Below are 72,089 nucleotides of genomic sequence, written 5' to 3' on the forward strand. Positions count from 1 at the left end.
AAAAACAAGGCAAGAACAAATTGTGAAATGCAATTGTGAACATATAAAAACAGACCAAAATTAAGGGTAAGAAAATCACAACGTAACATACAACCATTTCACAATTCTCACCCCCTAACTTGAATGAGTGCAGAAGGAGCGAAAATTGTGAAATGGATTGTGAGCATACAAGACACACTCAAAAATTGAAATCAAATCAAAACTAATCACAACCATACTATGGTACAAGGGTGGAATCTCTCACAAACTAGGTGGGGGTGAGATCCTTTAGATCCTGGGGAACAACCAAAGCATCAAAGTTCTCCATGAATGGTATCAAGCATTGGTCATTCACCTTAAACACTTTCCCTCCACTAGTGTCCTCAAAATTAATATTTCCATGTTGAGGAACATGGCGAACATCTAAAGGTCCATTCTCCTTGGTCCGCAAATCTTCGGGAAAAAATTGTACCCGAGATTTGGGCCGCCACACTTTCCTAACTTTTCCAATAAGTTTTTGCACAAAGTGACGTTTAGAAGACTTTGTCACTCCACCTACTAAAGGTTTTCCTTTCTGTCTTGGTGGATGCAATTTGGATGATTCAACTCTAAGTGTAGAAGGCTCTAATTCCTCAATGTCATATTTCTCACACAAAAGTTGACTAACTTTCGCACCCAATGCTAGCACACCTTCAAATGGATCCTTTGTAAGGATTAACTCCAAACTATTCTCAACATGGGCATGGATAAAATCTACATCCCTTATATTCTCACACCCACCCATAAGCTTAGACAAACTAAAGATATTCATCTCCATGGTCATATTCCCAAAAGAAAATTGTAGCACACCACTCCTACAATTGATTAAGGCATTGGAAGTTGCTAGGAATGGGCGATCTAAAATGACCAGAATAGAAGTGTTAAAGCTAGTGGGGGATTGAGTATCTAATACAATAAAATGCACGGGATAGTAAAAATTGTCCACTTGTATTAACAAATCTTCAACAATACCCCTAGGAACCCGCACGAACTTATCGGCTAATTGCAAAGTGATCCTAGTAGGTTTCAATTCACCTAACCCCAATTTTTAATAGATTGTGCACGGAAGGAGATTCACACTTGCTCACAAGTCTAACAATGCTTGCTCTACCCTATGGTTCCCTATGACACAAGAGATAGTAAGGCAACCGGGGTCTTTATACTTAGAAAGGGTGTTGGTTTGAATAGTGGAGTTTGCTTGCTCCGCTAGGAAAGCTTTCTCTTTAACATTTAATTTCCTCGTCACTATACACAAATCCTTTAGAAACTTGGCATAAGAGGGTATTTGCTTAATGGCATCTAGGAGAGGTATATTGATCTTAACTTGTCTAAATAGCTCAAACATCTCCTTATGTAATGCCTCATTGGTGCTCTTTCTTAGCCTTTGGGGAAGGGTAGCTTGGGGATGCACTCGCTCTCCTTGCTAAGATTTACCTTATCCTCGCTTGGTTGTCTCTCACTTTATTTTACTTGGTCTCTTTGCTTATTAAATCTCTTTTCACCAAGCAAAATTTTCTCATTTTCACTCTTCTCTTCCTCTCTCTCTTTCACACCATCACCAAAGTCTTGCACCACATCATTTTCATCACTATTCTCAAAGGGTATAGGTCTATCCACAACTCTTCCATTCTTTAACTTAAGGATGGATTGCACTTGCTCATGTCTACTAACCTCCCCACTCCTGCTAGATGAATTTATCAAATTGGTTTGTTTTGAAGGATTGGGGTAAGGTTGAGCCGGAAATTTCCCCTTTGCATTGGTGGTGAGAGCTTGTGTGACCTTGGTCATTTGACTCCTTAAATCCTCATGGCCCTATTGGTTTGTTCCTGAAATTTGGTGGCCTTTTGATTCTCCTCTATTTGGGCTTCCATGAAAATGTTAAGAGTGTCCTCAAGGGACCTCTTAAGGGGTGGAATATATGGTTGTTGGGGTGGTTGTGCAACACTTGGAGGAGGCAATTGTTGTTAGGGTGGATTGGGGAGTGGTTGAGATTGAACATTCCCATCATTCCTCCACCCAAAGTTTGTTGCATTGATTATTGGTAGGGTAAGGCTTTCTAAAGTTTTGGGAACTGTTCTCACTATAACCTTACCCAAATAAGACTTCTTTGCAAGCCAGGAGGACATTACACTCATCCGTCCTATGATCCCTGCTTTCACACTAAGTGCAAGCAACATTTTCCTCAACACCAACTACATTTATAGGGGCCTTTTATGACTCTAGGGACTCCAATTTCTTGGACAACAAAGCAAGTTTTGCATGCACATCATCATTCTCATTCAAAATAAAATTTCCACTAGAGTTTGACACAACATCATGTCGGGTTAGTAGGGGAGCTTCCACTAGAGTAAATGCCTCATTGGCATCCCTATTTAGAAAGTCACTTTGGGTCATAGTTGAAACCAATTTCTTCAAAGATGGAGTCAAAGATTTATGAAAAAAATTCACAATTTAGAATTTTTAAAATCCATGGTGAGGGCACATAAACAACAGATCTTTAAACCTCTCCCAAGCTTGGAAGAAGGTTTTATGTTCTTTGCAATGAAAATTCATGAGTTGTGTTTGGTAAGATATGGTACGGTGGGAAGGAAAATATTCTTGCAATGTCGCGCAAGTCGTAATGGATTGGGGGCGTAAGTTCTCAAACCATTGTTTGGCATGATCCTTCAAAGAGAATGGAAAAAGTTTGAGTCTCAAAATTTCTTATGTGCATGTGACATCACCGAAAGTAGTACACACCGATTCAAAATCACACACATGTGAGTAAGGTCATTTCGATTCCATTCCATGGAATTTGGGAATCATTTAGAACATGGAAGGTTTAAGGCTCACATTTTGTTGGTTAGGTGGCATGATGATGCAAGAAGGTTGAGTTTGCCTTGCGGGATGCGTGAGCTCCCACAAAGTGTGATGCTCTTGAGTTTGGGCATGAATGTACTCCATAGGAGGAGGTGCATGAATGTTTTGCCCAAAGTGAGCATATTGTGACACTTGTGGCATTTGAGGCATATTGTAATATATGGGATGCACATAATTGTGTAGGGGAGGCATATGGTATGTGGGAGGCACATGGGGAGGTTGGTAGACATTTTGTGGGGCATATTACGCTGCATTGTCTTGTTGAAGTGGTTGAGGCGTATTTTGCAAAGCATACTCAACTTGAACATTTGGCACATTTTGGGCATTTGGCGCATTTTGGGCATTGCCAACATGGGCATCTTGCCCTTGCACCAGATTCATTAATTCATAAATATTCACAAGTTGCAAAAGACAGCGCAAGGCATGAAGATTCATATCACCCCCATGTACACTCCTCGCATCACTCACATTTATATCACCACCTCTCTCTCTACTAGACCCACGTCCACTAACACTATCTCTAGGTTGAGACCTGATGGAAAGTACAAAAGATGACAATCAACCAAATCAAGTAACACAATATTTTCAATCAACTAACAATCAAGTCCAAGATCAAACAAGAAAGGAAGCAAAGGTATGAAGATCTAACAATAAGTCCTACCAAGTATGAAATCAAGTAGTGATATAATTGAAATGCGCACATCTCTCTCAAACAACGTATCACTACTGCACAACACACAAAGTGGCATCCATCGCCCACAGGACCTAAGTTAATCCCATCCGCCAAGTTGTCCTCACAAATTTTTTTGTATGTTTTTCTTTCTTTTTAGCAACTATACTAAATCAACTACACTAGAAAGCAAGTAAAAGGGAGGAACGAGGTTACCCTTGAAGTGTGACCGTGCTCATTCCTTATTTGATGGCGTTTAATAGCATAAAGCTAGCATCTACAAGCCACCCAGCTCGTCTTTGACACTCGCTTCCCTGACAAAACTTGACCAACATAAAAGTGTGTGTGTGTTCTTACCCCAAGTGTAGGGTATTGGTAAGTAAAAAAACCGATGAATCCGGTATCGTATCCAAAAGGAAGGAATGCAAATATGGTGGTGAATGGTATGCAAACAACTCGCTAACACTACTAAACACAACGAATATAAAAAATAAAGACAAGTAAGAAAGGTGGCCGAATGACTCGATAGTGTAAGCAATTTGTAACCAAAATTAAACAAGATTTGATTTGAATCAATTAATTAAAAATCTAGTCCCTATCCGTCCCGGTGGCTACTCAGTTCTCATACTCAAGGTATCATTACAAACACGCACAACCATACATAATGTATTGTGTGATACTATTAATTATACATATGCAAAGGAAATTGGGCATGAAGACTTCGATTCCTACATGGAGGCCATCGAGCCTCTTGGTCTACGATGAATGCAAAAGGGTAGACACCTATTCTTATGGATTAATGTTCCCCCTTGGGGCTTGCTTTGCTACACCCTAATTTCACACTCAAAGACCATTTAATCATAACTTTGCCATGCATATTCCATAAATTCCACAAAATCCCATCATCAATACACACAATTAATAGCTATGCAATAAAAACTCAATCAATTGGGGAAATCATGCATTGGGCATTAACATTCCTATTCAAGCATATTAAATTGAATCCCTAGACTATACAATCCAAAAACACAATAAACATGCGATTCTCATGCACCCAAATACACAACTATCACAAAATCGAAAGAGAGAGATCGAAGCTACGACTCTTTATACATACATTGACCAATCGAAACCTTGCACCCACTATTTGGGACTAGAAACTAGAAAACAGACTTAGCCACTCATCATAATGAAGATAAACATCAATTTTATAGAAGAAAACCCAATGTTTAGAATCAAAATCAAAGAACTAAGCAAAATCTAGAGAGAGAAAGAGAGAAACTACAATGGAGGCTAAAGGTTCAAGAGTGGAATGAATGAGGTAGAAACCTAAATCTTAGGGTTTTCCTCTCTTTTTATAATGAAAAATACCTAACTACCCTTACAAGATCAATTCCCATTGGTTACAATTAAGAAATACCCGAAAAACTCTTCAAAAATCTGTTTTGCAACTGCTGGTTTGCGAAGAGGTGTCCAGACACCTGGGCTTCATCAAATCTTTGTCATAGGCTCTATTTCATTTTTCAAAGGAGGTGTTCGGACACCTAAGTAGGGTGTCCCGATGCCTCACTACAAAAATCCCCAGAAAGGTCCTCCAAGTTGCCCGAATTAGGTTCGATTCCTACAAAACCAAAGGAAAACATTTGTAACTATAAAACTAAGCTAAAATGCAATAAAATACATTAGCTAAGTGCTAGAACATCCTAATTTAAAGACATTGGAACATCAAAATAGAGGTCCAATCAAGATTCGAGTCTTGTACAGTTCTTTGATTTAGAACAGGTGCACTAGAATTCTCTTGGCTTGACTCCTTTGGGATACAACAGCCCGACTTTATCATATAGCTAACTTGGACCTGCACTCAGTTGGTTAGCTTGAATTAATGGCAAGTTTAAGTATGCTAATAAATAAATAGATTTGTTATTAAATCATAAAAGATTTAATTTCTTTTAATTTAAAATAACGCCAACAATCCCCCAACTATTTTAAATAAAAGACAAAAAGGGAATATACCCGGGCAGAGAAGGCCATAATGAATCATGAAGGTGTGCTTTGTATTGAACCTCCACTTAGTGAATCAACAACCTTTGCTCCGAAGCCAATAGTAGTCTCGGACTTGAATTATGACTACTTTGAGGAAATAAAGTGTCATCGACTACACATGACAGTCCAGGTGGAAACATAGGCTTCCACAACCTGCACATTACGGCCATGTGTTAATCTCAGTATTCATAAGTGCTATTTGAGAATTCACCCAAATTCTCGTTAGTAGCTGCCCCACTCCAACACTTATAAAGGTGAATTTTGTCAAGGATGTTCTTGTACATCATACACCTCACTCATACGAGCTACATATATTCATTAAGAGTTTTAGAAAACTCAACCTCCAAACAGTACAGAATAATGCACACACACCATAGGGATGGAAACATAATAATGCATTGTCAACCACCATATGATTTGGTCTTCCCATTGAACCCAGTTATAGGATCTTTGGTCCCTGGGTTGGGCATCCTCATATGTGGCTCATGACTCAATGGGCTTTAAACCCATCCCCCTCGATGTACTCCAAACCCTATCTCTTGTCAAGGCCTTTGTTAGTAGATTTGCAAGGTTATCATAAGATTTCACATAGTCCACATTTATAACACCATCACACATATAAGATCTTATAGTACTGTGTTTTCTTTTAATAGGTCTAGACTTTCCATTGTAATAACGGTTATTTACTCTCCAATAGCAGCTATGCTATCACAATGTATAAGAACCGGTGAAACCGGTTTCTCCCACATAGGAATTTCTTATAAGAAATCCCTTAACCAACTAGCTTCCGCACTAACAGATCTTAAAGATATGAGCTCAACCTCCATAGTAAAGTTAGCTATAATGGTTTTTTTTTTAGATTTCCAACACATGGCACCAGCACCTAAAGTAAAAACATAACCAGTGGTAGAGAGAGAATCACCAAATAAAGTATTCCAATCAGCATCAGAAAAGCCTTTAAGCACAACAAGATACTTTTTATGTGGCAAACCATAATTTTTAGTGCTAGATAAATATTTCATAACATGCTCAATGGCAAACCAATGCTCTTTACTATGCTTGCTAGTAAACCTTTTGAATACTCCAACAGCATATACAATATCAGGTCTACTATAATCAATCACAAAACGTAAACTACAAATTATACTAGCATATCCCTTTTGATAAATTTTCTTATGATCATTCTCAACAGGAAATAAATGCACACTAGGATCAAAAGGAGTTGCAACATGCTTATAGTCATGAAAACCATATTTGTTCAAGACTTTCTCAATGTAATGTGATTGATCCAAAAATATTCCATCATGCGTCTTAGTTATTTTCATACCTAGTATGAAATTAGCCTCACCAAGATCTTTCATATCAAAATGGCTATTAAGCATATTTTTAGTCTCACAAATAACAAGCAAATTAGAGCCCAAGATCAACATATAGGCTAAGACATGCATATTATCATATGACTTCTAATAAACACACTTGTGACATTCATTTGTCTTAAATCCATTATCAATCATGCAAGAATCAAAATTCTCATGCCATTGTTTTGGTGCTTATTTTATGTCATAAAGGGATTTTGCAAGCTTACACACTATGCTTTCTTGTTCTGGAACTACAAAACCTTCGAGTTGATCCATATAAATCTCCTTAACTAGTTCTCCATTTAAAATAGCAGTTTTAACATCCATTTGATGAATCTCCAAGTTAAAAATTGATGCAATAGCAGTTAAAAATCTAATGGATAAAACTCTAGTAACCGGAGAAAAAGTATCGAAAAAGTCAAGATCAACTTTTTTGTTTAAAACCTTTTGCAACTAGCCTTGCTTTATATTTATCAATAGAACCATCCGGTTTAAGCTTTTTTCGGAGAACCCATTTACAATCAATAGTTTTGAAATCCGATGATAAATCAACTAATTTCCAAGTATTATTTGAAAATAGTGACTCCATCTCATCATTTACAGCTGCTCTCCAAAATATGGTGTCAGGTGATGCGAATGCTTCTTGTAAAGTGATGGGAGTATCCTCGGAATTAAAAACATAAAAATCATCATCAAAATCTTTTTCAACTCTAGCTCTTTTACTCCTTAGTTCAAAAACATCTTGATCTTCATTTTGTAAAACAGGAGTAGAAGTATCAGGTTCAAAGAAATCATTTTGTTTAAATTGACTACCCCCACCATTTATAGATTTAAAAGGAAATTTTTTTTTAATGAAAAATAGCATCACCAGATTCAAAAATAATTTTATTCTTAATATCAAAAAATTTGTAGGTTGTACTATGCAATGCATATCCCATGAAAGTAGAAGTGGTAGCTCTAACACCCAATTTGGGTCTCTTAGGGTCACTAAGCTAACATAGGCTAGGCAACCCCAAACATGTAAATATCCCAAGTTTGGCTTATAGCCTCTACACAATTCAAAAGGTGTAATTTTTATTTTCTTATGAGGCACTCTATTCAACACATAACAAGCAGTCAAAATAGCTTCACCCCAAAAACTAGAAGAAGCACTAGCATTAATCAACGTGGCATTAGTCAACTCAATCAAAGTTGTATTTTTTCTTTCAGCAACACCATTTGACTTGAGTATGAAGCAGTAGTTTCATGAATTATTTACAAAGATTGAACAAAAGAGTTAAATTCAAAAGATTCATATTCACGACCTCTATCACTTCTAACTCGTTTAATTTTTCTACTGAATTGATTTTGAACCTCTTGAAGAAAATCTTTAAATTTTTCAAAAGCATCACTTTTACTTTTCAACAAGTGAACATAAGTAAACTTTGAAAAATCATCAATAAAAGTGATAAAATATCTATTGCCTCCACGAGTTAAAATACATTCAAATTCACATAAATCAATGTGAATCAAATCAAATAATTCGGTAGCTTTTGTAACACTTTTACGAGGTTGTTTTGTAATCTTCGCTTGACTAAAAATTTCACATTTTTCAAAATCTTTTGTCGTCTTTGGCAATAATCCTAAACTACTCATGATTCTCACATATCGATTATTAATATGACACAAACGCGCATGCCACAAATTAATAGAAAATAACATATAAACAGAACCAGATGCTTTATTATCATCAACATTCAACTTAAACATTCCGTCACTAGCATGTCATTTTCTAACAAATAAACCTTTCATAGTGATTACAAATTAATCAGACTCAATTGTTTGTTTGAAGCCATCTTTGTTGAGCAGGAAGCATGACATCAAATTCTTCCTCATTAATGGCATGTAGAGCACATCTTTGAGAGTAAGCACAATGTGAACTTCAGCTCAACATCTCCACTTCCAAGTACTTTGGTCTTGCTAATCACCAAGCATTATAGATTTCTCCTCCTCAAAAGGAGTGTACTTCTTGAACCAATTCTTGTCATAGCAGACGCGCCTATTAGCACAAGAGTCTGCCCACTATCCTTCCACACTTTGGACCATGTTAATGTCTGTAATCATAGCCACTAAGGGCTCTTCGATAACGTTAGCTTGAGGAGCAGGCGTATGTTTCCAGAATCTGCAAAGCTAGCAATATGCCCTCCTATGCCATAGATAAAACATCCATCATTTTGATTTTGGGAAGAAGGTCTCGGGTTTTCCCTATTTATGGTTTGATTTGTTGCTTCATAGGCCTTCTATTAGGCTTCAAATTATTAATTTTGTAATCTCTAGAATATTTAGGATATGTGGGAACTAAATTTACCTTTGTAGTGACAGAATTGTTGTTGCTTTTCTTGTCTTCTTCAAGCATTTTTTGCATCTTGGCTCCTTTCCTCCTTTTCCACTCGGAGACGAGTTGTGAGCTCCTCCAGAGTCAAGTCTTTTTACTTTCTAAGTTCTTTTGGTTGTCCTTCCAGTTCGGAGGCACCTTGTCTAAAATCCCCTCCACGATGGGATTGTCGCACATCTTTGTGCCTTTGGATTGCACCTCGGCTACTAGCATTTGTAATTCTTGGGCTTGCTCCACCACGGACATGTTGTCCACCATTTGGTACCAAAAGAAGCGGTTAGCGGAAAAATTCTTTACTCTAGCTTCCTCAGTATCATACTTTAATTGCAAAGCCTTCCAAATTTTCTTAGCAGTTTTGTAAGTAGCATCATAATAATCATAAAACCAATCTGCAAGGCAATTGAGTAGATATTGGCCACATTTGTAAGCATCTTTATCATATTTATCACATTTCCCAAGATACTTATCCAGATCCTCATCATTCATCCCATCGATAGAATTCTCTTGGCTCGACTCTTGTGGGATACAATAGTCAGACTCGATCATATAGCTAACTCGGACTTGCACTCAACTGGTTAGCTCGAAGCCCCAACAAGAAGCACATTTTTTCTCTGCCTAGAGAGTATTAGACAGTGACTATTAAGAGAAAAAAGAGCTTGTGAGTTGTATGTAGAGAGTGTTGGGAGAGGGATTTATATAGGTGGGCTAGGAGTTAATATCTTCATTAATTACATATGTTACAATTAATGGCAATTTTAAGTATGCTAATAGATAAACTGATTTGTTACTAAATCATAAGAGATTTAATTTCTTTTAATTTAAAATAACGCCAACAATAGGCAATTGCCAAACCACATCAATATCTTTGTCTCCTTGTGTTTATATTTATTTTGGAGTTCCTGGGCACAACAATTGGTATCAGAGCTTTGGTATTATACACTGAGATTCAGAGTCATTTTTTCAAAGTCTCCAAAACTTGGCTTTGAAGACACCAAGTCGTAGTCCTCATCGAGACGAGTTCGACGGTGAAAAATTACCGGAATCAGAGGTCTCTAGCACCCTCATGCTCTCCCAGAAGTGTAGAAAGTGAGTTCACATGCTGCGACCTGCAAAATTCTTTGGATTATAGGCGTAATCCAAACCCCTATATCACTTGTGGTGGAACTTGTTAATTCCAAATGGCTGAACTTACTTCTCCATCTAAATATGTAAAGACGTCAGATACCTCCGACGAGAGTAAACCAACAGACAGTGGCGGAGTTGGGATGAATTGTCACCGGGGTCGCACTTTCTATAATGATAAACAATTACATGCCAAAATAACATACTAAGCGGACAAAATAATATTACAGTTTGACAAATAACAAAGAAATTACAGTTCTTCCCTACGAGTCTTCATATTCTGAAATTGCTTCATAATAATCTCATTATCAATACTAATAAAAATTTCTTTCTCAATATAGACAATCAAGCTATCATTCATCCATTTGTCTCCCATTCGGTTACGCAATCGGCTCTTCACAATATTCATAGCAGAAAACACCCTCTCCACAGTTGCAGTTGCAACCGGTAAGATCAATGCCAACGTGATAAGCGTAGATAATGTGAGCCCCACCGTGTATCACCATGTCGTCTTAGAGTAGTTTCTTGATTCAAACCCCTTCCACTTGAAATTTCTCCTCCCTCAAGTGCTTCAATGATCTTGGCCTCTTGTTTATCTCTAAGGATATCTCGCCTTTTACACGATCCTCCAACAACATTCAAGATACTAGTGACAAAGTTAAAAAGATCTCCAACATCATTGTGATTTTTTGTGACACCTATGAGAGCTAATTGGAGTTGATGTGCAAAACAATGGACAAAGTACGCAGTCGGATTATCTCTCAAAATAAGAGCTTTCAAGTCGTTGAACTCCCCTTGCATATTACTTGCTCCATCATAACCTTGACCACGTAATCTTGAAATAGTTAAACCATGAGTAGCAAATAAAGCTTCAATACTAGCCTTTAGTGAAATAGCTGTCGTTTCAGACACATGTTGAATGCCAAGGAAACGCTCCATTATATGCCCTTTTTTGTCGACGTACCTCAAAACAACAGCCATTTGCTCTTTGCATGATATGTCACGCGACTCATCAATCATAATGGAAAATAATGAATCACCAAGGTCTTTGATGATTGCACTGGTAGTCTCCTCTGCAGCAGCTTGAGTAATTTCCTTCTGAATATCGGGTGATGTCAATTTGTGACGGCCAGGAGCTTCATTAAGAACAACACTTTTTATCACCTCATTATTTCTTGCAAGAAAACCTTGAAGCTCTAAATAGTTTCCTTGATTGCTTGAGGCTTGAGATTCATCATGGCCACGGAACGGGAGCCCTTGGTGTAATAGAAATCGACTACACTCGATAGCAGAATTCAAGCGAATTCGATAATCACTTCGATTCTTCGATGACTGCTTAGAGAAGAAAGATGCAATACTTTTTTTTTGATTCATTAGATTCTCACACTTCATTCGAGCTTCATTATGAGAACTATTAGGCCTTCCCACGTGGACATCGAATCTGCCTTTCTTTTTCCAATTTGAAAATCCATCACCAACAAAGAATCACCACCTCCTTGATCTCCACTTTTTGACTTAAACAAGTAACAATATAAGCAATAAACAGAATCTTTCTCCACGCTATACTCCAACCAACTCGGATATTCATCAAACCAAGCTTCATTGAACCGTCGTAGCATACCACTAATCATTTTCTGTGGGAACATGTGTCCATGAGGTTGAGTAGGATCCTTTTGTAAATATGCTCTTCGAACTCTGTCTCTATCATTAACAAGGTACTCATTAATTGGTTTTCGAAGTCCAGGATCCGCAAGAATATCTTCCAAATCAATTTCTTTCTGTTTTTGATTCAAACTAGGTTGATCTACATCCACTGGGACCATTGGAGCTTTTCTTTTAAGGTATTTATCCATATTACAAAGCTGCAAAAAAGAATGTTTCACTGTAACAATTCACATTATTCTCTATTTCTATAACAATTCACATTATTTTATTCTCTAGGTTGATCTAAATCCCATTAACAATTCACATTATTCTATATTTCTAAATCAACAATTCAAGTATGACTCAAATAGGATACAAATCAAAAGCACTAAAGCAGTAAAGCAATAAAGCATGTTTCCCATTTCCTAGTAAAAAAGTCACACACTCCGACACTCACTCGCACAATATGTATGGCTCAATAGCCAATAGGACAAAAAATTGCATTCTATATTAACAACTGAACAATTAAATTATTCAAGTATAAAAGATTAAAAGTATTCAACAAAAGAGTGAAGGACAGACCTTTGATTCTTTGAAGATAATGACAGACTACTCACTATTGAGTAACAGAGTAACCGAGGTAGCAGAGCAGAAGCAGAGCGGGACCAGTACAGCAGTACTCAAGTCGTCGTGATGCGCAGTGGTAGTGCCAACAACTTTTCTTTGAGAGGCCGAGACAGCGAGATTCGAGAGGGAGATCAGAGTCCAGAGAAACTCGAATACTCGATGACGATGAGAATCATGAGATAGTGATAGAGAGAGTTTAGGTTACACTTCTCTTCTTCTATTCTTCAAAACGACATAGTATTACTATTACATATATTAAATTTTTTTAAAAAAACAATTGAGTGGGGTCAGTTGACCCCACTCTACCCATCCATCTCCGCCCCTGCCAACAGATGTCAGTACCTCTGGCATAGGATTTGAATGTTCCATGCCAAATTTGACGAGGAAAAATTTGATGGAACCAATAACTTCGGCTTATGAAAATGCGAGGTTATGAATATTCTATTTCTGTAGGATATGGACATCACGCTTGAAGACCAGTCTAACGACATTCCTAAAAATGAATGGATAAGAATGGACCGGCAGGCCTGTGATATGATTAGGATGTGTCTTGTCAAACATCCGAAGTATTGAGTCATGGACAAGACTATTGCAAAAAATCTTTGGAATAAACTTGAAGAGGAGTACATGCCCAAAAGTGTAGAAAATAGACTTCGCCTGAAGAAGAAGTTCTTCAAATACCAGTACAAGATGGGCTCAACTATGAACCCGTACATGGCATGATTTAAGGAAATTATTGCATATCTCAAGAATCTAGATGATGATGTTAGTTATGAGCATAAGGCAATTATATTGCTAGGAATCTAGGATCCTTACCAGATTCTTTTGATCACCTCGTTACCTCGTCATTGGTGGGAAAATCTACCATCAATTACAAGACTGTCACAAGCACACTGGTGAATCATGAAATTCGGAAGAAGGATCAGCAAGTGCATCGAGATTCCCAAGGGGAAGCATTGACAGTAAGAGGCCGAACAAAGATCAGAAAATCAGGGTAGATATCGATGTAAGTCTAGAGCAAAGTCCAACAATATGAGACATCTTTCAAAAGACGAATGTGCTTATTGTCACTTGAAAGGGCATTGGAAGAAGAACTGTTCAGAATTATCAAAAGTTGGTGACAAGAAAGGCCCAAATGCAAATGTAGCCCGAGAAGGAGATGGAGACGAGATAGCTCTAACTGTCTCAATATCAGCCAGTCATGTTGACGAGTGGAATCTAGATTCTGGTTGCTCCTACCATATGTGTCCTAACAAGGACTGGTTCTCACTTTTTGAGTAGCTTGATGGAGGATTGGTTTTGATGGGAAATGTTGTTGCCTGCAAAATCAAAAGGATTGGAACTATACGATTGCATGATGGTACTATCCGAGTTCTAACAGAAGTCCGCTATGTACTGGACGTGAAGAAAAAATCTCTTTTCTTTAGGAGCCTTGGATACAAAAGGTTATAGGATCATATTGGAGGGAGGAACCGTGAAGGTTGTTAAACGTGCATTGGTCACTTTGAGAGGTACTATATGGGGAAACTTATATATCCTGAATGGGAGTACTATCACCGAAAAGGCAGCAATCTCTGAAGTACCAGAAACTAGTGATACAGACATATCCAAATTACGGCACATGCGCTTAGGGCATGCTGGAGAAAAGGCTTTGCAAACCATGGTCAGGCAGGGTCTTTTAAAAGGAGCGAAGATTGGAAAGGTGGGTTTCTGTGAACACTGCGTTTTTGGCAAACAGACGAAAGTGAAGTTAGGCACTACAGTACATAACACTGAAGGAATCCTTGATTATGTCAGTGGCGTACCTGAGTTTACGGGGGCCCCGGACGAGCTCTAGAAAAGTGGCCTGTGTTTTGTTTTTTATTTATTTTAAAATCAAAAAATTTTCTTTTATTAGTTTTTTAGTTGAAATATGTGGAGAATTTTTAGTTCTTAATTGTTTTTTTGTGTTTAGATTAATATAAAATCAATTTTTTTTCAAAAATTTGGGGCCCTGGGGATTTGGGGGCCCGAGGTGACCGCCTGTGTCTCCCCACCCCAGGGCCGCCCCTGGATTATGTTCACACGGATGTTTAGGGTCCTACTATCGTTGCATCTTTGGGAGGTAAACGATATTTTGTTACCTTCATTGATGATTATTCTAGAAGGGTTTGGGTCTATCCTATGTGGCACAAAGGTGAAGTTCTTCAAGTCTTCCTTCATTGGAAGAAAATGATAGAGCTCAGACGGGAAGAAAAATCAAGATATTTTGTTCTGACAACGGTGGAAAGTACAAGTCCGATCCTTTTTTACAACTTTACAAAGAGAAAGGCATTATCATGCATTTCACTATTTTAGGCATGCTGCAACAAAATAGATTTGCTGAAAGAATGAACTGGACTTTGGTGGAGAAAGTTCGGTGTATGTTATCAAATGTTGGATTGAGTAAAGCTTTTTGGGCAGAGGCAGCCAATTATTGTTTGATAGTTGCAAAGTCATCAATACAAGCTAATCAAAGAATATCAACAATGAACCAAGAACCTTAAGACGGTGCATAACCAGAGAACATAGATATTAAGGGCAAAAGTCATACAGTCATTACAACACCGAAACCCTAACAAAGGGTCTTTTACTAGAGAAAGACTTGGACATAAAACGACAGTACACATAACGTTTTAATAAAGACAGGTTAAGACATAAATAAATAAGGAGAAATAATATCAGCTTTAACATTCCCCCTTGATGTTATTTCTCCTTCACTCCAAGCCTGGTTCTCATCTCAGCAAACTTCAGTTTATGCAATCCTTTAGTGAAACAGTCAGCTAATTGATCTTCACTGGCACAAAAATCCAGCTTAATAATCTTGTTGACAACAGCCTCTCTCAACACATGATACTTGATGAGAATATGCTTGCTACGGCTATGAAACACAGAATTTTTGGACATACAAATGGCAGACTTACTGTCACACAGAATGCTAGTAGGGCCCTGCTCAAGTTCTCCAAGATCAGTTAAGACATATCGCAACCAGGCTGTATGATTTGCTGCCAAAGCTGCCGAGATGTACTCAGCCTCAGCTGTAGACTGAGCTGTTATCTTTTGCTTCCTTGAGAGCCAAGTAAAAGCTCCAGATCCCACAGAAAAAACATAGCCAGAAGTGCCTCTCAGGTCTTCAGAAGAACCACCCCAATCACTGTCTGAGTATCCTTGTAATTTTCCTCCAGGTTTATGATGATAATGAATCCCATAACTCTGAGTTCCTTGAAGATATCTAAAAATCCTCTTGAGACCACTCAAGTGAACTTCACTTGGAGATTGCATGAACCGAGCAAATAAATTAGTGGCAAACTGAATTTCAGGCCTAGTAGATGAGAGGTACAACAAGCTCCCAATCATACTCCTGTAGATTCTTGGATCAATCTTTGGAGATTTATCTTCTTTATAAAACTTTTCATGAGCTATAAAAGGTGTACTGACAGCTTTGGAATCCTCCATGTTGAACTTTGTCAATAACTCCTTTACATACTTCCGTTGACAAATAAAAACATGACCTTCATCTTGTTGAACCTCAATTCCCAGAAAATAGTTCATCAACCCCAAATCATTCATTTCAAACTTCTCTTCCATACTTCTCTTGAAAGAAGATATTAGTTTCTCATCATTGCCAGTGACAATGATATCGTCAACATACAAAGATACAACGATCTTTTTCCCACTGTCTTCCTTTTTAACATAGAGCGTAGCCTCACTTGAACTCTTCAGGAAGCCTTCCTCTGCAAAGTAACTGTCAATTCTACTATACCATGCTCGAGGAGCTTGCTTAAGACCATAGAGTGCTTTGTTGAGCTTTAAAACCTTGGACTCTTCACCTATCTTTATAAACCCCGGAGGCTGCTGCACATATACCTCCTCCTCAAGATAGCCGTTTAAAAAAGCAGATTTCACATCCAGGTGATATAGTCTCCATTTATTCTGAGCTGCCAAGGCAAAAAGCAATCTCACAGTCTCCATGAGAGCTACAGGAGCAAACGTTTCTGTATAGTCCTTTCCATACTGCTGAGAATACCCTTTTGCTATAAGTCTTGCTTTGTACTTCAAAACTGTGTTGTCAGGTTTGAGCTTGGTTTTGTACACCCACTTGATCCCAATGGCCTCCTTATCTGTGGGTAAGTCTACCAGGTTCCATGTGTCATTCTTCTCAATCTGAGACAGTTCTTCTTGCATGGCTTTAACCTAAACCTGGGAGCTAAAAGCCTCTCTCACATTAGAGGGTTCCAATGAGGTAAATCTGCAAGACTCATAGATGTCAGAGAGATCTCTATACTTTCTAATAGGAGACTCAGAATCATAGATATCAGAAAGATCTCTATATTTGTTTACAGAAGAATCAGAGTCAGAACCATTGGAAGCATTCTGAAAATCATAAAAGTCACCACCAACACTTTCTTCATCACCATCATCTAACCTGTCTTCATCATCTGTATCAACTGTATTAGCATGGTCAGCTGTATTATTCATCTCTGCACTGGAGGAAATCAAACTAGAAGTGCTATCATCCACAGACTAATATTTAAGAATTTTTTTCTCCCAATCCCATCTAGCCTTTTCATCAACTTCCACATCCCTTGCAATTGTCAATCTTTTACTCTCCAAGTTGTAGACTCTGAAGCCTTTAGATTGATTGTTGTACCCTAGGAAAATTACAGTCTCACATTTTTTATCAAGCTTCCTTCTTTTGGCATCTGGAATATGAATATAACAGACACTTCCAAAAACTTTTAGGTGTTTTGCAGAGGTTTTATACCTGACCAAGCCTCCCAAGGAGTCTTGTCCTTCACGGCAGAGGTATAGCATCTGTTCAAAAGATAAACAGTTGTGTTAACAGCTTCAGCCCACAGCCATTTAGGCATTTGTTTGCCTGCTAAAAGGGTTCTTGCCATCTCCATTACTGATCGATTTTTCCTTTCAGAGACTCCATTTTGTTCTGGAGCATACCCCACAGTGAGTTGATGGTGGATCCCATAATCTGTACAAAATTTGTCAAACTCCCGAAAGGTAAATTCACCTCCTCTATCACTTCTAAGAATTTGAATTTTTCTTCCAGATTGATTTTCTACAAAAGCTTTGAACTTCTTAAATAAACTAAACACCTCAGATTTCTCTTTCACGAAATAGACCCAGGTCATCCTGGTGAAATCATCAACAGATAACAGAAAATATTTATTACCTTCTTAGTGACAGTATGCATGGGGCCACACACATCAGTGTGAACAAGTTCTAGACAAGTTGAAGCTCTCGAAACAGAATCATGACGAAAGGGTTTCCTCTTCTGTTTCCCTTCTAAGCAGCTGCTGCACATCACAGTTTTTGCATCAAATTTAGGTAGGTCAGTAATCAAGTGAGAGTCTTGAAGCTTCTTCAAGTGTTGAGAACTGAGGTGACCTAACCTTTGATGCCACAATTGGGTTGTCTCTGTAGTTACTTTTAAAGCAAGCTCTGACTGTTTATGAGGGAAATCAGGTAGATCAAACTGTAATTGAAAACTTCTTCTGCCCTTCATTTTCACAGTACATATCAATTGATTATTTTTATTGCCATCTAGGATCTTACAACTGGTACCCTGGAAGACTAAAACAAAGCCTTTTTCCATAAGTTGTCCCACACTCAGGAGATTGGCATCTAATTTTGGGACATACATAACATCCCTAATAAGGTGCCTTCCCTTAGAATTAGAGACAGACACAGTCCCCTTTCCTGCAACTCTGACCTTTTCACCATTACCCAGAATGACATTAGTTGTGAAAGACCTATCCAAATTCTTAAAGAGCTTGACATCAGCAGTCATGTGGTTACTGGCTCCTGAGTCAAGAAACCAGGCAGCATTAGATGGTTCCTGTAAGCAGGCCATAAACAAGAATTCTTCCTCCTCCTCCTCATCATCATCATCATTAGTCTCTTGAACAAACTTTGCCTGTTGTTTGCTCTTGTCCTTTAACCTACATTCATTCTGAAAATGGCCAAACTTCCCACAACTTCTGCATATGGGTTTGCCCTTATTCCAGCAGTGTTCTTCCGCATACCCCTCCTTTTTACACAAGTTACATAAAGGCTTAGTTTTACTCCAACATGATTCCTCAGTATGTCCCTCTCGATTACAGAAAGTACATAGGGATCTAGCACCTGATTGTTTCTGCCATCCCCCTCCAGTGCCGGAACTGGTATTACCCTGAGCATCTGAATTGTATCTCATCTGGTAAGCACTCTCTGTAGCTTCAAGAGACATCCCTTCAATTTTAACCCGAGTCTCATGAGCCTCAAGAGACCCAATCAAGTCACTCACAGTAAGATCATCAAGGTCCTTAGTCTCTTCTAGAGTAGTAACAATATTATTGTATTTGGGAGTCAGACTGATCAGAATTTTCTCTATAACACGTCTATCAGGCATTTTTTCACCACAGTTCCGTAGTCTATTAACCACATCCATAACTCTAGTATAGTAATCTTTGATAAGCTCACCATCTTTCATCATCAAATTCATCAACTCTCTACGAAGGCTGTGTAATTTAACAACACGTACCTTGGAGTGTCCCTGATACTCAGTACTTAGAGTCTCCCAAGCTTGTTTAGCACAGACAGCACCTGCAATACGAGGAAAAATAACCTCTGCAACCGTAGTTTGAATAACAAGAAGAGCTACGTTGTCTCTTTCAATTGCTTTCTTTACCTGGCTATCATCAGCCACATCTGTCTTAGAAGATCCCTCTTTTTCGTCAGAATCAGATTCATCATCAGCCTCCGTAAGACAAACAGGACACCCAACCTCAATGAACTCCCAGAGCCCCTTGGACTTGAAGTAAGTACGCAGAAGTATAGACCAGTAGTCGTACTTCTCACCCGTGAAGATGGGCAGACTACTGATTGCAGGGTTTGCAGGATTCGACATATCGAAGACAAGGCGAAGTAGAGAAACACGAGCCAGAGTCAGGAAGAAACAGAACAAGCGGATGATCGTTGCTCCGATACCATGTTTGATAGTTGCAAAGTCATCAATACAAGCTAATCAAAGAATATCAACAATGAACCAAGAACCTTAAGATGGCGCATAACCAGAGAACATAGATATTAAGAGCAAAATTCATATAGTCATTACAACACCGAAACCCTAAAAAAAGGTCTTTTACTAGAGAAAGACTTGGACATAAAACGACAGTACACATAACGTTTTAATAAAGACAGGTTAAGACATAAATAAATAAGGAGAAATAATATCAGCTTTAACAATTATGCATTCCACCTCGTAAATAGGCTATCATCAGCTGCTATCAACATAAAATCACCGATGGAGTTACGGTTGGGCAAAACTCCAACAGATTATGATAAGCTACGAGTTTTTGGTTGTCCAGCCTATTATCATGTCAAGGAATCTAAGCTAGATCCGAGAGCCAAGAAAGTAATTTTCTTAGGCTTTAGTCATGGAGTTAAGGGATACAGATTGTGGAGTCCTGACTCAAAAGAATTTTTTTTGAGTAAAGATGTGACATTTGATGAATCTAAGATGATGAAAATAGCATACTATGGAAAGGAGAATGTGGATACAAGTGTTACGAAACAGTGGAGTTTGAGATTCCATTGGTACCAAAAAGAGATATTCAAATAGTCCAAGAGGAGTAGTATAATATAGACTTAGTATCTGAAGAGGTGGAGTCATCCATAGAAGAAATCCCACAAGAGCAAGAGTCCATTGCCACCAGTAGACCACGAAGATTTATCCAGAAACCTATATAGTATACAGACATGGTGGCGTAGGCACTTTCAATCATTAAGGAGGTGTCCAACAGTTAAAGGGAAGCAACACAGACTTCTGAGATGAACAAATGGAAGAAGACTATGGATGAATAGATGAGTTCTCTACACAAAAAACAAAACTTGGGAGTTGGTAGTACAACTTCTCAAAGGAACGAAAGCAATCGGGTGCAAATGGGTATATGCCAAGAAAGAAAAAACTACTAGCCTCAAATATAAGGCAAGGCTAGTACTAAAAGGGTATGCTCAAAAAGAAAGAATTGACAACAATAAAATATTCTCCCAAGTGGTCAAGCATACGTCAATTCAGACTTTATTGGCTTTGGTTGCACAATATGACCTTGAATTAGCTCAACTTTGATGTCAAAACAACTTTCTTACATAGAGAATTGGAAGAGGAAATATACATGACTCAATCAGGTGGATATAAAATTTTTGGTAAAGAGAATTGGGCATGCAAGCTAAAAAAAATCTCTTTATGGCTTGAAGCAATCTCCGCGACAATGGTACAAATGATTTTATCATTTTATGATGGAGTAGGGATGCACACGACCTAGTTTGACCATTATGTATATTTTTGTAAATTTCGAGATGGTACCTTCACCTTTAGGTGGATCACTTACACAATATAGTAATTGTATAGCTTCAATTTGTGGATATGCCTTACAAATTAGTTCATTCTCTTTTTCTTCTTAGGCTCACTCTCTTTGAGATTTTCTCTTCCCTTTTTCTCTCAAAGGTTCAATTGAGTAAAGAGTTAAAAGTGAAAGATCTCGGAGAAGCCAAAAAGATACTTGGCATGGAGATTAAGCGGGATAGAGCCAAGGGAACAGTTTGTTTGACACAAACCCAGTATTTGAAAAAAGTGATACAGAAGTTTGGTGTGTCTAAAACCATCAAGCCTGTGATAAGATTATTCAGAGTTTTCCTTTTTGCAGAGATTGTTCGATCTGCTTGGGAAGACATTATTTCTTTGGGCTTATTTCTTGGGCCACATTTGAGAGCTTTTTTAGTTTCTTTGGGTTATTCTCTTAGGCCCATTTTTTAGAGAGTTGATCAATACACATCGTATTGATCATTTCCTTCTATATTTCAATTTTCTTTACTCTATTCTCTGTCTGACATTGACAATGCATTTGTCACATCACCAGAGCCGTTGGTGAAGTGTGTATATCTTGAAAGGCTGATACCCATTGTATGTACTACGATATTTTTTGAATGATAATATATTTTTCAAATCTTGGCTTTCACTCTCTCTCTCTCCCCTCTCATCTTCTTCTTCATCTACCATCTTCCATTTCTATTCCGCTGCAAACTCATGAATTAGAATGATGATTCCTGCAATATTAAACACTTAGATCAGATTATTTTATGGTATCGGAGCCAGGTTCAATTGTATGAACCGTTACGGTATTTACTACTCTCGTAAAAGAAGAAGGAATTTGACAAAAATGGCACAAGCTACAGAAGGTGGAGCTGATAATACAGCAAGATCTCTGGAAGACTTAGTGCAGTTATTGAGAGGGACACAATCTCTCAATCAAAATGTTGGTGCCCCTTTGGGTGGTACAAACAACAATACAGAAATTACAGATCTTCTACAGAAGGTTTGTGCTGCTATAGCAAACAAAGATACAACTTCACAGGCCACAGTATCAACTAGTGTTGCTGTAATGCCAACTCCTGCACAGAATCCATATTTGAACCCATACTCATTCTTGCCAAATGATTTTACTCTTACAAAGGTAACTCAGATAGAGTTGGATGGTTCGAACTATTATGCGTGGAGCAGAAGCATGATGAATGCTTTCAGAGCTAGAAACAAGATAGCTTTCTTGAATGGGACTATCACTGCACCAAAGACTTCAGATCCTTTGTATGAACAATGGTGGCAGGTAAACAGTATATTAACTTCATGGATCACTAATAGTTTGACAACTAAGATCAACAATAGTATCTCGGGCTGGAAAACAGTAAAGGAGTTATGGGATGATCTTAAAAAGAGGTATTCGGCAGGAAATGACACAAGGTTATTCCAGATCTACAAGCAGATGGTTAATGTTAAACAAGGAACACTCAGTATTACAGATTACTATGCAAAGCTCCAGGGGTATTGGGATGAAATTGAAGAATGTGAAGAGAATGTGGAATGTGATGAACATGACTGTTTGTGTAAGAAAGCAAAGTTACTGATTGTCAAAAGAGAAAAGGAAAAGTTTATGCAGTTTTATTGGGGCTGAATGAAATGTATGACCACATCACAAGTCAGATTTTCTTGATTAAACCAAGGCCAGATGTGGAAACAGCTTTCAGCTTTGTATTGGAAGAAGAAGATAAGCAAGCACTCTCACAGGCTAGCAAAGTAAAAACAGAAGGTGCAATGGCAATGGCTATAAACAGGCCTACTCCTAATCCATCAGCATCAAACAACAATAAGGCTTAAGGCAAAGGCAGATGGTGCTCAATTTGTAAGAAAGACAACCATAATACAAATAAGTGTTACAAGAAGCAAGGTATGTGGTGCACTCACTATAACATGAACACTCATAACACTGAGAAGTGTTTCAAGTTGCATGGGTACCCCAATACAAACAACAAGAGGCCAAGGAACATGGACACAGGAAGCAAATACATGGCAAATCAATTCAGCTGTGAATCTCATTCAACTAACTCCAACTCAATAGCACAGAATCTGAATCTCAGTGTTGAGCAATGTCAACAACTCATGCAAATGTTAAAGAACAATGCAAATGGAGGAGTTGAATAGGGAGGAGACCAGCATAGCATTGCTTCTGTGTCCACTATGGGAGGTACTCTTGAACCTAAATTACTACAAAATATTGCAAAATGGATTCTTGATAGTGGTGCTACAGATCATGTTATATGCAATGAGAAATTGTTTGATGCATGCCATACTTTAAAAAATTGCTATGTTACTTTACCTAATGGTGATAAGCATAAAATAACACATTCTGGCATAGTAAAGTTGACTGATGATATTACACTAGTTGATGTGTTGTGTGTACCTACTTTTAGATTTAACATAATTTATATAAGTAAATTAACTAAGAATGACAAATATGCAGTCAGATTTACTAGTACAACCTGTGAATTGCAGGACATGTCCACTTGGAACCACACTGGCATAGGACTAATGGATAAGGGACTATATTTACTTAAAGAAATTGAAGGAGGGAATTTTGTCTGCTCAGTTAATATGAATTCTAATGTTGAAGGGGATTTATGGCATTTAAGATTAGGGCACCCTTCAAATTCTGTAACAGATCTTTTGCCTAATTTTATTAGTAGAAAGACTGTGCAATGTACTGATTGTATGCTATCTAAAATTAAAAGAAGCCCTTTTCCGACTAGTACTACTTGCACTATTGATTGTTTTGATTTATTGCATATGAATATTTGGGGGCCTAACCCTATTTCTACTGTGGAAGGATACAAATACTTCTTGACTATAGTAGATGACTATTCTAGATTTACATGGACTTTTATGATGCCATCCAAAAATCAAACTAGGAATAATATCAAGTTTTTTGTTAATTATGTTAGAACACAATTTGGCAAGAGAGTTAAGACAATTAGGACTGATAATGGAAAAGAAATTTTAATGGAAGAATACTACTTGACAGAGGGGATACAACATCAAAAGACATGCCCTTATACACCCCAACAAAATGGGGTTGTAGAGATAAAACATCAACATATCTTGAATGTGGCTAGAACCTTAAAATTATAGAGTGGATTAGATGAAAAATTCTGGAGTATTTAGTACAAAAAGCTGTTTATATAATAAACAGACTGCCTACCAGAGTGCTTGATAAGAAGAGTCCTTATACAATTGTGTATAAAGAGGATGTGAATTATGGTATACTTAAGGCATTTGGCTGCCACTGTGTAGCCAAAGAGAATAGAAGTCTAGGTTCAAAGTTTGAACCAAAGGGGATATCATGTATTTTCATAGGGTACCCAGTTGGGGTTAAAGGGTATAGACTATTAAACATTGAGACAGAAGAAATTTTTGTTTCTAGGGATGTAAAGTTTAATGAAATGAGTTTTCCTCTTAGGACATCGGAGATCACAAAAGAAAATGAAGAAAGAACAGAGACTAGACAAGAAAATAATGAACCAACAGTTACACATAGAGATATAACTACAAGAACTAAGAAAAGACCAACTTACCTGAATGATTATCAGTGTAATGCTGTCATTCCTAGCTCTACTTTTGTTCACTTTCTTGCTGCATTGTCAAAGGAAAAGGAACCACAAACTTATAAACAGGCAGTAGTGAGAGATGAATGGTGTAAAGCCATGGATTTAGAAATGAAAGCTTTAATAGAAAATGATACTTGGCAGTTGACTACATTACCAAGCAATAGAAGAGCTATAGGATGCAAGTGGGTGTATAAAATAAAGTATAATGCAGATGGATCTATTGAAAGATACAAAGCTAGGTTAGTGGCTCAAGGTTATAGTCAAAGTGAAGGTTTTGACTATAACGAGACCTTTGCACCAGTAGTTAAAATAACTACTGTAAGACTCTTCTTAGCTATAGCAGTAGCAAAAGGTTGGTACATGCATCATCTAGATGTTCATAATGCTTTCCTAAATGGAGATCTAGATGAAGATATATATATGAAACTACCACCAGATTATTCACAGCTAGGGAACAATACTGTTTGTAAATTGAAGAAATCTATATATGGGTTGAAATAAGCTAGTAGACAATGGAATGAAAAATGCAAGAAAGCTTTACTAGATTTTGGTTTCATTCAAAGCAAATCAGATTATTCATTATTTACTTATCATCATAATGGAGATATAGTATTACTTTTGCTATATGTTGATGATATGGCAATTGGTGGAAACAGCTTAGATTTAATTACTAAGGTAAAAATTCATATAGGATCTTGTTTTAAAATCAAAGACCTAGGAGAGTTGAAATATTTTTTAGGTTTAGAAATAGATAGAAGAAAGGATGGTCTTAAGTTGAATCAGAAGAAATATGCTCTAGATCTCTTAAGTGAAACAGGTTTTGAAAATACTAAAGTAAACAATTCCCCTATTGATACAAATAGTAAGCTATCTAAAGCTATAGGAAAGCCCTTGGATGATCCAGCTAGATACAGGAAATTAGTTGGTAAATTTATGTATCTCGCACTAACAAGACCTGACATTACTTACACTGTGAATACCCTTAGTCAGTTTATGCAGGCACCAACAGATGTTCACATGGATGCAGCTCATCGCTTGTTGAGGTATATTAAAGGGACTATAGATTATGGTTTATTTTATCCTATGACTAACAACATGTAGGTTCAAGGTTTTTGTGACTCCGATTGGGGGTCATGTGTAGACACTCGAAGATCTGTAACAGGATTCTGTGTCAAACTTGGTGAATCTTTAATTGCATGGAGATCAAAGAAGCAACAAACTGTTTCTAGGTCATCTGCAGAGGCTGAGTATAGGGCTATGGCAGGTCTAACAGCTGAACTGGCTTGGATCAAGAACTTATTCACAGAACTACGGATAAAAATCAAAGAACCAATGCATCTCTACTGTGACAATCAGGCAGCAATATACATTGCAACAAATCCAGTTTTTCATGAAAGAACGAAGCACATCGAATTGGATTTACATTTTACTTGAGAAAAAGTGCAGCCAGGTTTAATAAAGCTTGCTCACCTAAAGACGGATGATCAGCCGGAAGACTTGTTCACCAAACCATTATCAGTTGACAGAATCAAATCCCTTATTTCCAAGCTCAACATGGATACCCCCCATGTCGATCTTGAGGGGGGATGATAAGATTATTCAGAGTTTTCCTTTTTGCGGAGATTGTTCGATCTGCTTGGGAAGACATTATTTCTTTGGGCTTATTTCTTGGGCCACATTTGAGAGCTTTGTTAGTTTCTTTGGGTTATTCTCTTAGGCCCATTTTTTAGAGAGTTGATTAATACACATCGTATTGATCATTTCCTTCTATATTTCAATTTTCTTTACTCTATTCTCTGTCTGACATTGACAATGCATTTGTCACATCACCAGAGCCGTTGGTGAAGTGTGTATATCTTGAAAGGCTGATACCCATTGTATGTACTACGATATTTTTTGAATGATAATATATTTTTCAAATCTTGGCTTTCACTCTCTCTCTCTCCCCTCTCATCTTCTTCTTCATCTACCATCTTCCATTTCTATTCCGCTGCAAACTCATGTATTAGAATGATGATTCCTGCAATATTAAACACTTAGATCAGATTATTTTATAGCCTGTTAGTACACCTTTGGTGAGTCACTTCAAGATTAGTGCTGCTATGTCTCATCGTATTGAAAAGCAGAAAGAATACATGTCCACTATCCTATATGCATGACCCTGCCAAAAGACAATGACAAACTGTGAAATGGATTTTGAGATACATCCATGGAACATTGGATGTTGGTTCGAAATTTCAAAAGGATAAGCCGAATCCATATTTGGCAGGTTATGTAGATTCAGACTACGCTGGAGATCTAGCGTCGTTCTACAACTGGTTATGTGTTCACATTGGCTGGTCGACCTATTAGCTAGCACTCTACATTACAGTCAATTGTCGCTTTGTCTACCACAAAACCTAAGTATATGGCAATGGTAGAAGCTTTAAAAGAACCTATTTGGTTACAAGGCCTGATAAATGATTTTGGATTGACTAGGCACATGTTAAAGTTCACTGTGACCGTCAGAGTGCGATTTGTTTGGCAAAGAACCAAGTTCATCACGCTCAAACCAAGCACAATGATGTCCGCTTTCATTTTATACGTGAAATTATAAATGAAGGGGACATTCTTCTACAGAAGATTGGGATTGCAGACAATCCAGAAGACATGCTCACGAAGGTTGTGATTGGGATCAAGTGATTGTACACCTTTGGGTGTAAGACGTTTGCGTGCGCATTTGGTTATAGTTCTGATTAGTTGTTCGCCAAGGTGAAGATTTGTTGAATATTGGCTCACAACACTATTGATTTGGTGGGTTGGAAAAAACAAAGACAATTAATTGTCTTTGCCTTGAAGTCAAATATCACATACTTGTGATAAATGTCGAAAGTGAGCTGTATATTACTTGTATGGGAAGTGTATCATGAGTGTATCGTTGATTGACTTGGAATTAAGGTCTCAATTATATGATCTAATTTAGGAGAGTGTATATTTTCTGATTTGAGTTGTAGAGCTAAATTTATGGTAGTCTTGTAAGTATATAAGGATGTCTACGCAGATGAATAAAATTAAGCCTTCGATTATATTCTTTGAGTCTCTAAAATTCCACATGGTATCGAAGCAGTGTTAAACCATACCACCACCATCAAAAAATTCACACCACCACCGGAAAATTGCCAACCGAAATCACCACTACCCATATTCCTACCATCTTGAAATCGTAATCAAATTCAATGGAAGACACATCCATCGTACCTGGAGAGAAATCTCAAGTCGTCATTCAACAAGTTCATCAAGAGAATGCTCCATTCCCTACCGGAATTACCTTGGATGAGACTAATTATTCGCTTTGGTCTCAACTCATGGAGATGCGTATTGGTGCTTGAAACAAGTGGGGATACATATCCGGAACCTCAGCAAAACCTGAGGAAGGCGACGCGAAACTTGAGACATGGCTTGTAGAGAACAATGACTCCTGCTTTAATGCAGCGATTTATCCGTCTCCCTACAGCCAAGGAGATATGGGAAGCCGCATCAAAGACTTTCTATGATGGTACTGATGAAACTCAACTATTTGAACTCAATCGAAAATCTTTCTCCACCAAACAAAATGGCCGATCACTATCGGTGTACTATAATGAACTTGTGGCGATATTCCAGGAGATTGATGAGCGCAGAAAGTCCCATGGAAATTCTGTTGCTGACGTTGTCGGATTACACTCGGCAATGGCAAGACTCCGAGTTCACATCTTTCTAAGTGGACTGGATTCTGAATTCAACCAAATTCGGAGTGAAATCTTGCGGAAGGATCCACCACTTGATCTTGAGAAAAGTTATGCTTATGTTCGTAAGGATTACAACCAGCGGCATACCATGGATGAACCACAACTCCCGTTATCCGAGAGCTCCGTGATGTTTACACACCGAAATCTTCCAGGACAATTATCTGGACAAGTTGGGTCAACTCAACGAACTAGTAAACCTTCGGGAAAGAATAGTGGTCTTACATGTTCTCACTGTGGAGAATCTGGGCATTCAAAACAACGGTGTTATGAAATTATTGGATATCCTGACTGGTGGGATTTTACCAAAAAACCTCGAAAGCATGTTAGTCGAGCTGCTACTGTCACTACCGAACCCGACGTGAATCCTCTGACTGCCTCCGCAAATATTGTTCAGTCAGGTAATGAAGATAAGGCTTGCGTATGTTCTAAACACACTATAAATAGTACATGGATTATTGATACAGGTGCATTCGATCATATGACTAATGATTCACATCAGTTACAATCCATCAAACCTTCGTCTCAACCGAGTATCTACACTGCCAATGGTGCTAACGCCGAAGTTACTGGCGAAGGCTATATACCTCTGTCTAATACACTCACCTTGAATACAGTTCTCGTAGTTCCTTCTCTTTCGCATAACTTATTGTCTGTTAGTCAAATCACCATGACCTTATCATGTTCTGTAACTTTTTGGCCTTACTACTGTGTTTTTCAGGACATTCTAACTCGACGGATTCTTGGTTATGGTGTTAGACGGGGCAAACTGTATTATTTAGAGCTATCTGATGGAGGAGTGCGTAAACTGGGACAAGCGAACATTGTGAGCAGTATTGAGTCTGATAAAGAAACTGTTTGGTTATGGCATCGTAGGCTCGGTCATTTATCGTTTACTTATCTTAGAAAGTTAAAACCATATTTGTTTTCAAGGATTGGTGATTTTAAATTTCAATGCAATATTTGTGAATTGACCAAAAGCCACCGTATTTCATATTTACCAAGTCTTCATAAAAGTTCTGATCCCTTTATGGTTATTCACTCTGATGTTTGGGGGCCAGCCCGAATTCCATCTTTTTCTGGTGCTCGATATTTCGTAACGTCTATTGATGAATGCACCCGGATGATATGGATATCATTGATTCATAATAAGAGTGATGTCAAAAGTGTGTTTCAGGAATTTCATGGCATGGTGACAACTCAATACCAAAAACAAATTCGATTTCTCCAATTAGATAATGGTGGGGAATATATTAATACCTTGCTCGGGCAGTTCTTGCGTCACCATGGGATTCGCCACCAAACATCATGTTCCTACACTCCTAATCAAAATGGCTTAGCAGAACGAAAAAATCGTCAAATCATGGAAGTAGTACGTGCATCCCTCTTCGGATCAAATATGCCCAAAGAATATTGGGGTGAAGCCGTATGCTCTGCAGCTTACTTGATCAACCGAACTCCTTCCTGGGTAATTAACTTTCAAACCCCGCATTCCAAACTCCATTCCTTACTCAATGCACCTGTATTGCCGAATCTAGAACCCATAATATTTGGTTGTACAGCCTTTGTTCACATCCATAAACACCAACGTAGTAAACTGGACCCCTGTGCCCAACGGTGTGTGTTTGTTGGCTATGCCATGTTTCAGAAAGGATATCGCTACTATGATCCCTTTGCCCAAAAAATGTATGTTACCTTGGATGTCTCATTCCATGAAACTACCCCTTATTATTCTCCCAACGACACCATGCATCCTTCTTAGGGGGAGAGTATTTATGAGAAGAATGCCTCTAATATGGATATGTCTACTGAGTTTCTGGAGGTGGAGGCATTAGAAGAAAAATTGGCATCCACCATAGATGGTGAACCTTCACCGAGTGACCTTGGGTCTGAAGAACAGGATGTCCAGAAGGATGAGACGTCTAGTGAGCAAGAATTTAGTATGGGTGATATTCAACCTGAACATGAAGAAGCAGAAGTGACAGATACTGAGATGAATGCTCCATATAATACAGTAATTCCCCACTCAACCCCATACATGGAATCAGTCCAGAATGTGCCATCTCAGGTAATTGTTCCACCTATCTCTTCTGATCCCCTAGAACCCAGATATCCCCATAGACAAAATAAAGGAATACCAAAGAAACAATATGACCCTGATCTCAAAGTAAAGGCCAAATATCAAATCAGTAACTATGTGTCTAGTCATCAGTTGTCGGAATCGGGTGCAGTTACTGTTAATCAATTATCTTCTGTATCTATTCCTAGTAGTGTGCAGGACGCGCTAGCTGATCCAAAATGGACGAAAGCAATGAATGAGGAAATGGAGGCTCTACAGAAAAATTCAACCTGGGAACTTGTACCAAAGCCTCAAGGAAAAAAAACAGTTGGATGTAGATGGGTGTACACAGTAAAACTCAAAGAAGATGGGAGTATTGATCGATATAAAGCGAGGTTGGTAGCAAAGGGTTACACACAAAAATATGGAGTCGACTATCAAGAGACGTTTGCACCGGTGGTTAAGATGAACACTGTCCGAATTCTAATATCATTGGCAGCAAATCTTGACTGGACACTACGGTAATATGATGTGAAGAATGCATTCTTGAACGGAAACCTGGAGGAGGAAGTGTATATGGACATGCAGCCAGGAACAAAGGCAAAAGCTTCTGACAAGGATAAAGTTTGCAAGCTAAGGAAATCATTGTATGGACTAAAACAGTCGCCTCGGGCGTGGTTTGGTAGATTTTCCAAATCAATGAGGGAGTTTGGATGTAAGCAAAGCAACTCAGACCACGCTTTATTTATCAAACGGCATGCAGGAAAGTTGACAGCACTTATTGTATATGTTGATGATATGGTAGTAACAGGTGATGATCTAGAAGAAATGGAGTCACTACAAAGATATCTTGCTGGGGAATTTGAGATTAAAGATCTCAGGCAATTGAATTACTTCTTGGGGATAGAAGTAAAGAGATCAAAACAAGGTATTTCTTTGTCACAAAGGAAATACATATTAGACCTTCTTGCGGAGACTGGAATGTTGGATTGTAAACCGGTGGAGACACCTATGGAAATGAATCCTAGACTTGGAGAGTATCCCGATCAAGTCCCAACAAGTAAGGAAAGATATCAACGTTTAGTGGGAAAGCTGATTTACTTGTCACACACAAGACCGGATATTGCATATGCCGTAAGTGTGGTGAGTCAATTCATGAATAATTCAAGTGAAGATCATATGAATGTTGTCTACAGAATTTTGAAATATTTGAAGTCTGCTCCAGGGAAAGGGTTGTTATTCACCAAAGGAAAGAACTTGAGCATCACGGGTTACGCAGAAGCTAATCTAAACATCATGGGATACACGGATGCTGACTGGGCTGGTGATCAGACTACCAGGAGGTCTACATCGGGTTACTTCACTTTTGTGGGCGGTAATTTAGTCACTTGGAGGAGCAAGAAACAAAAGGTGGTAGCACGGTCAAGTGCTGAAGCAGAGTTTCGAGGAATGGCACAGGGAGTATGTGAATTGATCTGGGTCAAACGCGTACTAGAAGATCTCGGATTCGAACACTCAGGTCCTATGGATTTACATTGTGATAATAAAGCTGTGATTGAGATTGCACATAATCCAGTTCAACATGATCACACTAAGCATGTAGAGATCGATCGACATTTTGTTAAGGAAAAACTTGACAACAAGATTATTCGATTTCCGTTTGTTAAGTCAGAAGATCAATTGGCAAATGTTCTCACCAAAGCATTATCTGGAAGGATATTTGTCAGCTCAATTGACAAGTTGGGTATGATTGACATATATTCCCCAACTTGAGGGGGAGTGTCGAAAGTGAGCTGTATATTACTTGTATGGCAAGTGTATCATGAGTGTATCGTTGATTGACTTGGAATTAAGGTCTCAATTATAGGATCTAATTTAGGAGAGTGTATATTTTTCTGATTTGAGTATATATTTTCTGATTGATTTGTAGAGCTAAATTTATGGTAGTCTTGTAAGTATATAAGGATGTCTACGCAGATGAATAAAATTAAGCCTTCGATTATATTGTTTGAGTCTCTAAAATTCCACAATAAAGACATGAACCCATGCTTTGAGAGATGATCGGCAATGTAGATTTGGTCGGCAATGAAGACATGCGCATATCTAACTACTAGATTTAGCTTATTCATGCATGTCTTTCATTTAATGTACAAAGCATCTCATCTCCTACATATAGGAGGGTTTTGTCGATGGTGAGAGCAAGTGAAATAGAAGAAAAGTGAGAGAGAAAGGGTGAGTGTTTGAGAGCTTGTAAGCCGAGTGAAAGCTTGTAAACAGAGGTGAGAGACTACTCCGCATTTATGAGACATTGAGTATGTTTTGGGTTTGTGAGTGGTACTTGTTTCTCTAATCTCTTTGGTGATAAAAGTGATTAATCTCTACCATCCGTAGACGTAGGCAATTGCTAAACCATGTAAATATCTGTCTCTTTGTGTTTATATTTATTTTGGAGTTTCTGGGCACAACACACAGCACAAGCACATGCGGGGGAAAAAAAATTTCATGAAAAAAAAATAAAAGGAGGAGGAAAGAAAACGAACCTTAATGTTCTGCAATATTATAAAGCAGCTAGTATTATAATTAATTAATTATAATCATGATTTCAAAAGCCCATTGTCACTTGAAGACTGAGCACGGCCCAACTGTAGTATGGATATTGGAGACTTAGGCTGACAAACCGAACCGTAAGAAATCATCATCATCATCCGAGCCTTTATCTCAAAATTTTGGGGTCGACTACATGAGTATATGACAACATCACATATATTTGTTTTCTCCATTCATTTCTATCATGATCATACATTCATTCACTCCTATTAAATTCATATTATTTCTTATTACTTCAACCCATATCTTTTTAGGTCTATCTCATCGCCTCTTATTCTCTCATATACAAATTCTCTCAATCCTTCTCACCATCGCACCTCTATCTCCACATGCGGTGTGCTGAGGATGATTGAGAAAATTTGTATATGAGAGTAGGAATGAAAATTCTAAATGTACCAACAATTCTCATTCTCGTAAATCGCATTAGGTCATAACTCTTGTTCACACTTGTCTGGCTTTACTCGTTGCCAGCTACGAGACCACATCAGCGATCATGATTTCACCAGTCAAATTCTTCACCGAAACTCATCTGCTTTGGGTCAGCTCAAGGCCATAACTCTTGTTCACACTTGTGTCACACTTAAATGAGGACTTGTGAAGTGCTTTATATGGGCAAACCCTTCCTTAACTAGCATGACGCGTGGTTCTTGAGCTGAGATGGCTCAGTGCCTACAATATCATGCTGGTGGGCTGGGCTTTCCACCAGTATGTTTGCATGCTAATTTTTTTTGGGGAAATTAGGGTAAAGGACAATATGAGACTTGTATATTCAAGGCCTACAATCTGGTAAAAATATTATAAAAAAGTACGTTTGAATTTGTTTGACAAAAATACCCCTACAGAGACGTTACCTTCCTCACGAAGCTTCTATCGTCAGTATCCAAAATCGAAAACAATCAAAAACTGTGATTTCACGTCGTACAGTCCGTCGTCGTCGTCACCGCTACCTCAACCATTGATTCATGCAACCGTCGACTGCATTTTTCCTCCATTATCACCCAAAGAAGTTATAGCCAGATTTGTCTGGTTCTGTTTCTCTCAAAACCAAAAAAATACTCACAAGCAAAGCAATCTTTGTACCTCTCTTCGCACAGCTACAAAATGGACAAACCAACCAAAAAGCGCAAGCAAAGGGCAGTAAAGAGTACGTACATTGTATTATATATGTTGATTTAGGGTTTGGTTGTAAGTTCGAACTCGACAAAAACCTAACCCATTAGTAATTATATATGTTCTTTTTCATAATCCAAATGTTGATTTTGCTTCTTCTTGTTCATATAGTCATTTATATTCACATAGCCATTCAATTTTTCATAATTTTACTTCATAATTTTCAATATCTTCAAAAATCTGCATATTGTATCTGTCAAATAGTATCTGTCAAAATTCCCATTTAATATAAGGACTGTTAATTTGGTTGATTTTATGGTTGTTTCTGGGAATTGAAAGCCTATTGCATAAATTAAGCAAAAAATTTCTTCAGCATATTCAAAAATCTGCATATTGTATTTGTCATATGGTATCTGTCAAAATTCTCATTTAATATACTGTTAATTTGGTTTATTTTATGGTTGTTTCTGGGATTTGAAAGCCTATTTCATATATTAAGCAAAAAATTACTTCAGTACAAAGTTCTTATTTGGTTGATTTTATGGTTGTTTCTGGAAATTGACAGATACTATATGACAAATACTATATGACATATACTATATCACAGATACTATATGCAGATTTTTGACTAAAAGTAAGATACTAGGGCTCATGATGGAGACTAAGCCCAGTCAGATTTTAATTTGATTGATGTTATGGTTGGTTATGGGAATTGAAAGCCTAATTCATATATTAAGCAAAAAAATTCTTCAGTACAAAGTTCCTATTTATGTTTGCACATAAAACATCTATTCAACTGTATATGTGTTCCTTTTCAGAAAGAGACCCAAAGGCTAGAAAGATACAAGAAGTTGCTATGGAACTAGGTCTAAATTACAATGTACAATACAGATCAAACTTCCAGGCATTAAAGAGAGTGATCAATGACTTTGAATTGGGGACTAATCAAAAGAATGGGCTGAAGAAGATAGTTTTCTGGAATTTGTTCAAGCCATTCATCAATGATGATCTTCCTAAAAAAATCAACAAATCAGACACAACTGTCTTGAGGATCCTTCAAGCATATGATATGAAACTGAAGAAATTTATTATTGGGGGAAAGAAGATGATGATAAGCAAAAGGGATATATAGCTAATATTTGGTTTGCCATCGGGTCAAGAAGAAATGAACATTAATAGGAAGCCAAGAGAAGCAAGACAAAAATCTGAATATATAAAGAGGAGATTCAAAACATTAAAGAAATTGACAGTTTCAGAGTTGAAGAAAACATCCATTTCTTGTTATGAGGGGAATTCGAAACAAGATGCACAAGATGTAGCAATAATATTGTCGATCTATGCATGCCACTACCTATTGTTCCCAACCACTGGAATGCAAATATCTTGGAACATTGTTCATTATGTTGAAGACTTTGCGAAGATGAGAAGACAGAATTGGCCACAAGCAATCCACAAAGCACTACTTAAATCAATACAAAAGAATGCTGAAAAATTACACACTGTCAATGGCTGCACAATTGCATTATTGGTAAATAAAAACTAACCTTACTGGTACTATTTTAAAAGTAATATCTCAGTAAGCTTGTAAATTTTGATATTCTTTATTTTGTAGTATTGGTTATGTGAGCACTCAACATTGATAAAGCCAAAGAAGAAAGACACAATACGAAGGTTCATTAAATGGGACATCTCAGAGTTGGATAAAGTTGTGGCAACAAGTTGTCTTACTAAGATATCTGAGAAAAAGGTTAGCAATTATATCTGTCATGAAGTAATATGTATTCGAAATATTATCTTATACAATTATATATGTTCTCACCTAAATGTTATCTGTCTGAGGAAAATGTTATCTGTTTTCATTGAAATGTTAGATGTTTTAGGAAAATGTTATATGTTTATCTTATCTGTTTTCATTGAAATGTTATCTGTCTGATGAAAATGTTATATTTTTTCCTTAATATGCAGATAAATGAAAAAGAACTCACACCAACAGCAAATGAAATAGAGATGTTGAAAATTAAGAAATTAAATTTGCAAGAAGAAGAGGAATCTGAAGAAGATGATGAAAATTCAGAAGATAAAGATCAAGAAGATGAAAATTCAGAAGAAGAAAAAGAAGAGGAAGAAAAAGAAGAGGTACATAATGATCAAGAAGAAGAAGAAGAGGCAGACAAAGAAGAAAGTGAAGAAAAAAGTGAAGAAGAAGATGATAAAACTGAAGAGGAAGAAGATGATGAAAATAGTGCAAGTAATTCAGAGGAATATGATTATGCGTATGATGCAGAAGATATAGAGCTTGTGAGAAAAATGGATCAAATAGAGAATATGGAAAACAAGATGAAAAAGAGCAAATGAAGAAAATGAAAGAAGAAAATGAATATGGATATCCTGAAAGAAGAAAATGAAGTGCTAAAAAAAGAGAATGAAGCTCAAAGACATCAAAAGTACTCTTCATATGAAGAAACAGATAATTCAAAGATTGAAAAGTGTGTACAGATAGAAAAAAATCTTGAAAATCTAAAGCATTAAGATTCAACTCTCACAATTAATTGAGAGCTGTAAAAATGACTACGAGCAGATATTCAAAGATGTCCTTGATGCAATGGCATAGCTGGTGAAAAGAGATGAAAAAGATTAAGAAGCAGAAATACCAGAATTGACTCTCAGGTTGATGATTAGAAATATAAAGCATAAACAAAGGTCAAAGAAATTGGATCCTGCCTACACATGCAATGGTGTTGAAAAATGAAAAGGAAAATGTTGGAAGAAAGAGGAACATGCCTAAACAGAAAACAAAAAAGAATGAAGATGATGATTTTGTTGATGTAGACGATGCTCCAGACAAAATTAAGACAAAAAAGTCAAAAATGACTTTTACTACAAAGACAAAAAGAATGCAAGTGTACAAGAATTTGTCCGAGAGTGACAAGGAAAAACTGGAACAAATATACAAGCATGAAGGAGATGGGTAAGAACAACGTAATCAACATTGATTTTTCTATATAATGAAACAGATAATTTTTGCTAAACAGATAATTTTTTAACTGACAGCGCAATCGTATGAGGTGGTAAAGGGCCTTATTCAACAACAACATTCGAAGACATTGTAGAACTGATTGAAGAGAGAGAATTTTCTAGTGGAGTAAGTTAACAAATAATATTTTTGATAAGTATAATGTTCTAAATATCATTAACCAATACAAATTGTTTTCTGCTCACGTGTTTTTTCATTCCAGATAATGGATTCAATTTCAGAAATCTTGATGTCAAGACAGCCAAATAGATCTGAAGCTCTCATACGAAAGCATCATGATGGTGTATCACATGTCTTCAACAGCCTATGTTTGGTAACATATAACAAATTCAAAATATTATTCAATTCTATATTAATTCATATTTTATATTGCTATATTCGTAATTTTGTAGCATCTGGTGAATACCAAGAATGAAAGATTGTTGGATATGCAAGTGGACAAGATCTTTTATGAAAAGAGAGCAGATTGCAGATACTTGTCCTTCCCCCTGAATTGCAACAATAACCATTGGACATTATTGGTGTATGACATAGAAGAAGGAGAATGGATACATCATAATTCATATCCCGAAGAACCTCATCAACAACTGATCATTACCTGAACTATGCAGAGCAAATGGTAATATTTGTTTTGATAAATTTAACTGTTTAGTATTATATCTGTCCAAAAACTCATAACATTGTATCATTTGCTATTTAGCAGATATCCCACATCATCAAAAGGTTTCCAGCCCACAAAAATACATTAGAAAAACCAATCATTCAAGGAGTGACCCCAAGACAAATAGATAACAAGTACAATATCCATTTATATCCATAATTAGAATTTAAACAAACATAATAGAATAACTTTGTAATCCACCTGATAAATGCTAATTTTTTGTCTCAGTCTTCATTGTGGTGCTTTATGCTATTACATCCTCAAACAAATGATGACCCACCAAGAAATCAAGGGAAAACTTACCAAGAAGGAGCAACTATAGCTGAGATCAGATGTCATTCACGACTTGCTCAATGACGACAAAATGACTTGGGCATTGGAGTCTTACAAAATAAGGACAACCAATTATGAATGAAACTATCACGTGTTGTAAAAAAAACTTAATATCTTATATATATTTCAGTCTTTTTTGTAAAAACAGTTGACAAGTATAATATATATTCTACGTTAATGTCAGTTCAGAATTGTACACTTTTATATTTGTTTCATTAAAATTATATCTGTTTCACCGTAAAATTATCTGTTCAACATAACTATCAATTAAATATTAAATTTAAGACTAAATCATCATCAACTGCTTATACTTTTATGTATATTATATTAAATTCCATTAAAATCCTAAATCAAACATCAAATAACAAAAAAAATGATAAAAAATTTGTCAAAAAGAAATAATATTTGTTTATGAAAATAAACAAATCAGAGATTCAGATTGCAACATTACAACTCTTCATATTGTGGTTACCTAACTTCCCGCATCTGGTACACCTAATCTTCTTTGGAATAGTCTCACAAATAGATGTAATTCTTTTCTTCCTAGGTCTACCAAGTCGTTTCCTCGTATGAGGTGGAATCACTAGAACATCTTCTTCACTAAAGTCTTCTTTCCATACTGTAACAACTGGAGATATCAACTTTGAATAACATCTGACATAAGAAGAAGCGTGGTAATACTCTTCAACAAAATTATAAGGAACTTTTCCACTCTTAGATATTGCAGCAAATGCATGAGAACAAGGCAATTTATTTGCCATCTCCCACATGAACATTCCCATCTTGCAATATTAACAACTTCACGAGAAGATGAATGAACTTCAAACACATCAACACTTGAAGAACTAACAATCCAAGCACAACTCTCCCTCAAAGATTCTTGGATTTTTTCTCCATCGAAGGACATAAAAAAGTAGTCCATGTAGAAGAATCTTCCCTTCTAAAAGACATCTGATTCATAAGCTTCAATCGAATCATATCTATCATATTTGTTATTGGCAATGAACGAAACTCAGATATTTGAGAATTAAAAGACTCAACAGCATTTGAAGACATCTCACCATATCGCTTATCCATAAAATAAGCATTCGCTCAGTTACAAGCAGGAGCTTCATCTATAAAACTAGCTACGCGATCACCACCCATAGATAAAAGCTCTTGCAATCGGTCGTGGATGCAATCTTATTCGGAACATAAGCACACTGTTTCAACTTCTTCACAATCATCTCCCTAAAAGAAGCATGATGTCCTTTCAACTTATCTTTAAGATTCCTATTTAAATGATTAAGGCAATAAGGATGTTCTGTTGTTGGAAAAACATTTCTAACACCTTAAAGGAGCCCATAATTTCGATCTAAAATGAAAGTCATTCTTCTACTTACGTCAACAATTTTTCTAAGCAACCTGAGAAACCAGGTCCAGTTATCTTCATCCTCTGCGACAACAACTGCAAAAGCAGCCACAAAGAAACCTGCATAATAGAATAGATGATAAAAATGAATCAAATAACATTTTAATTAACAGATATAATATGAACAGATTTTAAACAAATGAGAAAAACTTGACACTATACCTTGTTCACCATCTTTTGAAGTAGCTGAAAGTAGATTTCCCTTGTAACAACTTTTCAAAAATGTGCCATCAAGAAATAAGATGGGGCGACAGAAATTGAAACCGAAAATTGTCGCATCAAATGCAATAAAACATCTCTTAAAACAACCACTAGTCTCGTCAAACTCCATTTCCAAACAACTACCAGGGTTAGACTTATTAGCTTCATCAATGTAAAATCGTAGCAAATCAAAAGAATACTTATGCTCTCCAAATTTCATATCCTTTGCCTTTTCAACAGCATACCATGCTTTGTGATAGTTAATGTCTAATCCATAATCAGATTTAATCTCCTTCATAACATCGACTGGGCGAAGTAATGGAGCATTAGAAACTCAATTACCAATGATGTCCGCAACAATTCTAGAGCTCATACGAACATTTTTAGATGTACGAATAGCCGAACCACATGTATGCACATTATTCAAAAATCTAATATAAAAGAAATCATTTGATTTTTCTATAGAAGCATGAACTCCCCATTCACAACTTTTCAGATACCTTTGCTTGCACTCAGCTGTCACTCTATACTTGTCATTTTTGATAAACTTATATTCAAATCCAACCTCAACCCCAAATCTAGACAATGCATTACGAAAATCATTAACACCACCTATAAAACATTGACCTACGTGGCTGATTGTAGTAGCCCAAGAAAAAGTAAGTAAAGCCTTACCTTCAATAGAACCAAAAGCCGAAACAAAATCAACATCTGAAACTTCTTGCTCAGTATTATCACTTATTCTCTCAACAACTGCACTAATAGAACTAGTGTCCACAGAGCCACTTCCTTTCAAGTTACTAAAATCTGGACAGCTAATTTGCTTGACAAAAATATCTATATAACTCAATGAAATGTTACTAGCAATGAACAACATATTCCTAAGATCTTCATCGTTATCAAGCAAACACTGAGAATGACCAGGTAAAGAGAACACAAAATGAACATCTCTAACATCCAAAAAACTCCACTTACAACAAACAAAATCCACCAAACTATTGAAAGTCAACCCAGAATTCATTGTCATCATAGCACTAAGCAAACCAAAATTAAACATTAGAATAGAAGGGCTAGACATTATGATTCCCTGAATCCTTTTCCAGATGAAAAATATTGAACCTGAACAAAACAGATAATATATATGTTACAAACATACATATTATGAACAGATCACAAAATCAAACAGATTACACAAACAACATAACAAACAAACATGTAAAATTTCGAAAAATCATAACCAGAACAAATATAACAAGAATTGTATCTACATTATACTTATATGACTGTCGAAAATTACTGTAAATCAAACACAAAATCAAAGAATAATGCAAAACATAAAGAAAACCAAAGAATAAATGAATGACAAACCAGAAACAAAAGAATAAATGTAGATCAAAACATAGATCGAGTGAAACCATAACAATAAAATCACAACATCTATATAAATTAAACAAAAAAATTCCAACTCAACTCACCTACGTGATACGAAACCAATATCAAACACGGATAAGATCTAAAACAACTAGGATCGCAAGCTCAATCATAACAGCAATTCAAAATCGATGGAAGATTAAATTTACAAGATCAATTAGGCAGAAGAAAATGGAAGAAGAAGATTCCCAGAGTTTTAGTCGTGCAAAAGAAGAAGAAGAATAACTTTAATGATTAATTCAAAGTTCTAATAAAGTCAACGGAGGTTATTTTAGTCATTAAAAATAATTAGGGAAAGAATTTTTCCTTTTTAAAATATTAATTTAAACTATATGGAGTTAATGGAATACAATTTTTAACAATGTCCCTATTGGAATAAAACAATTCAGGAAGGGACTTATGTTTAATTTTCCCTTCTTTTTTTTTGTGTGAACTCATTATGAAGTGGAGCAAAGCTTTTTGATCCATATGTAGATCTAGATCTACAAGATTTATGAATCTCCATACCACTCGAACTCGTGCTCGACATGTTACCATTCATTCTTGTTCTTCATTGCTTTGATCTTTACTTTAGTTGCTTGTTTTGCTTTGACGATGAGCACTATATGCACTCCATTTTTTTACTAAATACACCTTATTAACCCTTTAAAAATACACTAGAGTGGGGTGTACCTAGTAAAAAGTTGGATGCATATAGTGCTCATCTATTAGATTGCATTTATTTGATCTTGTAATATATCTTTTTCATGATAATTTCTTCCACTGAGTTTTATTTTATCTATTTGTTGTTTAAGGCCGATTTGATGGACAAATTGGCAAGCCTATATGATGTGGAAGACCAAAACTCGATATCGGTTTCCTTGTGGATGCTTCTATTTTCTCAATATGGATCGTTACACAAAAACAATGTAATTATAGGTGGTGTAATACAAAAACAATGTAATTACAGTTCAAAAAATAAAAAATAGTATAATTACATTATTTTTAAAAAAACAATGTAATTAAGAATTGTTTATGATAATGACAAACAATGTAATAATCATGCGTGTAATTCAAATTAAATGTAATTATAGTCTGACATTGAAAAACATTGCAATTACATTGTCTTTTGAAACAATGTAATTAAGAACGATTAAATAAAATATATCGATAATGAATATTGTTAGAAAGAATTTTATATGTTGATTCCGAATATGTAATTTTTAAAAAAAATCTAACACGTATTATGAGATATAAAACGTTTTGAATTTTCGTTTAAGAAAAGATAAAGTAAAAATAGTCAAGTCAGTATTGGTAGAAAAATAAATTAGATCAAGAAAGAAGGGTATTTTTGTCCCAAAAAATGACAAATCATCTACTTTCCATGTCATTTGGTGATGTGTAAGTTTCACATAGACTATGATGTTTTTGAGATAATATTTGTTGGGCCATGTAGTGCTCCCGGAGTAGGAAGCGGCGGCCCAAATCCAATACTTGCCCAACTTGACCCATGTCATCTAAATAGCCCAACTTAAGCACTTAAATTTCATGCAAGTTCCTAGGAATTTGAAATCGAATGATAAAGCACCTCGATCCACACACACGTGCCACCTCCGCGCGCCAATTCTCCAACACCAAGTTGCTACCGGATCAGCCGCAGTTTCCGGAGGCGTGTCTTCCTCACTAAGTGCCAACAAACCGAAAGGCCCATTTCTTCAAAATGTACTGGATTTCTTCTTATCCAAACACTCCTTTGCAATTTCGGGATCACTCTCCCTCGTTGACGATTCGTCTCCCGTGGTGGAATCAAATACAAGCGCTTTGTTTCTGATTTTTTTATCAATATAACAATTTATTTTTTTTTTAAAGGCCCACAGGCTACACACACTAATCCATACCCGAGTGGTATGAAGGCCACCACAGCGGATGGAAAACTACCCAAATCCCAAACCCACTGATTAGAATAGAACCCTAGACCTCAAGGTTATAGGCAGATAACCTGACCAACCAGACTATCTCACATTCTCCAATAAAATTGTCTAACACTCTTGGTGTAATTATATACCTGTATAAAATTGTCTCTCAATTATTTATCAATATAGCACTTCTCGCCAATGTGAATGGTATGATTAGATTAGTATTGTGTTTTTTCAATGACACCATTGACACTGACGCGATTAAATTTTTCCTGATCATGCCACTCAAAATGACGTAACTAGCAAAAAAGGGCAATGACGCAACGATTAATAGTGTCATAACAAATCTCATTCAATCACTCTGACAAAACCAAATTCTCCAATTTTGGCTTTGAAATAATAGTCAAACAAGAGATTTCTTTCAACGCTGAAATACGGTCCTCAAACAGAGTCCACAAAATGAATTCCATCTCGATGATGTCACAAAGGCAAGGCAGAGGGTCTTCTTTGATACGGCTTGCTCCTGGGTCTTCTTCGATGCGGGCATCCTTCTTATTTCATCAAACAACGGAGTTGCAGGCCCTTTCTCATCACGGAGAATAAACCCAACATCCTACCCATATGTTAATCAAGACTTCATGAATCTTGATTCTTTATGGTAGATTTTGGGAAATCATATATAGAAAATGGTAGGGATGGTAACGGGTTGGATACCCTTCCAATTAGGGAATACTAAAATTGTTTCCATTTAAGTTACCTTATACCAAAATCGTTACAAAACCAATTAAAAATCATTTAAATTTCCAAAATCAAAATGTTCCATAATCGTATACCATTTAACTTTTAATAATTTTTTTTAATTTTTTTTTATAAATGTCGGGTAACCGTTTCCAAATCCACAAATTGGAACCCTAACATGTCCCAAATCTTAATCGAAAATTCGAATCATGCATAAAAAATAACAAAATAATTTAAAACAAGTCTATAACTAGTCAACATTTATATTACAATCAATAACAAAACAATATGATTTGTTACAAACAAAAATGACTACTATGATTTAGCATATTATTACTATAATTAACTTCTTTTATAATATATTAATAAGATATATTTTATTACTATTATAATTAAATATATTTATTAAATGATTCGGGTATCCTAAACCTGGTATCAAAAACCAAAACCAATCCTAAACCGTAACGGGTTTGAAAATAAATAATAAAAACATTTTCAAACCCTATAGGATCGATTTTTGAGTTTTAAACGAATAGGGTACTCTGCAGGTAGTGCCTGAATCAATTTTTTTTGCCATCCCTAAAATATGGGTGACGATTCTTGAAAATTTCGGAGGTGATGATGTCTAAAACAGGTTCACCCAATCAGACGAATCAGTCTAGTTCGACCGAGTAAGAACAACCAATTTCTCCTTTGCTGGTAAGTAGTCCCTTCCTTCCTTCCTGGCCAAGAAGCGAACGTAAGCTTCAGTAGGGCCCCGAGGGTGCACTCGGGGGGACCTCTCCGACGCTCAAGTCAGTATAGTACTAAACTGGGGAGGATGGCTCGGTGCTTCGAGCATTGCCTCTTGCTCAGTAAGTATTATAGAGTGAGAGTTAGAGCATACCTAAGGGCAGAGGTTCCCCTTTTATATGAGTTTGAAGTGTTTGAGTTATAGTCGAAGTCAGACTCTCTCTCATTGGTTTTCTGGAGGGCTTTTCAGAGGGTAAATTATTTTTGTACCCTCCTCCAAAAGGGAGTAGGACTCTCTTGAGAATTGGCGTCCTATGAGGACTCTTCTCTAGCTGAACCTTGTATATTTTCGCTTCTACAGGTTGGTTACCGAAGTACCCCCTTCTGTTATGCATCGAGATGGGCACTTCGGTTCATTAGCCGAAGTACCTTCTTCCTTTTTGTACCGAGGTGAACACTTCGATTAAGAACCGAAGCATACATTTCGGTTCTTCTACCACCATGTCCTTGCTGGCATTTGTTCTGCCACGTGGCCTTCTCCAAGTATGAGGGGGATTTTGGGAATATCAGTTGCCCCCCACACTCATACCAAGACACCTTAATGAAGAACTGGGTATGAGTGTAATAATATTATGCGTCAGTTCATCTTTGCGGTTGAGATTGAAGTATGCAAAACGTCACAACTTATGGACTGTTAGATCAGATCTTTAACCTTATGTAAATAGGAGACCTACAGTTCTCTTCGATTTTCACCCATCTCTTTTACTATTGAGAGTGTTCCATCCGAGTGACCGACCGAAGCCTTCCTTCTCCCAACCGAACATACCCCTTTCCAGTTCTCTCAATTTCTATAAGGTCAGTCTTTACTTCTTCCTCTCTTCTATGTTTTTTGAAGTTATGTTTTTAAGTTCCTCCACTTCATCTTCCTCTTTGGGGGACGCATCTTCTTCCTCTACTTCGAGTGAACGGACTACGTCCGACTCCGAAGTGAACATCATCGATTCTCCTAACATTGGTGATGTGCTGAATATATACATATATTTTTGCATCCTTTACACATAAGTTCATCCCATTTTGAGTTGATTAAGAGTTGATATTGCCTAAGAAAACTATATTTGCATATTGTAGGTGCCAAGGCAAAAAAGGGAGGAAAAGAGTGCAAAACGAAGATTTGGACTCCAGAACTGATTTTCGATCGATCGGAGCCATTCCCGATCGATCGGACCTGCCAAAACACTAAAAAACTCATGGAGGCAGATTGTATTTCCGATTGATCGGAGGTACTAATCACAGCGCGCGCAGTTTCACGAAAAAGTTCCGAATTCACTTGTTTTTAAGCCAAAACGACCCCAACTTGTTTTGAAAACGACATAAGAGTTTGGGGAAGTATAAAAGGGCATAAAATAGGGTTTTGGGGGACTTCTTGGAGGGTTTTTCATTCTACCACCATTGGAGAGCATGGAGCCACCATTGAAGCTTGGAGAAGAAGAGGGTCTACAAGGGGGTTTTCTCTCTCCTTTTCTATCCTAGTTTCTATGGTTGATTTCCTTTGTTTAATGATGTATTTTGCTTCCATGAGTGGCTAGATTTCTTACTAGGTTCTTAATGTAACCAAACCTTGAAGATTCAATAAACTTGGTTTCCTTATTTCTTGATTTCTCTCTCTCTATTGATTGTCTATGGGTGTGATTAATGCTTTTGAATGTTTGGCCATCATTCAATTGATTTGCTGCCTAGATTGAGACCGGAAGGAGATATCTAGGGTTTGTCTCAAGCCATAGATGACATAGGGTGCATGAACCATAGGAATATAGGTTTGTGGCTTATGCAATCGCTAAATGATTTCCATAGTTCTTAATGGGTTTTTGATATATTAATCCGATTGTTAGGAATAACAGGGATTTATGTTGAAAATACGTTTGATGTATCTAGGAATAGAACATTGAATAGGTTGGGAAATCGATTGTCATTATAGAGAGAGCAATTAGGGATTAAGGGACCAAGGGAATTGAATTGGATAGGTGAGGTGACGTTAAGTACCCTAGTGCTTTCCATCCTTGATTTCACACTTGTGTTTGATTTGTTTTTGTTCTTTTTAATTAGTTTAGTTAAAAATCAAAACAAACCGCAAAACCTTTCCCCAATTTGCATAGTTGTTACTAGTTTGACATTGATTTCTATTGCCAACACATCTCTAGTGGAAACGATAATTTACTCACCTCTTTATTACTTGTGCGATTTGTGCGCTTGCGAATAATTCACATCAAGTTTTTGGCGCCGTTGCCGGGGATTGAGGCAATTGTTTTTTGTGTCCAATTAGGTTTTCAATTGTGTTAATTGGTTTTTATTTTTCTGCAGAAATTCTTTCTCTTGTATGAGCTTGGGAAGACGTTCTATTAATCCAGAATTAATTGCTATTGATTTGGAGATTGAAAGGACTCTTCACAATCTTAGACGGGAGCTTATTAATAATCAAATGGAAGGCACGGAAGACAATCAAGGAAGGGGGAATGTTGGTGATCTTGGTGGAGCTTTAAATATGAATGATGGTGACGGTAATGGTAATGGTGGAGGTGCTAATGGAAGAAATGGTGATGAAGTGGTTGAAAACCCTCCTAGGCAATTTGATCCTCGCTCTCTTGAGGATTGTGCTAGGCCTACTTGGGATACAAATCCTTCAAGCATCCGCTATCCTCCTATCAATGCTACTAATTTTGAGATCAAGCCGGCTATCATCAACATTATCTCTAATTCGGTGGTTTTCTATGGTCTTCCTAATGAAGAGCCCAATGTACATCTTCGCTCTTTCTTACATGTGTGCACTACTTTTGGGAATAACGGAGCTTCTAAAGATGCTATCTTGTTGAGGTTATTCCCATTTTCCGCATCTTCGATATTTGTCCAACCCTCCTAACCCCGAACTCTTGGCTCTTCCTTAATACTGTTATCAACCTTTGTGCCAAATACAAAGTACCCTTTAATTCCTCATCATCCAACACGTTATTAGACTATGTCGTCACGGTAGGGAGACTGGTTTGTACTATTTCCAGTTTCGGCCTCCAATTGAAGCTCCTCACTACCAAGCTTCCATTAAGGATTGCAAGAAGGGTTACTTCTTCGTGAATGCCCCCCTTCATCCCGGAGAGAACCTTCTTTTTTGAACAACCTTCGGTATTCCTCATGTTTTCCAGTTCAATAATCCCCTTGAACTTAGGCTTGAGGCTGATAAAGACTTGCTGGATCGATTGAAGTCCTACCTTCCTCCCAATCCTTCGGTCCCCCTATCATTTAGTAGAGTTGATTCTGCATACGCCTATTCTTCGATTATTCTTCAGAGAGGTGTGCTTCAGTTGGTCCATTTAGACTTAGAAAAATTTGCTCGTTTCTATTGCTTTTTTATTAATAAGTTCGGTCATCTTTTTTTACAGATATGGCGAGCATGGAGGATTATGTAAACATGTTCAGCGCCGGGGCTTCTAAGGGCAAGAAGCACAACATTGGTAAGGGAAACAAGAAGAAGCCGAACCCGAAGCGTTCTCGGAAGAATACAACGGGAGAGACTTTAGCCGCAGTAAATGTGCTCAATGCCCCTACCAACGTCCGTACTTCGGTCAGGGTAACACAGATGGGCCCAAACCCTTCCTGAATCCCAGATTTTGTTAACGTCCCTCTTCTAGTGTCTCAACCTCCCCGAAGGATGGACATTGAAGACCTCACCATTCATACACCGAACTGGGATGTTCTGGTGACTCACTCTGTCAATAACCCAACTATTACGGGCAGGATGGTTGCGAAGGCACCAACTCTGACCCATATGAGGCTCTGGCTTTATCAGACAAAGTGTTTGAGATGAACGTGGTAGCTATGAAGGTATAAAAATTTCACTTAACTTCGGTTCTGCCATTTTAACTTGTACCATTTTTATGAATGAAATTGGTCCCGAAATAATGAAGCCTATCTTTATGCCTGTGTAGGTCATTTCTATTCTTGCCACATTGCCCGGAGGCATTGCCAACATGGCCCACAACGAAACAGCGGCAATTGAGAGGGCCGAAGCAGCTGCCTTGGCAAAATCAAAGGCCAAAGCCAAGCTAGAGACATTTCGGGCAGAACTAACTGAAAGAACTGAAGCTCTAAACGCTGCTAATGCCAAAGAGCTGAATACCGTAAAGAAAAATCAAGGCTGAAAGCTGAGGTCACTAAACTTTCACAAGCTGCTCAAGTTGAACGGGTGAAGGCAATTGTCGAAGGCAAGGCCTTTGGGGTTCAGGCCTTCAAAGCTTTAGAGGAGTTTAAATTGACTCTACGTCAAGAAGGATACTTCGGTAGCCGAGGTGCCTTTAAGATGGCCAGAAGGGCTTTGATTGACGCAGGACAAGATCCCAGTATTCTTGACAAGCTTTGCCCAGTTTTGATCGGGAAGGATGATTTAGAGGAATCTAAGGAGGAGATATATGCTGAACTCGCCAAAGCAGAGGAACTAACTCATCGTACCAAGGAGGAAGATGATTATGAAGGTGATCTTGATGATGAAGATGAACCTCCTTCGGTTGACCTTACCATAATTGCATCTGACAAAGATCCTCATCATACTATCCATACTGAGGGCGGTTCTCCCATCCGGTCAACTGAGCAAGGTGAAGTTCGTCCCTTCACTCCAGAGGAAGTTCCTCTTCTAGTTCCTTCTGAATGTATCTAGCCTGAAGCCAACCTGTATGAGCCTTCTGAGACTGAACTGCCTCCTTCAGCTGAAGATGTTTAGCTCCTTCTCTTTTTTCTTTTTTTTTTTGTTGTTTGACATATCGTCCCATGTATGAACGATTAAGTATCATTTTGTAATGAGTCTATAATACGATAAGTCCCCTCCTTAAATGCTTCAATCACTTTGAAGGGTCCATCCTATGTCTCCCCAAGCTTCCCGGGCTGCTTTCCAGCTGCTTCTTTTTTCCTTAGGACGAGGTCCCCTGGGTTGAACCTCTTGTCTTTGACTCTTCGGTTGTAATGCCGAGCCGTCGTCTGTTTATACGCAGTAGTTCTGATTCGAGCCTCCTCTCTAACTTCTTCAACCAGGTCTAAATTGTTCAAAAGTGCCTCACTATTATCAGAGATATTGAAGTTAATAATCCTTGGAGTTGGGATTCCGATCTCTACTGGTATCACTGCTTCAAAGCCAAATGCAAGGGAAAAAGGTGTTTCTCCGATAGAAGTTCGTGTTGTGGTTCGGTAGGACCATAGCACACTCGGTAGTTCTTTTACCCATCTTCCCTTGGCAGTATCCAACCTTGTCTTCAAACCTTGCAGGATCACTCAGTTTGTCACTTCGGCTTGCCCATTAGCTTGTGGGTGACATACCGAAGTGACTCTGAGATCAACCCCCAAATCTTCACATATCTTCTTCATCTTTCCTCAGACGAATTGTCTACCGTTATCAACAACAAAGGCCCTTGGTATCCCATATCTACAAATAATGGTTCTCTAGATGAAGTCTGTTATCTTATTCTCATACATAGTCGCGAGTGGCTCAACTTCTACCCACTTTGTGAAGTAGTCCACAGCTACTATAAAAAATGTCCTTTGACCTGATGCGGGGGGAAAAGGATCAAGAAGGTCAAGCCCCCACTGAGCAAATGGACAAGGGCTCTGAATGGGCATCATTTGGCTAGGAGGAAGGTGGGGTACGTTGGAATGCCTTTGGCACTTATCACATTTTTGAACCAACTTCTTGGCATCTGCCATCATCGTAGGCTAGTAGTATCCACAATGCAGTACCTCATAGCTCAATGTCCGTCCTCCTATGTGACTCCCACAAACTCCTTCATGTACTTCCCGTAGTGCGTAATCAGCTTCCCTTGGTGCCAAACATCGCAAATAGTGGAGTGTGAAGGATCTTCTATATAATTCTCCGTTAATCAAAGTATATCTTGCTGCTCTTTTTCATAGACTTCTTGCTTTATTTCGATCTTTCGGGATTTTTCCACTTTGTAATAAGTCTCTTATTGGATCTTTCCAACATGGTTCAGTATGTACTTGAGCCACTTCAAGTGCAGCCGAAATATTTGGTTGTGGAAGTACTTCTATTCTGACTGGAGTAGGCTTTTCGGCTGAACAAGTTGAGGCTAATCTAGCCAACACATCTGCTTTCAGATTTTCTTCCCTAGGTATTCGATTAATATCCACCTTGGGAATCTTAGTCAATTGTTTCCTTACGGCAGCTAAGTATTTGATCATTTTTTCTCCTCTCACATCATAATCCCCCTTCATCTGTTCAGTCACTAGTTGGGAGTCACCATTGATCAACAAATTTTGTGACTTCAAGTTTAGCAGCCAACCTTAATCCAGCTAGTACTGCTTCATACTTTGCTTTATTATTAGAGGCTTTGAAGTGAAAGTGCAAGACATGTTCTATACATATGCCCCCCAGGCCAAAGAGGAGTACTCTTGCTCCACTCCCTTCCTGGTTGGAAGAGCCATCGACGAAAAGGTTCCACCTCAGATAGTCCTCTTCGGTCGGTGTTATTTGGTTCGGTCGGAGGCATTCTACTACAAAATCTGCCAAGGCTTGAGCCTTAATCGCCTGCCTTGGCTTGTATCGGATGTCAAACTCACTCAGCTCTATTGACCACTTTATCAACCTCCCTGATGTGTCTGACTTCTGGAGTATGTTCTTCAACGGTTGGTCAGTGAGTATTACTATCGTATGTGCTTGAAAGTATGGTCTTAGCTTTCGAGCAACGGTTACCAAGGATAAGGCGAACTTCTCTACTTCAGTATAGTGGGTTTCCGCATCAACCATGACCTTACTAATATAGTAGATCAGCTTCTGCACTTGATCCTCCTCCCTGATAAGGACTGTACTTACTGTGTGATCTGTCATAGCAAGGTATAAGTACAATACTTCCCCATCTTTCGAGCACGTTAGTAGTGGAGGGTTTCCGAGGTAATTCTTCAAATCTTCAAACGCCTTTTGACACTCTTCAGTCCATTGAAATTCCTTGGCCTTTTTTAAGGCTCGGAAGAAGGGTCTACAACTATCTCTTAACCGAGCAAGAAATCTTCCAAGTGCTACTGCTTTTCCCGTTAATCTCGGAACCTCCTTCGAAGACTTTGGAGGCTCCATCTGAAGTATGGCTTCTACCTTCTCTGGGTTCCTTCAATTCCTCTACTGGTGACAAGAAAACTGAGGAATTTTCCAAGGCTTACTCCAAAGGCACATTTGTCTGGGTTCAGCTTCATTTGAAATTTAGCCAAAGTGTTAAACACTTTTTGAAGATCTAAAGGATGATCTTCAGCCCTTCTACTCTTTACGACCATGTTGTCCACATATGCTTCCACTGTTTTCTCTATCTGATCGACAAAGACATGGTTTACCGACCTCTGATAAGTGGCACCTGCATTCTTAATTTGGTGGCACCCTATCCTTTCTGGAGTTATGGATGAGGTACTCTCCTCATCTCTTGGGTTCATCTTAATTTGGTGGTACCCTGAATAAGCATCCAAGAAGCTAAGGAGTTCCTGGCCCAAAGTTGCGTCCACCAATTGATTAATCTTAGGAAGAGGATAACTATCCTTGGGACAGGCCCTGTTCAGATATGTGAAATCAACATACATACGCCACTTCCCATTGGCTTTCTTCACCATAACCACGTTGGCCAACCACTCTGGGTACTGTACCTCTCGGATGAAGCCAGCTTCAAGTAGCTTACCCACTTCTTCCTTGATAGCGATTTGTCTCTCTGGGATGAAGTTACGTTTCTTCTGTTTGACCGGTTTAGTCCCCGGTATAATGCTCAAACTGTGGGAGATAACTTCCCTGCTAATTCCCGACATCTCGTGTGCACTCCATGCAAAGTTTTTAATGTTAGAAAGGAGGAGCTTAGTTACCTCCTCAGCTAACTCTTTATTTAACTGAGACCCAAAAAATAGCTTCTTTTCGGTTCCTTCCTCCATAGTTATAGGAAGAAGTGCTTCAGCTGGTGTTGGCTTTTGTGTCTTTTCTCCTTCCCAAACATCTAGGCTTCCAACTGAGATGGAGGTTTTCTTTTTGTCTTTCAAATCAGTATAGTACATCATTCAAGTTAACTTCTAGTCCCCCTTCACTTCTCCTACCCCATTAGGAGTTGGGAACTTCATTTTGAGGTGGTAAGTAGAGACCACCACACGAACCTTGTGTAACAAAGGTCTACCGATGATGGCGTTGTAGGGGGACTACACATCCACCACCAGAAGATCAATCATATGCATAACTATTCTTGGGTAGGTTCCCAATGTAACTGGCAGGGATATGACTCCCTTGGGTATTATGGACTCCCCGACGAATCCATATAGAGGAACCGAGAAGCTCTTCAATTTGTTCTCTGAGATATCCATCTTCTTGAAAGCATGGTAGAACAATATATCAGTCGCACTACCATTGTCCACCAGAACCTTCTTTACTGTGAAGTTAGAGATGACAGCCTCTACTACAAGGGCGTCATCATGTGGATCTTGGATATCTTCTGCATCTTGTTCTGTGAAGGTTATCTTCTCTTCATCCCTTCTTGCCTTCTTTCTTTCTTTCCCAACTTCATTAGTCTGAGCGTAAGCCCTTCTTGCTGAGGAGCTTTCTCCTCCTGCAGCTAAACCTCCCACGATTACTCCGATTGTTCCAGTAGTCCCCTTATGGTGACGAGGAGACCTATCCCTTCTTCTCTGCCTACTTTGGTCGTCATCCCTATCATCACCATCAGTTCTCCTCCTCTTCTCTTCATTGTTTGAAATGAACTGCCTTAGATAACCTCGTCTGATTAGACTTTCAATCTCATCCTTTAGGTGTCTACAATCTTCAATGTCATGACCATGGTTTTTATGGAACAGACAGTATTTATCTGAAGTATGTTTTGTTGTCGGGGCACTCATTTTCTTAGGCTACTTAACTATATCTCTATTTCGCACCTTTAGGAGGATATTATGCAATGAATTGTTCAGTGGAGTGTAAGAAATATATCGAGGGATTGGACCCTGGTCAGTCTTCTTACTAGATTGTTCTTCTCTTTTCCTATCACTTCTTACTTCAGTTCTTTCTTGCTTCTTGTTTGATAGAGGTAGATCTCTCTCAGTTCTTCCCAGGGCGCTCGAGCCTTTCTTGGCAGGGGCCGAGGAAGTAGAGAACTGGGAGATCTTCATCATGTCTTCTGACTGCATGAACTTATCTCCTCTTGCATAAAGTTCTCCCATAGTCTTTGGCGTTTCTTGGTTAACGAGGGTATATGTGCTTCATCCCTTATAGTTCTTACTAATGCTGAAATGGCTACTTCTACCTGGACATATGGGATCTTAAGGCATGCTCTATTGAACCTTGCTAGGAACAACTGAAGTGACTCCCCAGGCTCATGGTCCAGGTTCATCAAGTCTAGACTAGTCTTTGTCGTCCTTCGTGCAGTGGAGAAGTGAAGTGCGAGCTTCTCAGAAAGGTCTCCAAAGCTGGTCACACTATGTCTTGGTAGCTGATTGAACCAAGTTCTTACTGGCCCAAAGAGAGTTGAAGGGAAGATTTTACACATTATTATTGCACTTGCCCCTTGGCACTCCGTCATTGACTTGAAACCCTGTATGTGGTCACATGGGTCGGTCAACCCTTCATACTTCTCTAGTTTTGGAACAATGATATGACGAGGCATTTCAGCTTCCAAAATTTTGGGTGCTAAGGGGGTGAGCGTACAGTCCTATACTCCTTCCATCGGAGTCATTCCTTGTAGAGCGGTAATCTTTTTGTTCATCTCGTCGAGGTGACGAGCTACATCTTCATTATAGGTTGTTTTCTCCTACAGCACCCTCCTGGTTACCTTTTTTGTGTCAATTCCTTAAAACTCCCAGAGTATGAACTTCACACCTCCTCATTATTCTGAACTCCCTGATTCGATGGGGGTGCTTCATGTCGACCCGCTCCTTGATTAGTCTGTGACTATTGATTCAAGATCAGTTCTGTCAACATTTGTACCTGCTGAGATAGTTGTTGGAACCGCGTCCGAGTACAGGGTTCGTCGAGCTGTCTGGCCTGGGGGTTCAGTAGCTCGGTTCTTCCATCTCCTTCCCCTTAGTGTCCAACTTCCCCATAAGGGGGGTGGTCCCCCTGTTCATGGTTAGGGTCATCGGGGTCTATAATTTGGCGGCTGGTTTCAGAAGTAGAGGTGACGTTCTTCTTTGGTCTGACCATTGTGACTTTCTTGGGGAAAGTTTATTTTCCTTCCCACAGACGACGCCAAACTGATGATGTCTAAAACAGGTTCACCCAATCAGAAGAATCAGTCTAGTCAGACTGAGTAAGAACAACCAATTTCTCCTTTGCTGGTAGGTAGTCTCTTCCTTCCTTCCTGCGCAAGAAGAGAACGTAAGCTTCGGTAGGGCCCTGAGGGTGTACTCAGGGGGACCTCTCCGACGCTCAAGTCAGTACAGTACTAAACTTGGGAGGATGGCTCGGTGCTTCGAGCATTGTCTCTTGCTCAATAAGTATTATAGAGTGAGAGTTAGAGCATACCTGAGGGCAAAGGTTCCCCTTTTATATGAGTTTGAAGTGTTTGAGTTGTAGTAGGAGTCAGACTCTCTCTCATTGATTTTCTGGAGGGCTTTTTGGAGGATAAATTACTTTTGTACCCTCCTCCAAAGGGGAGTAGGACTCTCTTAAGAATTGGTGTCCTATGAGGACTCTTCTCCAGCTGAACCTTGTATCTTTTCGCTTCTACAGGTTGGTTATCGAAGTACCCCCTTGTATTATACACCGAGATGGGTACTTTGGTTCATTAGCTGAAGTACCTTCTTCCCTTTTGTACCGAGGTGAATACTTCGGTTAAGAACCGAAGCATACCCTTCGGTTCTTCTACCACCATGTCCTTGCAAGCATTTGTTCTGCCACTTGGCCTTCTCTAAGTATGAGGGGCATTTTGGGAATATCATGAGGCAATTGTGAATCTTGTTCCAGAAACAATTTACATCAATATTGAAAAGAAAATGAGTGTAAAAAATTATCACGTTATTCCCACTTGCGTGATTGTAAAACGACAACACTAATCACACTAGTAGCACTACCATCGAGCGCTATTTTGTTAATAAATTGAGATTCAGTGTTATATTGGTATTTAGTTACACCAAGAGAGCTATATTGATTAAAAAAAAAAAAAAAAAAAACTCCTTCGTTTCCTCTAGTGATTTTTGATTCTCGACGGCTTCTTGGATTTGGATTGAGGAGATCTAGCTTCTGGTATCGCGTGTCTTAGCTTATTTCTTTTTAGTGAAATTTCGAGTGCATGTTGTCTTTCTATTGAGTTTGAATAATTTAACGGGATAATGCACATTGAACACTTGAATAAATTAGCTCGAATTGTCAGTTTTTTTTACTTTCTTTATTGACCAATGATTTTGGATTAGATGTTGTGTTTATTTGATATTGCACTGCTAGCAATTTGAATCTGAATGTCATTTGCTTGACGATAAGCCATGCATTTTCACTCCATAAAGAAAGATTACGCTACGAATTTTTATGTTGGTTTTGAATACAAGCTAAACAGTGGCGTCAAGCGGATTAAGTCTCTGTTGTGTCATTCAAGGGGTTAGTAAAAATAGCCGCATGTAATTGTGGCACTTGCTAAAACAATGGCAACACCATTAGTCCTCATCATGCTTATTTTCGTAGTAGATTGCATGTAACCTTACATGCTATTCAGGTGTTAGGTTATTGGGAGTGAGATGCAGCTCAAAAAGATAGTTCCACTTTAGATACCTTTTTTTCTATACTAGTGGCCAAAAATCAAATGGTCCACTTTTTCAGTCAATGCATTACCCAGTTTGTAAAGTTGGACAAAACGTCAGTCGGCGGACAAGTCGGTCAGCGGAGCTGGACGAGATAGACCCTAGTCAAACAAGTCCATAGATGTCCAAAGCCCACAGACGACTCATCATTGCCGCGTCCAAGCCTAAGGCGATCAAACACATGAACTGTTGGCAAGCATTGGTCATGCTTACCTCAAGTATCAATCATCCAATCCAACTCCATTGCATATCATACGATCAATACCATGCCAATCGTACATCCGAACTGCGATATTCTAGCCATGACTCAGCCACCCAAAGGCAACAATCATCACGAAAACCATTGTCGAACCTGACTCAGATAAACCAAATATGGCCTCTAAGCTAGCCAAGTCAGACGACTTGGAACCACTTCCTGACACTGAGCCGCATGACCTTTACACGATCCCATTATTGACCAACTAAAATAAGTCACGTGCCCTAACACTCGACACCACCTTCCCATGATCACCTACAACCTGCACCTATGTACTCCATGTCAATCTTGGTCGCCTAATACTATACTACAAAAAAAACCCCTCCTTATTCTTAGAAAGGGGGTGGATTCTTACTCACACATATAGCCAAAGCATTCAACATTCTCAGGCTTCTATCGATTTCCAACATTCCCATCTCCTACCTTGCATCTCATATTTGCATCCCATACTTTACATCTTCAATATACTTTCTTTATCTGGCCTTCTTCCTATTATTGACTTGATCGTCGGAGGTTCTTTGACAAGTACCCCAACGGTGTTCAAATCTTTCATCCTCAACCCTACTTTGCTGCTCAAGTCCCACTATAGAAGGCTTAAGATAAATTATGTTGATTGTTCAAGATTGTTGATTTGGGCATCTACAATTTGTCGCCCACAGTGGGGCCTCTACAACTCTTTGCCTACAAATCAAGAAACCATACATCAACCACCTTAAAACATCATCTCCATCAGAATTTGACCCCATGGTCAACATGCTAGCTCAACTGACAACCATGAGAGACGAGTTACGGGAGAACTCTACATGAATCTTGGCCACGAAGGCGGAGAACACGTCTATCAAGACTGAAAATGTGAAACTCCTATAACTGAATGAATAGACTACCCTCAACAAGAATGCAACCCCTTTGATGCTTCCTCTAGAAGGAGCCTTGAACCAATATGTGTGGCTATTGTTGAGCGCTGGTCTGTCAAGATACTTCACTTCTGGTCAAAATCAAGGCAGAATGACCTGCTGCCACCTATGGCCGAGGCCCGACCTGAAAGCTCTAAACAAGGGGTAGCCAACACCGCTCTTCCCAATCTTGTCCTACACTTTGCCACCTTCGAACCCCCCACTGATAGGGGGACCACTCAATGGTATGTGGACACAAAATCTAGCCATACTAGAAGCTAGGGTGAATAGACTCATGGGAGTAGTAGTGCCTCTAGAGAGAACTTACCAAATAACTGCGTTGACTCTCTATTCACTGATACGATCGTCATGGTAGAAGCACCCTGAAGATTCATAGCCCCAATCATGAAGTTGTACGATGAGACTGAAGATCACAAAGAGCATGTAGCAAGAAGATAAAGAAGTCTTCAGAGGATCTATTCAAAGTCCAGCAACACCTGTAAAGAAAGAGTGTCAATCCCTCGATGTAACCCCAAAATCACCTTTAGAGCCTTCAAGAACGACTTGCTTGTAGATGGAGGGTTGTACGAAGAAAGAACCAAGTATGACTATCAAAATTTGGAAGATGCCCTAGCTCACACAATGATCCATATCAAGTGAGAAGAGGATGCTAGCTGGCATCCAAATCCATCGAGCAATGACACGAAAAAGTATGACAGGAGGAGCGACCAACCTGATCAACCAATGCCCCTGCCTTCGGGCGCCAATGCCAACGCTCGCCCACCAAGTATGAGATTCAACAGACAAGAATACATCGAACAAGGCACACCCGAAATGAAAAACTTGAATAAAACCTGACTCTAACAAGCTGATGTAATAATTCTCGCAAGTGCACAAGAGTTTATGAATAGCACAGTGTATGCAAGCACGAGGTCAATGAATGAGAATATGTATGATGTAATTAAACTAAACTAACAAAGGAATTAAAATTTAGATTTTTGAGATATCAATATGAGAAGAATACTAGGGCAATCATTTCACCTAATAATCCTATCACAAGCATTCAATTAATAAACACACAATTATGGTTCCAATTCAAGGGTTGATTCTTTCTTAAATATGTTGGTTGGTTCGTTCATTTGCAGTGCCAATAAATATTATTAACAATGGATTAATCCTATTCGGTTCGTAGTTGTTAACCCAAGGCTAATAACTCATTACGATTTAAAGAACTATAACAACCAATCAATCCCCTAAACCTTGTTCATGGCAGTCGACAATTGATTTCTTTAATTCTAGTTCCACTACGACACGTGAATTCAGTTTCCTCCTTAGTCCTAGCTAGATGAGCCTAATTGAGCATTCAATTGGTAATCAAGCAATCAAATAAACAATAGACTATAAGTATGGTAATTAAAGATATGAATCATTGAACCAAAATTATACATTCACTAAATTGAAATACTCACAATATTCATATTAAGTTACATCAAGCCCTAGCAAAAAGTTTAGCTACAACTCATCATCCAAGTATCAAAAATAAATATAAAAAGAGAAATCATGGAAGAGAGTTGAAGAAAATCCCCTTGATTTGATGAAATTGTTTTGGGTAGGAAGCCTCAAATCCTTGAATCCTTGCAAAAAACTTGGAGAGAAGGAGTTTTGCTGCTTAAAAACCCAAGAAAAGAGTGTGTTCAACCCTAAACTCATGGCCCCCCTTTTATACTAAGCTTTTAGCATCAAGAAAACTTAATTCTAAGTAAATTCGGAGACCTCGTCCGTCGGGGTCTACTAGATCCTTCTGGAGCGCTTGAGCGGTTTGGGTAGGCCTCTCTATTCCCGTAAGGCATGTACAGGGCCGCTTGATCCTTACAGGCAGATCAATCCTTATTGAAATTTGCTTCTACCTCTGAAACGTAGACTTCAGCTTTGCACAGTCATCGCAAAACTATCAATTTCTCCTTCATTTGAGCTCAGATTCACAAACCGTAAAATTCTGCAGAAACTATACATCCATTGCTTTCTGCACAAATAGAGCACTTATGCTGGTTCATCTTGAGCTGCTCCCAGAAAAATTTTCAATCCAGCGCTTTCACACAGCTTTTTCTTGGTGGCATTTGTTGCACAAATAATCAAACTCAATTCAGTGTGGGATGAGTGATCCTTCATAATAAACTAAAAGTACTATAAAATAAAAGGAACGAATTTAACTAGGTGGGTTGCCTCCCACCAAGCGCTTCATTTAACGTCTAGGCGAGACGTAGCTCTTCAAGTAGCTAGATTAATGAACTTGGAAGCCCATTTTCAACTCATTGGGTTGTAGCAATCACCCTCTTCTAACCACACCCACATCAACATCCAAAGTATGCCTTTCGTTGCTCAGAGTTACAAGGGCAGTCGATTCCTTAAAAAGATCTAAATATCCTTTTTCCCTTTTTCCAAAAATAGCTTGTTGCAAAATATTAGCCTGCGGTGCTTTCACAATAGAGGGGAACAACATGTTAGTCGATAAAGAAAAGGACACAATGGCGGGAGTATGCTTACCTCTCTCGTATGGCATGACTCTAAGTAGATTCTCAGACTCAACCTCAGTAAGATGTCATCCTTTCTACACAATCTCATCTTCAATAGTGAGTACCTTCTCCATCGATTTCTCACCTTGTGCTGGCTTGGGCTTGAAGGTCAATGTTTCTTCTTTTTTTGTCATTGTTAGCATGCCTTCATACACATCAATTGTCATCCTTACAGTCTTCATGAATGGTTGCCCCAAACTTAACGGAAGCTCTTCTCCATAACCTTGGCAATCCGGCATATCAAGTACTAGAAAATCAACTAGAAAAATTAGTCCATGTACCTTAACTAAAACGTCTTCTAGTACTCCCTTAGGATATTGAATAGATTGATCAGCCAATTGTATGCCCGCAGAGGTCTTTTTGAGTGCACCTACATTCAAAGATTCACAGACAGAAAGATGCATTAAATTAATTGATGCACCCAAATCCAATAAAGTGCGTTCAAAATTTTGATTGGCTATGCAGCAAGGTATAGTGAAACTCCCTGGATCCTTAAGTTTTGGCAGCAACTTCTTTGGTTATATGACACTACACTCTTCAATCAGTTGAACCGTCTTATTCTCATCTACTTTCTTCTTTTTTTGGACAATAGAAGGTTCCACATCCGTCTTTGGGGTTGTCTTTTGCAATGATGACACTTCTTCTTTATTTATCCTAAGACCCCCCTGGAAACGAGACTGGAGGGAGATAAGGTTTCACAGGTGGAGCAGGCTTGTCAGGGTCAAGCAACCCATACTTGATTCCACGACGTGACTGCTGAAACGGCTGCTCTTGTGCTTGAACTTTCTGCTCTTCTAACTTTATAGCTACTCGGCTTTGTTGCTCATCACAAAGTGTGATAGCCATGGCATGCTCCCTATTGTTTGGATTGACCTCAGTTTGGCTTGGAAACTTTCTAGCCTCCATTTTACTCAATGCTTCTGCAATTTGACCCACTTGTGCCTCCAGTTTCTGACGGTTAATTGTCAACTGACGCACCATGTCCTCCAATGTGATGGTAGATAGGTTGGCTTGATTTTGAGTGTTCTTCCAAGAAAAGTTTGGATGTGCTGGAAAACCGGGATTATAGGAGTTAGAGTAGGGATCAAACATTGGATTCCGATTGTAGGAGTTCATCATATTCGCTTGTTCTTGCACAACCTCAAAAAAATCCATTCCTTGAATCGTATGCCCATTCATTGCTAGAAGCATGTCCAACTTAGTAGAGATGGCATCAACCTGCAATTTTGGTGCAAAAGAACCAAAATTGGAAATTTCATACACACCTGCTCGTTTACCTCTCACTTTCGAATGTTGCGTCTCAATGGCAAGTCTCTCAAATAAAGTTTGACATTCGGATGGAGTCATATTCCTAATCGACCCCCCTGCATAATTATTGACTGCAGCTTTACTAGGAATTGTCAATGCCTTGTAGAAAATACCCATCAACACTAAGATAGGCAAAGCATGATGAGGGCATTGATTCTATAAATTATTAAACATTTCTCATGCCTCAGAAAAAAAGACTCATCTAGTTGTTGCTCAAACTGCATGATCTTGTCCCTTAGTGCATCAGTTTTATGAGTTGAGAAAATTTTCTCCAAGAACTTGTTTTGAATCTCTGTCCATGTACGGAGTGATCCAGACCGCAGACTGCCACATCTTTGCCTTGTCCTTCATAATGTGAGGGAAGATCTTCATCATTAAGTGCTCTTTAGTAACCCCTATAGTCAAAGACATGCTAGAAACTATGTTAAAAATTTCACGAATATGACTAAGTGGATCCTCTGAGCTTAGACCATGGAAAGAAGGCATCATATTGAAGTGAATGGTCTGAAGCTCGTAGTTTCTAGCTGCCGTCGAAAGTGTGATGCAAGATGGAGATTCTGGAATGGTTGGGATGTTAAGATCACCCATCGTCTCAGCTTGCACAACCACCACCATCTTCATATTATCCGTTGAGGAATCTTCTTCTTTGATTCTTGTTCCTCAACAAACCTTCGATATCGTCTATGTAAGGTTGTAACTCTCCTTTCAAAGAGTGTTTACCTTGCATAAAACTTGAAAATTAAAAGAAAAAGAGCTAAGTACGCAATTAAACTAAAACTAGTCCCAGACAACGGCACCAAAAACTTGATGTAATAATTCTCCTAAGTGCACAAGAGTTTACGAATAGCACAGTGTATAGAAGCACGCGGTCAATCCCACAGAGACTTTAGTCTAATTAATGTACCTAACTTGATGAATGATTGAGAAAATGTAATGAATGAGGAAATATATGATGTAATTAAACTAAACTAACGAAGGAACTAAAATTCAGATTTTTGAGACATCAATATGAGAAGAACACTAGGGCAATGATTTCACCTAGTAATCCTATCACAAGCATTCAATTAACAAGTACACAATTATGGTTCCAATTCAAGGGTTGATTCTTTCCTAAATATGCTGGTTCGTTCCTTCACGACGCCAACAAATATTATTAACAATGGATTAATCATATTCAGTTCACAATTGTTAACCCAAGGCAATGATTTCACCTAGTAATCCTATCACAAGTACACAATTATGGTTCCAATTCAAGGGTTGATTCTTTCCTAAATATGCTGGTTCGTTCCTTCACGACGCCAAAAAATATTATTAACAATGGATTAATCATATTCAGTTCACAATTGTTAACCCAAGGCTAATAACTCATTATGATCTAAAGAACTATAACAACCAATTAATCCCCTAAACCTTGTTCATGGCAGTCGACAATTGATTTCTTTAATTCCAGTTCCACTAAGACACGTGCATTCGGTTCCTTCCTTAGTCCTAGCTAGATGAGCCTAACTGAGCATTCAATTGGTGATCAAGCAATCAAATACACAATAGACTATAAGAATGGTAATTAAAGACATGAATCATTGAACCAGAATTATGCATTCACTAAATTGAAATGCTTGCAATATTCATACTAAGCTACATCAAGCCCTAGCAAAAAGTTTACCTACAAGTCATCATCCAAGTATCAAAAATAAATCTAAGAAGAGAAATCATGGAAGAGCGTTGAAGAAAATCCCCTTGATTTGATGGAATTGTTATTGGGTAGGAAGCATCAAATCCTTGAATCCTTGCAAAAAACTTGGAGAGAAGGAGTTTTATTGCTTAAAAACCCAAGAAAAGAGTGTGTTCAACCCTAAACTCGTGGCCCCCCTTTTATACTAAGCTTTTAGCATCAAGAAAATCTAATTCTAAGTAAATTCGAAGACCTGGTCCTTCTGGGGCGCTTGAGCGGTTTGGTTTGGCATCTCTGCTCCCGCAAGGCATGTATAGGGCCGTTCGATCCTTACAGGTAGATCGATCCTTATTGAAATGATCTTCTACCTCTGGAGTACTTGTCTTGTCCGCTCGAGCGGTTATTTGTGCTCGAGCAGACATATATGTGCTTGCTGCTTTAGATTTGTGCAATTGATGAGATCTATTTTTCTCCACGGATCCCTCCGCCATGTATAGTTTGTGTGATGCAATTTCATTCGCCTTTGTCTCTTTTTACTCCAAATCTTCGTGTCGGCGCTCCTACGTCAAAAAATAAACAACGCAAGTAATACTAACTCAACTTCGTCAAATTTACCAAGAATGACATAGAAAATACGCACAAAAGTGTGTATAAATATATGCACATCACAAGGCAATACCAATGAGACAAGAGTCGCCCATCACTTCAACAAGCATGTTCGTACCAGGGCATTCCAAGTGGGCGATCGAGCCCTTCGACGAGTGTTCCAAAACACAACGAAAATGAGAGCTGGTAAACTAGGTCAAAAATGGAAAGGCCCATACCTAATCACTAAGATAGTAGGCGATGGCACCTATAAACTTCAAGTTGGAGACAACCACGACGTTTCAAACAGTTGGAACGCCATTTACCAAAAACAAATCAAAAGGCAAACAAACTCGAAGATAGGACTTTCATGTAGTTTGGAGATAAAGAAAAGGACTCTACACCCATGGATTACGACACCCAGATAGTATCACCTCTAAAACTCTTAACTTATATTTCTTTGTTTAACTTCATCCCGAATATTATACTGACTTAAGTATCGGAGGGTCGACGGTTTTATGCAACAAATCATTAAATATGACTTTTTATTTATCTTGAATGTGTGTTGAGCTTGTTCAAAATGTTTATAGGAAATTAGGAATCAAAATCCTAGATAGAGAAATAGTGAAAGAACAGACGTAACTGAGACTGAGGGGGAGAGTCGAAAGGGTACATTTTCTTATGGGCCTATGGGGCTTGGCACACTTTTATGAGGCCTGGCCTAGTACATTTTTTATTTTGGTTGACATGATCATTTCTTATAGGGCCTGATACACTTTTATGGGACCTAATTTGGTACATTTTTTATTTTAATTGGCCTAGTACATTTCTTAAGAGGCCTGATGTTTTTTTTTCATTGAGGTCTAGCATTTTTTTTTTCCCAGAGGCCTAGTATATTTTGCCCAGTAAATACACTAGGTTTACAAGATTTGACTGGGGATACAATAAGCTTGTATCCACCTCTGCTTGAACGTTGGAGTGTCCCCTTTGAGATACACCTTGAGGATTCCAAAGTTCCCCTTGTTTTTACTTGTACAGAGACAACAACAACAACCTCCTTAAACCTTAGTTTGATACTCTAAGTCTGAGATGCCAATAGAATCGAGCAACCAATTTGAGTACTCAAGAAGACGGTCCGATTTTGCACGTCATAGTGTCATGCTATTTCAGTAAAAAAAAAAATCATAAGCCATCTCAACAACGTATTGACCCAAGATTCACTGAAATATTCAAGCCCGCAGAAAAAGATGTCATGACTATGAATGAGCACTTTGCATCAAGAAAACCTGAATAAACTCCATCCAAGGGCACCCTTTATTACAACATATAGATCACTGAGATCCTAGAATATGCATTGCCAGAGACGAAAGTTACTATAACAAAAGACATCCTACACACTGGACTACATATTTACACATACATGACAAACAAGCCAAATCCACAAGCTACATGGGCAGAATGGCACCTCCACATCAGTAAGCCCTATTCATATGAACATTACTTTTATCTGGCTCCAACCTATTGTCCCTACCAGTGTTGATCAACCTTCAAGTTTCCCAAATGGCACAAGAAGTCCTACATATCACCAAGGCACACACTAGTCTGTATCCCGTACATATTCACAACGTTTCTACCTCTTTTAACGGAGCAAACGTTTAGTCACTGAACTTCAAGATCATGTTTTCCTGCACAAATTTGTTACAACATTTAGAATCTAATAGACCAAGGTAAAAGAACATTAAGGTTCAAAAAAATTGTGCTTGAATCCAAAAGCATGTGTCTAGGTTCAACGGTAAACCAATTCTTACCATTTTCCAGTTTCTAGATTCAACCCTGAGATGGAGAACCAGGCTCAGAACCACTAATTGATATATATGACATTGTATCTTCTTTCGGTATGGCCACGAAGTTGAGTGGTGCAGTAGACAACCTTCTCATTTCCTTGAAATATCCATTTTGACGCCCTGAGTATGATCTGGGTGTGACGAGCTCAGGAGTTCCTCCAACTGAGTTCCTTCGAGGTGTGGGAGTCATGGAACCGTGTCCATTTGCACGATACCCATTTGGCTTCCTAAAGCTGTTAGTTTTTCTTGGGCTAGGTTTAGAACCATAAATGGATTCCTTCTCTTTCAGGAACAGATCTTGAAGCCTCTTTTGGTCCTGTAAAATGCAGATCAGGAACATATTTGAAATTCAAAATCATGACCGGAAAAAAACATATCTTCGCTACGATAGCAGTCTAAATAATTTTCTTTCTTAATATTAATAGAGAATGAGACAGAAATGTGAAAATACCAATCTTCAGGTTCATCATTCAGAAAACCTAATTTGCTTTTGAAATGCAACAGAAAATAGAATATCTATGCATACAACACGAAGAGTCAAATTACCCTAGATCTCCTTTTCTCCTCTTCTCTCCTTAGTCTTGCTAGTTTGTAATCCTCCACTATTGACACCAACCGCACCTGCAAATCATAAGGCATGCCGGCACGGTAAGATCAGGAAGAAAAAGAAAGCCATTATAAAGGACTACGAATAGAAGAGCCTTATGGCAAACTAACAACTCACCCCATCATAAAGGAATAGTTTCCTTTTCTCATCCTCCCAGGCAACGGTTTTAGATATCAAATTGTCAACAATTGCTGGAACAATTACTTTTGTTAGCTCCAAAAGGTAAAAAGATTCACAAGAGGAATGGCGAGTGACAGAAGCATTACCTGGAATCTTGCTAACAGTCAGTCGAGCTTTTTCTGCACGTTTAAGATTAATATGCGCACCTCTGCCAGCATTGTAGCGATTCTCATCCTGGTAATAACAAGCAATATCAATGACACAGTCACAGACGACATGGTGAAATAGTAATCAACACTTGTACGTACTTATTGTAGCTTCCATTGTAATATGTCAGTATGCAGCATAATAATTTGAGGAAGAAATAAGTAAACAAGTAATTAAATAACACTGCCAGCTTACTCGATTATATTCTTCCAGCCAATTTTCCTCCTCACACACAGAGAGCCATTTATCTATCCTTTCCATTATGTCTTTTCGACTCATAGCTTCCTCCTTCACTTTGATTATCTGTGCTTCAATGTTTGCTAGCAGTTCAGATGGATCAACAAGACCTGAGCACAAGCATGTTCATCAGTACATATTTCTTCAACAAGTAGAGACTAATAAGAAAATAAAATTTTGAGAGATGTCCATCTGCACCAGAATCCATCAATGCATTGGATTTCTCAGCGGATAAACTTGTATCAGGTTCAATGCGAGTAATTCTGCAAATCTCCTCAAATTCCGATCTCTTTTTCAAAACAAGCTCTTTCATTCTGCTTGCTTTCAATTTAGTAAGTCTCTCCACTTCAGTTGTTGCCTGTTAGAAAGGAAAATAAATGTAAAGATTTGATGTCTAAGACTAACATAAAAAAGGAAGAAATGCAGTCAAACCTGATCGATCGTCTCAGTCGAAAGAATACCCGGTTCTGAAATATCTGGTTCTGATGATCCAAGGGTTGAAATAATTTTGGAGAACTTACTCTTCTCTTCTTTTGCAGAGTCCATCAGGGTCCAAAGTTCAACGAGTGATGCGACAACATCTTTCAGCTGCATTAGGGATAACTCTTTATGTGAATAAAACATTAATTCAATGGACAAGTAAAACCATAAAGGAAGTAACATTACCCTATCTATTCTAGCCTTTTTTTCTGTTTTTAACTTGAGAATGGCTTGTTCAAGACCTGCAAACGTGCTTTCACTTATATTTGTGGATTGCTCTTGGTCATTTGCTCCATCCAAGCTGGGATGTACATTAATCACAGTCTGACCAAAATCCAACCCAAGGACACCACAAAGAGAATGCACCTCGTTCACATATTTCAATACCTTATGCATGTGATCAGACTGCAAAAAACAAGCATCCCCATCATAACGTACCATGAGTTCTTTTTTAAAAATTATAAACTGAAAGTCTGAAAGGATGTATTAATAAAAATCCGAGAATTAATTCAGATGTGGCCAAATCATTAAACGCAGGAAATTTTCTACAAAGCAATGTTTCCACTGCAAACCATCTTCCACTGAAGTTTATGAGATCTCTCTTTGTACATATTATAATTAGTTCATATGCACGAATCAACGCATAATCTTTTCAATCTATGCCACATGAAAGGTAAAAGGATCCAACTGATAAAAAAATCAACCATATTACAGCTTCAGCAATGTCAGGCAGCAGATATTATTTAGACAACTCTCTGATGAAAAACCGTTGATAATTGGACATATATTCATTGATAATCATGCATTATCCTCATAGTTCCAGTTTACACCTTACAGCTATTGTATGATGAGAACTTTTTGACATTGAGTTAGACAAAGTTCAATTATATAGGAACAAGAAAAAATCAATTGAAAATTCCTCAACATCAAAATTAAGTCGTCAACCGGAAAATCATGCCAAATCCATGATATAATATGCAAACCTTTTTTTTCTGAAGAGAGCAGAGATGCGACTGATATTCATTAAGCTTTCTTAGTGACAAGTCTTCTTCATCCAGAGTTAACGAGCAGATCACACCATTGCTGAGATTGCTATATCCAGTTATCTCCCCGCTAATCTTTTCAATTTGTGCCTTGATATCTGAAATTTGTTTTATTCGTTCCTCTTTCTTCATCCTCAGCTCTTCCACCACTGGAGCCACAGATGCAAGTTTCTGTTTCAAAGTAGTTAATTGCTTCTCTGTCTGAATCTGCAAATTTAATGATAAGATTCAGGTATGCGAGGAGTAACATGGCAATCAAAAAAAAAGAAATAAGCAATAATGTGTAATAAAATTATCCTCACAGATCAATTCCAAGTTTTGCGTAGAATGCAAAATCTTTGAAGCAGTGCAGATGCAAAAAACACAAAGCCGCACACACAGGGCACAAACAAAAATGGACTTGACTTCTAAAATGAAAAAGATATGACACAGACAACGGTGTAGATGTCAAGTTATTGAATCTGTATCAGCATCACGATAAGTAGTGAAGCAGAGAAATATTAGAAAGGTAGGTAAACTCCTATGCACAAGGCTCCTGCAATGGGCGAGATTGGGTACATGAAGGATGTAAGCATACCTTACCTCTACATAAATATGTGGATAGGCTATTTCCAAGAATTGAATATGTGACCTCTAGGTTGCACCCCTACAACTCCACCATTGGGCCCACATATTTTACAACTTGCAATACCATTTTCCATGAATCCAATGGTAACGTTATTTAATTAAAAATTAAAAAAAAAAACAAATAAAAGGTAAAAATACAGACTGCTCCTTTTCAACCAATGTCTCATATAAAACAAATCTAAGGAGAGGCTCACCCTAGATAATCTTCATCGGTAACTAAGCTTGGCAAGCAGGATGCTATTTGACTCCAATAACCAATTTCCCTTTAAAAAAAAAAAAAAAACAAACCCTTCTGTTTGTTTTTGTGGAAGAAATGATGTCAAAAGTGCACAAGTTGTACATCATTAAAGTCAATAGAATTCCAAACTTCCTAATGCATATTGACATTTCAATTTTCTCATATGCAGTATGCCGAAACACATTAGAAATAATTGCATGAACAGGAAGTGTTGTAATTGTAAAACATTGTACCTCAAACCACAAGTCACATTGATCTACAACCACCACTACTAACTTATCATTTTACAAATACATAATACTCCATAAAGAAAGCACTAGCTGAAAAGGTTATTTCAATTTGGTTAAATATTATATTTCTGCCTTTTAAGACTAATGCATTGATGAAAGAGTTGTTAGCGAGGAACGTGTTTTAAAACACGAGTCATGACAATATGAAGACATATATATCTTATATGGTAAATTCATGCATCAAAGCAATTCTTCATGAACAAGATCAGTACAGCTACAAGCCAAATGCAAGCCCTAAACGAATATCAGAAGCAAAAAAAAAAAATCCTACTAAAATGAATAAGAGTTTACTTAATTAATTAGATATAACATATGATAGTAAAAGAGAAATGGTAACTGCATGATTTGTGACCAGAGAAATTATCTTACCGGAGAGTGAATATTGAGTTCCCCAAGGGCAGCGATCAGGGTTGCGAGTTCAGCTTCCTTTGCTGCGACAGTCTGATGAAGGCGTGCCTTAGCATTGGCAGCTTCATCGACCTTTTTGCGATAGATTTCTAAGCATTCGCTCTCCAACTCAAACAGCATGCGATCTTTGTCTGCGTCACTCTCACCAATTTCAGTCCATATTTGCTGATCCCATAACAAAAATACGGCTAATTAAAATTTTTGAAATAAAAAAGAAAGAGTTTATGATACAGATGGAAATATTTCTGATATATATTTTATTCAACTCAAAACTGAAATTTCTCAATGAGATTTATAACCTTAAATAGTAAACTAAACGAAATACTTAAAAAGATACTAGACTCCTAAAAAAATAATACTAATTGATTTCCTAAAATACCAAAATAAAATATATATCAGAAATATTTCCATCTGCATCAGTTTATATGCATTTTTCCATTTTTGACAACAAGCGAAACTTCGAAACTTAGCCATCAAATGCCAAACATACAATTTCTTGAATAAACTAATCAAGAGAATCCTATCAAATGCAACTCGAAACCTGAAGTGCCATTTCCTTCCACAAACCATTATTCTTCATTCAACCTTACAAGCATAATTACCTCAATCACGATGGGAAAATAGCAAGTTCCAATAAACTCAGGTATACTGCAATACCTAGTGAAATAAAATTCAAAACCTCATCTCTCATACTGGAAAGAACTTTTCCTCATTAATTATCAGGAGAATATACAGATGGGAAAAGAACAGTATTCCCATATGCCACCCATCATCAATGAGATGGTATAACCCATTGGAAAACCAATAAAAGGGTAGAAGCATTCAATTGTGTACTAAATTTCCCAAGAGAGTAAAAAATTTACAGGAGGAAAAATAATTTCATAATATCATTAAATAAGCAACTAAAAATCATATAAGCAGAAAATTGGCGTATTCACTCAGACAGACCCACGAAAATCCAAAATTCACATGGAACAAAGCTCTTGCAACTCCACAATAAGCAGAAAAACTCCCCAACAAGGAGAAGCCAAAAACAAAAGAAAAGAGACAGTACAACAGAATCGTCAAGTATTCAACAAATTAACAGTATGCCACTTGAGAGCGCCTGTAGCACTCAAATGCTTGTTAAACCATTATATTTTAATTTAAAAATAAGGAAATGGGTTTATAGAGACTGGTGAACAAATAGCTGTTCATGCTCTATTCTTATAAAGGGGAAAAAAAAAACAGAATCACACAAACACAAAGGAGACAAATTCTTAGCTTTATATAGACCCATAATTAAAGGAGTGGTCTATGCTTCATTTTTGACATACAAACATTGTTGAACTTTGTCAAAAGAAACCTAATCATTGGAAGAAGAAAGTGAATTTGAAAAACGAAGAAGAAAAACCTCAAACTCTAGCTTTTCTGCAAGCCATTGACAACAGCAAGACAGAAACTTTATAAAGAAAAGGAGAGAGGAAAGGGGAAAGACCTGAAGCTCTTTGAGCAAAGCATTGCAACTAGTGCTCGCACGGACACTGATTGTATTACTCCCAAGCGCCAGCATTTTCAACAGTCAACTCCCAACACGCACTTTCTCTCTCAAGTTCAAGAAAGAAAGAACTGTAAAGTACCACCCAGGAATAACCCTCTGCACAGCAATCTAGACATTAAAAGACCCAACAAGGTACAAGAAGGCAAAAACAAAAGGCCAACAGCCAACACCCCACAAGAAGCAGAGAGAGAGAAGGAAGTGGGCTTTTTGGTAAATTCAAGAAGAAACCAAGAAACTAAGAGACATTGCTTGAAACAACCTTAAACTTCCTCAGATCTGAACCTCAAATAACCCCCCTCAAACTCTGTTTCAAAAAAAATTCAAAAAAGAAACAGAGATAGTGTAGCAGAAGAAAACGATCTGTTACAGAGAAAGAGACAGAGAGAAGATAAAAAAAAATAATTAACTCAAGAAAAAGACAACGATGGCCAAATCCAATTAAGAAGCTTAAAAGCACAAGACAATATAGAGAAAGAAATAAGGGAATTGTTTTAACTAGGGTTTGGAGGTTGAGCTAAAATGCGCCAATTGTAGCAGGTAGAAAAACACTTTGAAAGAACAGAGTTGGTGTGAACTCTGAACTCACCTGGAGGCTGGATTTTTGGCTTTAGAGAGAAGAAACAGATATCTGCGCGGTTCAGTAAATGTGTTTTGTTTTTCCCTTTTTATTTTTCTCTCCC

General features: G+C 37.9%; 3 protein-coding genes and 1 long non-coding RNA gene across 6 annotated transcripts; all 4 read right to left on the reverse strand.

Annotated features, from left to right (window-relative positions):
- Positions 1-10,897: 10,897 nt before the first annotated feature.
- On the reverse strand, positions 10,898-11,836 carry LOC119995562 (zinc finger MYM-type protein 1-like). Its single transcript, XM_038842076.1, has one exon. It carries the CDS (start codon positions 11,834-11,836, stop codon positions 10,898-10,900), a length of 939 nt encoding a protein of 312 aa, XP_038698004.1.
- Positions 11,837-21,742: 9,906 nt separating this feature from the next.
- On the reverse strand, positions 21,743-26,216 carry LOC119987677. The gene is made up of 3 exons (XR_005465502.1): positions 26,195-26,216; positions 24,692-24,749; positions 21,743-21,835 (listed from the first exon to the last, which is right to left on the reverse strand). It is a non-coding gene; the product is annotated as an uncharacterized LOC119987677 (long non-coding RNA).
- A 34,641-nt stretch (positions 26,217-60,857) lies between these two features.
- Positions 60,858-62,126, reverse strand: LOC119995564. The gene is made up of 2 exons (XM_038842078.1): positions 61,791-62,126; positions 60,858-61,667 (listed from the first exon to the last, which is right to left on the reverse strand). The coding sequence occupies exons 1-2, from the start codon at positions 62,124-62,126 to the stop codon at positions 60,858-60,860; spliced, it is 1,146 nt and encodes a 381-aa protein (XP_038698006.1).
- Positions 62,127-65,021: 2,895 nt separating this feature from the next.
- LOC119995691 (65-kDa microtubule-associated protein 6-like) lies at positions 65,022-72,089 on the reverse strand. Of its 3 annotated transcripts, none has more exons than XM_038842194.1 (13): positions 71,996-72,089; positions 71,347-71,505; positions 69,831-70,034; positions 68,247-68,513; positions 67,450-67,668; positions 67,216-67,371; positions 66,982-67,141; positions 66,742-66,893; positions 66,486-66,573; positions 66,337-66,410; positions 66,159-66,233; positions 65,577-65,928; positions 65,022-65,453 (listed from the first exon to the last, which is right to left on the reverse strand). In XM_038842194.1, exons 2-12 carry the CDS (start codon positions 71,419-71,421, stop codon positions 65,596-65,598), a joined length of 1,803 nt encoding a protein of 600 aa, XP_038698122.1. In that variant the 5' UTR covers positions 71,422-71,505; positions 71,996-72,089; the 3' UTR covers positions 65,022-65,453; positions 65,577-65,595. The 3 variants fall into 3 exon arrangements, with proteins under 3 accessions (XP_038698122.1, XP_038698123.1, XP_038698124.1); XM_038842195.1 differs by lacking the exon at positions 71,996-72,089 and adding an exon at positions 71,669-71,964; XM_038842196.1 differs by lacking the exon at positions 71,347-71,505 and having other exon boundaries at positions 71,996-72,070.

This window comes from Tripterygium wilfordii, chromosome 3 (genome assembly GCF_013401445.1).
Source record: "Tripterygium wilfordii isolate XIE 37 chromosome 3, ASM1340144v1, whole genome shotgun sequence".
NCBI classification, from domain to species: domain Eukaryota; kingdom Viridiplantae; phylum Streptophyta; class Magnoliopsida; order Celastrales; family Celastraceae; genus Tripterygium; species Tripterygium wilfordii.

Coding starts and splice junctions, on each gene's coding strand:
- LOC119995562 (XM_038842076.1), bottom strand. CDS start 11,836: ATGAAGTGTGAGAATCTAATGAATCAAAAAAAAAGTATTGCATCTTTC.
- LOC119995564 (XM_038842078.1), bottom strand. CDS start 62,126: ATGGTGGTGGTTGTGCAAGCTGAGACGATGGGTGATCTTAACATCCCA. Junction 61,668..61,790: donor TGGACAGAGATTCAAAACAA/GTTCTTGGAGAA, acceptor AATAATTTATAG/AATCAATGCCCTCATCATGC.
- LOC119995691 (XM_038842194.1), bottom strand. CDS start 71,421: ATGCTGGCGCTTGGGAGTAATACAATCAGTGTCCGTGCGAGCACTAGT. Junction 67,372..67,449: donor AAAAGGCTAGAATAGATAGG/GTAATGTTACTT, acceptor TCCCTAATGCAG/CTGAAAGATGTTGTCGCATC. Junction 66,894..66,981: donor CAATGCATTGATGGATTCTG/GTGCAGATGGAC, acceptor GCTTGTGCTCAG/GTCTTGTTGATCCATCTGAA.